The sequence below is a fragment of the Xyrauchen texanus genome, chromosome 25 (assembly GCF_025860055.1).
Source record: "Xyrauchen texanus isolate HMW12.3.18 chromosome 25, RBS_HiC_50CHRs, whole genome shotgun sequence".
In the NCBI taxonomy this organism is placed as follows: domain Eukaryota; kingdom Metazoa; phylum Chordata; class Actinopteri; order Cypriniformes; family Catostomidae; genus Xyrauchen; species Xyrauchen texanus.
The window spans coordinates 17038786-17110874 of record NC_068300.1 but is presented as its reverse complement, the minus strand read 5'-3'; the positions used below and the strand labels follow the sequence as shown (position 1 = coordinate 17110874).

Sequence of the window (72089 nt, the reverse complement as noted above, 5' to 3'; positions counted from 1 at the left end):
GTCTGTTGTGTCTCTCAGCATGAGCCTTAATCCTGCAGTTGTCCATTTAAAGCCGTTTAAAGCTATTTCCTTGCTTTGGTAATGTATTAGTAATAAGAGCAATCATGGGAGCGCTGTTCTATGTAAACAATGACTAACGGATTCACTTCACGTCATGAACTGCCTCATATTACACATAAAAATTATACATAATTCAGGATATAGGAGATATATATACACACACACACACACACACACACACACACACACACACACACACACACACACACACACACACACACACACACACACACACACCTTAAGGATTATTAGGAACACCATACTAATACTGTGTTTGACCCCCTTTCGCCTTCAGAACTGCCTTAATTCTACATGGCATTGATTCAACAAGGTGCTGAAAGCATTCTTTAGAAATGTTGGCCCATATTGATAGGATAGCATCTTGCAGTTGATGGAGATTTGTGGGATGCACATCCAGGGCACGAAGCTCCCGTTCCACCACATCCCAAAGATGCTCTATTGGGTTGAGATCTGGTGACTGTGGGGGCCATTTTAGTACAGTGAACTCATTGTCATGTTCAAGAAACCAATTTGAAATGATTCGAGCTTTGTGACATGGTGCATTATCCTGCTGGAAGTAGCCATCAGAGGATGGGAACATGGTGGCCATAAAGGGATGGACATGGTCAGAAACAATGCTCAGGTAGGCCGTGGCATTTAAACGATGCCCAATTGGCACTAAGGGGCCTAAAGTGTGTCAAGAAAACATCCCCCACACCATTAAACCACCACCACCAGCCTGCACAGTGGTAACAAGGCATGATGGATCCATGTTCTCATTCTGTTTACGCCAAATTCTGACTCTACCATCTGAATGTCTCAACAGAAATCGAGACTCATCAGACCAGGAAACATTTTTCCAGTCTTCAACTGTCCAATTTTGGGAAGCTCTTGCAAATTGTAGCCTCTTTTTCCTATTTGTAGTGGAGATGAGTGGTACCCGGTGGGGTCTTCTGCTGTTGTAGCCCATCCGCCTCAAGGTTGTGCGTGTTGTGGCTTCACAAATGCTTTGCTGCCTACCTCGGTTGTAACGAGTGGTTATTTCAGGCAAAGTTGCTCTTCTATCAGCTTGAATCAGTCGCCCATTCTCCTCTGACCTCTAGCATCAACAAGGCATTTTCGCCCACAGGACTGCCGCTTACTGGCTGTTTTTCCCTTTTCACACCATTCTTTGTAAACCCTAGAAATGGTTGTGCGTGAAAATCCCAGTAACTGAGCAGATTGTGAAATACTCAGACCGGCCCGTCTGGCACCAACAACCATGCCACGCTCAAAATTGCTTAAATCACCTTTCTTTCCCATTCTGACATTCAGTTTGGAGTTCAGGAGATTGTCTTGACCAGGACCACACCCCTAAATGCATTGAAGCAACTGCCATGTGATTGGTTGATTAGATAATTGCATTAATGAGAAATTGAACAGGTGTTCCTAATAATCCTTTAGGTGAGTATATATAATTTGTTTTTTAAGTCTGTATAGTATACAATTACTGTATATGTTTTCTCAGAAATGGTTTAAAAGGGAGATTTTTTTTAATTTGTCAAGAAACCATCACTTCAACCAAACTGGCATTTTACACAAGTATATTTATAAAATGTTTAATGCAAGTTAAATGCTGTAAAAATAGTGGATAATCAAGCCATGTTTCCCGCATACACTCATGGAGCACTTAATTAGGAACACCAGCACAACCAAATATTCATGTGATTATCTAAATAGCCATTCGAGTGGCAGCAGTGAAATGCATAAATTCATGTAGATATGGGTCAGGTACTGATGTTCACATCAACCATCAGCATGGGGGGGGAAATGTAATCTCAGTGATTTTCGACCATTGCATGATTGTTCGTGCCAGATGGGCTGGTTTGAGTATTTCTGTAACTGCTGATCTCCTGGGATTTTCATGCACACGGTCTCTAGATTTTACTCAGATAGTGCTAAAAACAAAAAACGGCAATTGTGGCAAACAGTGAGCGGCAATTCTGCAGACAAAAACACCTTGTTGATGAGAGAGGTCAATGGAGAATGGACAGAATGGTTCAAGCTGACAGAAAGGCTATGGTAACTCAGATAACCACTCTGTACAATTGTAGTAAGCAGAATACCATCTCAGAATGCATAACATGTCGAACATTGAGGCGGATGGGCTACAACAGCAGAAGACCATGTCGGGCACTTTGTTAGGACCATAGCATACCTAATAAAGTGCTTAGTGAGTGTATAAAAAAAATATATATATAAAAATTAAAAACAATTCCTACATATGAAAACATGTCACACTGAGACTGAGCATTTTTGAGTGATCACTGAATCAGAGTTTTGAATCGATTGATTGAAAAGGACAGCTTGATCTGATTCGAAGCAATTAGTTCTTGAAATGAACTTACTAACTAATACTGTTTTTGTTCCTTTAAGTTTTTTCATATTTGTGAAACTAGTCTAATGATATGATCTCTAGGCCAACTTAATGGCCAAATAAATAGCACATAAATATCATTGCTTTCACAATTTTGCTAAATTGTACATCACCAGCAAAATCATTGTAAAACAATATTGTGAATATCGCACGCACGCACGACGCACGCCTGCTGTACTAAGGGGGTCTGGGTAAAGTTCAGATGCACAAAGCTAATGACTTTTATCACTGCAGGATATTCAGCCTGGAGGAATGTTAAATGAGTTAACAGACTTTACCACCTAATCTGCATTTGTACAGAAAAAGCTTTGAAGGTAGAAAGAAAATGCCATCTGTCTATATCAAGTTCCAGACGGTGATGATAAACCTAATCTTATTTCAGAGAGTGGGAGATGACCTGAGAATAGCAGACATGCTTGGCCTAATGCAGTGGAATAAGTGTCTCTGCACTGGACCCCAGAGGACTTTGCTCCTTAGTCCACAGCCAAATCAATATCCACTGTTAACAGCCTGCAGTGACATTAAAGCCACTTTCAGAGGAGTAGAAGTGATACTTGTGAAGACAAAAAAGCAAAATGGCATTAAACTGGTAAAAAGGCATCATAATGAGTGTAACTAAGCTACAACTTGTATCACCAGAGGAGAAGTATATATAACTAGCCTGCAAAATATGCTTCTCATCTAACACTCACATCGACGTTTCATGTAAGCGTTGTGCGCACTATATCTGGAGCATGCAAGTGACACAATGCATATTTTATTTTATGTAATGCCACAGTAATGATGAGCCATCCATGGTTTTAACATTACAAATGCCACAATGGAAGAACTATGGTAATCAAAAAGGCAAGTAGAATATAGAACAAAGGGATTTAAAGTCTGGACAAATTATGAGCCAAGTTTTCTTCCTCTCTAATATATGCTGTTTGAATTATGTTTAATATTAGCAAAAAATATTAAATATCAAAAAATCTTTCAGATATTCTCTATATAGATTACTTAAATCATTAAGGCCTAATGAAAAGAATAAATATTTTATGAGGAGTAGGAACAAACATTTTCACTAAAAGCTCACCTCAAGTACTGTGTTTATTCAGTCATACATAACAGCCCTATAGAAATAAGGTTCATTAAATCAAGACAGTTTTCTAAAGCATCTTCAAGTAAAACAAAATTGGTCAAATTCAGAATATTCTAGAGGCTTAGTTGATCAAAATATAACTTATATATCCAGTGTATACATGATATGCAACATAATTGTTATATATCAGTTAATTGCAATAATGAAATAAACAAGCTTTGACTGTGTCAGCCACCATCGAAGACCATTTTTGACCCAGGAAAAAAAACACTGCATGTAGTCTTAAATTTAATGTAAAACAGAATTTGCAACCAATTTTACTTCTAAACTGAGATGCATGTCAGAGCAAAATAATATATGTGACAAGAAAAAAAAAAAAAGGAAAAAAATGTAGAGCAGAGTTAATCAAGGTGTCAAACTAAGTGAAAGGTTGATGAAAGATTACAAAGAAAAACTGTGTGATGATAATTGTGCACAAAAAGTCTAGAAACGCAATATATATTTAGAAAGTAATTTTGTGCTGAAATGTATTGAGCGCACCACATTGTGACTAGATTCCACCTGATAAATTTACGCCCAGAACGGCATCTCTTGACACTGATCTGGCCTTTCAGATCTTAAAAAGGAAAGCTTAAAGAGGGTAGAGTGTGTTCCCAACTGGATACATACTGCATTTACAATAGTCTGCCTATAGAGACAGCAGAGAACAGAGCACAAGCTCCACATACCCCTCACAGCAGCTGAAGATCACAAGCAACAACAAATCATCAAGGCTGAAACCAGCAAATGCTAAGAGTGAACAACAGCTTGTCTCATCACAATTCGCATACTATTAACAGGTGCCTTTGAGCTTTTTGGAGTATCAAAGTTTTGGCACCCATTCACTTGCATTGTACTGACCTACAGAGCTGAAATATTGTTCTAAAATCGTAATTTATATTATGCAGAAGAAAGGAAGACATACATATCTGGGATGGCATGAGGGTGAGTAAATGATGAGAGAATTTAAATATTTGGGGTGAACCATCCCTTTAAAATGATAGCTCAGCCATAATGTAATATTCTGTCATCATTTCCAAACCCATGTGACCTTCTGTATTCTGTGGACCACAAAATATGAACGAGACTGATAGTCTCGTTCCCATTCACTTTCAAAATATAGAGGGGAAAAAAAAAACACATTCACTGAAAGTAAATAGTGACTCAGGCAAACGTTGTCTAATATCTCCTTATTGTGTTGCATGGAAGAACGAAAGTCATATGGGTTTGGAACAACATGGTGGTGAAAGACAGAATTTCCATTAATAATAATAATAATAATAATTCTGTAATACATATTAAATGTGTATTATGTAATGGAATATAGGAGATTTATGTCCATTATGTCATTTGTGAAAGTAACGAGTTACTCACTACTTGATTACTCTTTTAATTGTATACTTTCTTACTCTTACTCAAGTAATTATTTATGTTAGTACTTTTACTTCTACTTTAAAAAAAAATATTACTCAAGTAATTTACTTTGGCTACTCTACCCACCTTAAGTCCAAAATAGTATGTGGGATTTCCAGTGGATTTTTTAAGTGCACATCCTTGCATGCTTCTTAAAAATATTGCATAAAGATTACTTTGGTTTTGGTTGTGTTGATTATTATTTCGGTTAATTTAATATCAATTAAACTAAATAGTTCAGTATGAAATGTGGGGTATGAAAAGCTGTGACTTCCTCATAAGATCATAAGGCGGTGAGCTTCCTCATAAACACCACACAGCTGTATGATATCATAACAGTAATATCTGCCCTCAATCACACCGTGCCATCTGTGAATGGCTTTGAGCAGGGGCATTCAAGGATACAGACAGAGCGTGTCTGTAATGTGCATTAAGCCACTGGGGGATGATTTCGGAATGGTCTTCTGATGAAAACTCAGTAACTGTGTTTGAATAATCCTTGGTCTAGTGTCCTAACTTAGTCTCAGCATGCCATCCACACGGTTTTCATGTCGCCTGGTGAAAGAGAAAGAAAACAGGAAGACTGAAGAACAATGCTACAAGTTCAAGCTGCCCAGTTGGTCTGTACGACACATTAGGTCATCTGTTATAATTAGACTGTATGGAGGCCTATGGCCCCCTTTCTAAAGTAAAATGACTTTTGCACAGACCAGCACGAAACACTTCAAACAGACGTTTTCTATTGTGATTAGTTACAGATGGTAATGAGCACTTAAAGGGAGAGTTCACCAGAAAATTTTAATCTTCTCATCATTTACTCACCTTCATGCCATCTCATATGAGTATGACTTTCTATCTTCAGCAAAACACAAACTATAGGTTTTTAGAAAAATATCTAATCTTGCAGCATTAACATAATCCATAAGACTCAAGTTGTTAAATCCATATTTTCAGAAGCGATACAATATTGAAGTAATTTGTTTTTTACTATAAATCTCATCTTTCACATTCTTCTTTTGTTTTGGTGATTCACATTCTTTGTGCATATCGCCTATTGGCAGGAAAGTTCATTTATAGTAAAAAAGGACTTAAATATTGTATCGCATTTCTCATCCATACCTGTTATATCACTTCTGAAGATATATATTTAACCAGATCAATTTCAACCAGAGTCAAATGGATTACTTTATGCAACTTTCTGTGGATTTTGGACCTTCAAAGTTCTGGCCACCATTCATTTGAATTGAATGGACTTACAAAACTGATATATTCTTCTAAAAATCTTTGTTGGTGTTCAGCAGAAGAATTAAGTCAAGCACATCTGGGATGGCATGAGGGTAAGTAAGTAAATGATTAGAGAATATAGATTTTTGGGTGAACCATCCCTTTAAAACAAAAAAGTGTGCTAGCATAAACTACCAGTTAAAATTGGACACAGTTTACCGAAATCATGTTTCTTATAGACTTGTGCTTAAAAGCTTGAAATGAGTTAAGATAAATATGATGCTGCCCAAGTATGATTTTTTTTTTACAAAACTATCTTTATTTTATTTATTAATTTATTTTTGTAATGGATGAGGACAGGATTGTGAATGAGCCAACAAGTTCTAAAAAGAGTCTAAAGAGCTGTAATCTAGACTAAGGATGGCTTCTTTAAAGAAGCCAATATATACAGTAAGATAATTTATTTGTTTAAAATGTTTTAATCATAACATAGTTTCCATACTTCCATGAGTGTTACGCATTTCATAGTTTTGATGACTTCACTTATGGAGCTTTTCTACTGCACGGTACAGCTCGACTCGACTCTGCTCGCTCATTCGGGAATTTCCACTGTGGATGGTACCTGGTACTTTTGTAGTACCACCTCGGTCGAGGTTCCAAGCGAGCCGAGCCAATACTAAATGTGATGTCAAAACCCTGCAGATCACTGATTAGTCAAAGAGAATTTAACTGTTGTTACACTTGTGTAAAATCACCATGCAACAACTGCTTTATGCAGCAAAATGAGCTAGTAAATAACAGCTAGCGATCGTGTTATTGTTTATGGTCAGTAATGTTTGTGTCGCGTTTAAGATGTCACGGTTGTAGAAGCGGCGCAACTATGACGATCAGCCTATAATCCTACCCGCGTTCAGGCGGCACTAAACTGCAGTGAAAAAGCAAGCTCAGAAAAGTAAAGCGAGCAGAGTCGAGTCGAACCAGTGGAAAAGTGCCATTATATACTACTATTTTACTTTGGTTTTATGATGTTTGATCATGTTAGGTTTATGGTCAATTTATGTTTAAAATATGTTTCATCATGTTTGATCAATAAAGAAAGAAAAGTAGTGGTCAAATAAGGACAGAATGTGAGCCTTCTTTGAGATTATAATCATACAGAGCTGGAGATATTAGGGTGGGCAAAATCACTAGAAAAGTGAGGCATTGCCCAGCTGCTAAGAAGATGTCCAGAGTGCCCTGTCTATTTCAGTAGCAGCAGATGGCGAGTGCAGCCTCACATACCGACAGCACTTCAGTTAAAGAAAGGAATGGGCAGATTTCTGCACTCGGACCTCTCCGACACACTGCACTCAGTGAAACCGCATGGGACGTGAGCCATGTACACACTTATACATGTCTGTATCTGTAAGGGATAATGTATAATCAGATGGTAATTATAGGATAGGATAACCAAGAGGGGTATATTTTGCTATAATGACCAGGAGACTATATACTTTATTGGACATGCAATATTGATTTGAGTTTTTATAAAATAATTTGAAATTATTTTATCCAAAGAAAAGAAAGACTGCCGAAAGATACGAGAGACAAAACTTGCACAATTATATAGAAAATTGGTTGCCTGAGACAACGGTCAGTTCTACAGTTTGCAATTATTTTATTATGTAAAAACATTTTTTGTGTATATATAATTCTGAATTCTTGAAACACACTCAAGTTCAGATTAAAACACCATACAGCATGTCCTGCAGGCTCATACCTTGAAGGAATATCAAATATGAGCAACTTGATACCACATGGATTTAAGCTGTTTGCCAACCGTGTATGCATGCATACACAAACATACACACACCAGATCCGAGGAGGAAACGATATCAGTCCTCACAGACCAACATGCATGTGTGTACAGTACGAGTGTGTTTGAGTGTGTGTAGAACCAGTGAGCAATTATGACTGCAGCCTCTGAAACATCTTCAGTTTCAGCCAAGACATGAGGACATGTTCCACTCCTCATAAATCACACCAGTGGAAAGGGGAAAGTCCAGGGAGATGAACTATTTTCACCAGCTAAACATAGGCTGATAAATGGAGACTACATTTTTGCATCATTTGAGATCAAAGGATTGTGATATTACTGCATATAACTACAATTATGTATTGATGCTGACAATCGAATGAGGCCTGATATGGCCGAAATACTCCATAGTCTTCAAGCTGAGAGAACAGTGTTAAACCAAATAACTCTTGAGCCCACAAATATTTGTTCATTAGCCTCTCGATCTATTCATGTCTTTGTGTACCCACCAACACCATAATAACTTTGGCTCAGAATGAATTGAGATCATTAGACTCCAACCAAAGACCCAAGACCTACAGAACAATGAAGTGAACTTTAATATGGCTGTTCACCATCCCACCCATGATAAACAGCTTTACAGCACCACAATATGCAGCCGATTTCTGTTTTGTGGGCTTCAATGAACCAAAAAGCTTCTAGACGGCAAATGTATCAGCAGAGGACCAGAGTTTGTCAGCACTATATGCACCAAGAGTTTCTGCTACTGTACCATTGAGAGAATTCTGAGAGATGGCTAATCCTAGATGATTAATTGCTTCATTTCAACTTCTAAAGAACAGAGGAAATGACCAATTACACCAATTTATTTGCCTGTTGCTAAAGTTTTTTTTGTTATTGTCAGGGTTTCCACTGTAACGGTGGCGGCCTGATAATAAATTCAAACAATCAATCAACGATTGTTGAAATAAAAGTTAATCAGTTTGGGTGCCAGACAGGTGTAACCTTGTCAATAATTTCAGACCAATAACCCAGATAGCTTAGATGCCACCAGTTACATACACAAAATACAGAAAATAAATCACAAAGGACAGTGCCAAATCAGTTTTAGAAAGGTCTGTATTTCACACAATTTCTCACAAGAAAAAAAACAAAAAAGAAAAAAATAATATATACCACCACTTTAAACTGTCAGTCAATTTTTTTCCACATAGACCACAGATTCCACAGTTGTTCATCCAGGCACAGAGACAGATTTTGTGAACAAAATCAATATCAAATGTCAATTTTGTTTGGTATCAAAAATAAAAAAAACTCCAAAACCAAACAAAATTAGCCAAAAAATAAAATAAAAATATTACTCACAGTTTAGTTTGTGGGGAACCGGAATACCCGGATGTATAAAGTGCAGAGGTGAATTTGTGTGTGTGTTTGGTTAACCAGCCGCAATTCCAGCCACGCCGTAGCCTTTAGCAATGGTGAAACTCTGTTGGATGGTAGAGGGAACAAACCAGGATCCAGACGGCCCTTATCACAGCTCGCTTGGGGATAATTTTACACGCTCGCGCTGAAAACATCGTTATGGAGAGCGTTTTTTTCTCACCAGCAACCGCTCCAGCAGAGATACAGCGTTTTACCCGCTGTCGATTTCGTCACCGCCTCCCAGGTAAGTGCAAACAACACCTTACTTTTTCTTTAGTATTTCCCTTCGTCTAACCACCAACAGCTCGTTCGTTTCATGCGTTTACTTTCAGTTTGGCGTTTTGACGGTTATTGAGGCTTTTCGGTTCTCACCTCGATGAATCGCACTCTTCACAACAAACTTCACGTCTTTTTCCCACACCCCTTTTTTGTTTGTTTTTCTCCTCCTTTTATGTGACAACCATATTTCCTTTTTCCCCCACTTAGAAACGGAAATGGGCGGAGACAACCTTGATTTAATTATTTAATTTGTTTTTGTAACGTTTCAGCTCCGCCACACCACAATTTGGACCACAAAAATTTCCATTACTTTTCAATTACATTTTATTTGTTATTATTATTGGATAAAGATAATTCTAAATCATTTTAATTCTCTAATGAATTCAAACCATTTCAACAGATTTATGAACCAGACTCAAGAGAATGGTTTACTCACTTATGGGATATTTCTATGACTTTTACAAGCATTTTCCATATGTTACAATTGCTTATATATTTTAATAGTCCTTATACATTTTAAATATTCAAGAGCAGAGCAAACATACAAAAATATTTATTCAATACAAAAATGTCCATGATTTTCAAAAGTTTATTCATTTCCAGGAAACCATTTTCCAGGCCTGAAAAAAAATCCCTAATATTTCCAGGTTATCCATTAGTGTGGGAACCCTGAGGTGTGTTTGTGTACAGTGGAGGTAAGCTACAGGGCATTAGCCTTGTCCAAGCCTCCAATTCCAGACAGGATCCAGACCACAGGTAGACCCTGCCAAATGACTGCCGGCCAGACCGACTGAATGTTTTTCTTTTTAAATTCTGCTTTTCATTCCCATGAATAATACAGAATGAAAAAAGTAGTGGCTATGACTAGCCGTGCCAAGACTACAAAGCTCTATGTGCTGCCACTCTCACATTCAGTTCCCTCTAATAAAAGATACCAGAGCTGGTAGGATGGAGAGAAACCGAGACAGAGAGAGATAATTTAATACCAGAAACTCTGCTGTACGTCTGCTATGATTTGTACATTCTTAATAAAATGTCCTTTTTGGTTCTTGTTTTGCTCAACAGATATCAAGTTGTTCTGGTGCACATAATAGAGCTTTTCAGCTTGTAGACCAAAAACCCATAAGAGAATTTGCCATGGGTTCCCTCTGGATTTTCTTTTGGGTTTTTGAATTTGAGGAAAATAAGGTATGTGGTAAACATTATTTTACAATGCGTGGACGCTTTGTTCGGCAACATAAATTACACAGTCATACCTCAAACGTGAATATTGAAGCTGTATTGAATTAAACATTTTTTTTAAAAAAAAAGCACACAGCGTCAAAATCCAAGTTTGATGTATGAAAGTGTTTAATTAATGTAGTAGAACAAAACATCCATGTATCGTCAAATAAAATACAAAACCTCAGGATATAGCCAAGTGTGATAATTAAACAGCAGAAGGATGTAATTTAATTAAATAATACACAGTCACATGGGCAGCACGTGATAAAATAAAAAAAGACTGCTCTGTCATATGATTTACACAGACACACGCTCAACACTCACTACTGGTGCTTAATTTTCATGCAGTGTGTTTAAGAGTATAAATTGCTGTTAACACTTAAACTCCTCGAGTGCAGCTCGGAGATTTTGCATAATCTGAATCTGTAAGACTTTATGCAGTGATTTTCTGTGTAATTTCATAGAAAAATGCTTTTTTTTTGTTGATTATAGTATCGATACCAGCCCTGGTACCTCTGTATCGCACCAAAGCCAAACGTTTGGTATTAGAGCAACCCTACAACAGATATTATTTTACTCTTAAATTCAAAAATCCCATGGAGAATTAGACTTCCGGGTGTGCCTAAGTTCAGAACAGACGTCACGTCTGAACAGCATGTTCTGAGAAGGGTCAACAATTCAGGACAAAACTGATTTGGAGATAACGGATTTGTGGTGGCCCCGTTCACACATGCAGCAACTTTCAGCGACAAAGATTAAATGAGAGCTGGCGACTTCCAGTGATACAAGTGACAGTGACCTCTGGCGAGTATGCATCCAACGATTTCAGAAAGTTGAGAAAAGTTTAACTTTATGCAAACGAGGAGCAACTGTCGGGGCGACTACCAATAGCAGTGAATATGGTGGCAGTTGAGCTCACATCATTCGTCTCCTGTGAGATACTGAGCTGAATGCACTCAGTGCAGGCAAGAGGAAGTAAAAGATTCTGTAAGTAATTTCACTGATTTGTCTGTAACCTCATACATGGGTATAATACAATTATGTGTGGAAAAGAAATTGTCAGCAGTATGAGTGAGTTTGATTTATACATTAGGGCTGAAACGATTAGTCGACAATAATCGACAACATCATCAATAAAAAAAAAAAAAGTCAACAAAAAATGTAGTTGTTAAATAGTCTTTTGATCTCATTTAACGCAACATGGAGATCAGATATGAAACTAATGATGGTGCGAGAGAGGAGAACCGCAGCTCGCGCCAGACAGAAGTGAGGAAGAAAAAAAACAGCTCACAGTCCAGATGCACTCCAAAAAGCTTCAGGTGATGTAGATTTCAAAGTATGAGGGAATTATACAAAAATACCAAATAACTAAAAATAGAAGCAATCTCGTTGTGAAATACAGCAGAGCCAGTGCTGCCATTCCTTTAAGCAAAACTTGCATGTCAGAGCACCTTTGAAGGAAACACTCAGCCGTTATATATATATATATATATATATATGCATCCTTTATTAATGTTTAAATAATAAGTAAGCAGGTCATGTAAATAAGTATAAACTCTGAAACTGGCATTTGTCTGTGTGGTCAGTGGCGCTTCTTTGAGTCACGTGAAGGCAGAGAGATTGAAACTGCACCCGACTGATGGACACTATGGAGCAAGGACGATCATCCCTCGTGCATGCTCATTGCAGCTAGATTATAACGTGATGGCTCGTGACATAGTGAATCATAATACATATGGGTTGCAGTGTGTATCTTATCGTGAAGAAAATTGGCGACATGCAGCTCTATTAAGAAAAGAGATTTTGTTTTTTGAAAGTTAAAGATGGATCGATGTGAACAAAAAGGTGAGAGAGGGTAGTCTTCGCACCATTATACACTGCAACAAAATACTTGTTTGATTTGTTGTTGTTTTGGCTTGTTTTCAAATATAAATATCTAAAACTCTATAAAAATAAAGTACATTTACTGTCTACAGGAACAAGCGATAACAAATTAGAAAGTCGCTTTATTTACAGAGTGTGAACAGAGCTTTAGTTGGAGCAATGGAAGACAGGAAACCAGTTTGGAAACAACCATTATTTTGGCAATTCCATTTGGCCTCACTAGTGATGCCTAAATTACATACTTCAGCTTTAAGAAAGCTACACTTGTACCTTTTGCTGTGGAATATTTTTATTTACTAGAGCAGAACAGCAAATAATTTATTTATTTATTTTCCACCTCAGTGCAGGAATCTTAGCTCATATTGACAGCTAGAGTGTGAAGTGATGTCCATAAAAGACCTCTACTAAATATACTACTATACACTGCTGTCCATTTCCACCTCTCAGTGGACTATCAGTAATGTGATGTGGATGTACAGCTGTTTTTTGTGCCCGATTTTCTTCACCATTTCACTTAAGGAACTGTCTACACATCCATGTCATTATAATGGGAGAAAAATCCCATAGTTCCAAGTACAAGCCATTGAAGCTCTCTCACGCTCTTGTGAACGTGACAGAGGCTGTACTCCGCTTCACTGCTGCATCAGCCCCTCAGCTTTCGAATCTCATCTCTCCTCGTCTCATGCAGCTCTGAGATCGACACACAGGCACTACAGGTGATTACAGACTGGCACGGTAAACAAGGTGGAAGAACCGGCTTCCCAGCACACAAGGAAATATCCTCAGTGTAAATAGATTTTCTCTGTATGACTGATCCTGATTCTGCACTTGTATAACATTTTAAAGGAACAGTTCAGCCAAAAAGAAAAATTCTGTCATTATTTACTCACCCTTATGCTCCTCAAACCATATTCCACTTATTTTTTTTCTGTCGTGGAACATCAAAAGAAACATTTTAAAAAGTCTTCAAAGGGTTTATTTGCCATATAATGAGCTCCAAAAAGGAAAAATAACAATAATAATAAAAAATAAATCGATATTAATGTAATCAAACTATTCCTTTAGGAAAATTGGGCTGCAGAAAAGAAGAATGAAACAGAAGTAGGGCTGAATGATTAAACGAAACAAATAAAAATCGAGATATGACTCACTGTGATTTTCAAACTGCGAGGGCTGCGATTTAGTAAAATAAATAAATAAATAAATAAAGTCTCAATGAGCTGCCCGCTGTGCTGTGCATGGCTGTTTTGTCTGTAGTGTGTAGTGCTTTCTTAAATACAAGTAAACGGGATCCTTGTATTACACGTGTGGTTTCAGAGTGTTTCTGTGCTCCATACACACATACTCTATTCATCTGGTGCCCTGAGTGACAGATGTGCTAAGAGTTCATTTAGGAGTGTTAATGTGCACTGAGTGCAGTATTTATAGTGCCCCAGATTTACTTTAATTGAACATTTGCATAATTTCACATACCTCTATGTTTGGCCACTACAATTTACTATACACATTTAAAATATTCCCATGAGAGCGTTTTTTGTTGACAGCATGGCAGATGAGAGCATTCAACTGCATTAAAAGGCTGTTGTCAACACAACTTCAAACAACATAAACTTCCATCCCTTCAGTTTTCAAAATAAAAGCTTCCACTGAAATAAAAGCTTGAGGGGTTTACCGGGACTGCATAGTAAGTACAAAAATTAAGTTTTTCTCCTATATGTGGCGCACCGCTTATGAGTGTCTACTGCTGATACTTCACATGGTTCGTTAATATACTTTATGCAACGTAAAACTTGCTAGGGACAGTCAGCTGTGTGCTTTTTACACTGCTGAATGGGGCTGGTAGTATGAAACGAAAGGGAGCCCATCACACACACACACACACACACACACACACACACACACACACACACGCAATGGAGAGGCAGGATACCCGCAGGGTCTGAATATCAGCACAGGATTACAGGTATTGCACACAAATGTAATCATTCCTGCATGTTCCACATTCACAATGCAGGGAATTACTGCACACTTTTATTCACTTTAACAAGTAGTTGTGAATTGGTAAACCAATCTATACAGATGAACAAATCAATAATCTTGTGTTTGTATCAAACTGTAATTTCAGAATTTGCACAAGTAAATCAGCTCTTCTGCATCCCTCTCTCCACTCCAGTGCACCTCACTGAATGCTTGTTGAGTTTTGTATAAGTCATGTCCATTTTTTATAGTATGTAAAAATATGCATAAATAATAATAATAATAATAATAATAATAGTAATATAAATACTATACATTTTAATAATATACATAACATGAAAAAACATCCTTTTCTATCTTTAATATACTTATAAACAAGGATCTCTCTCAGGATTTCATCTGTTAACATTTTCAATACATTGTCAACACTAAATGGCCATTTTAATGAACGAAATTGTGTAAACCTGGTCGTTTCTACAGCTGTTTAGAGAGCCAAACTAAGTTTCTAACCAGCCTAGTTTCAGACATGAGACTAACACCTTTCAACTTCCCTTTTATAAGAGCTTTTATTTTTGGCCTGCAATAAATCAGAAACTTAACAAAAGACAACCTGAGACAAATATCTCTAAAATCGGTCACAGTACATCTGTGGCAAAGTAACATGAGGTTAAATCACCTCCGGTTTCAACCCATTTTAAATATGCACCATTGAATACACACTTCATCCAAGTGTAAGGAATTGGATGGTATGAGAGTTATGAGGGGTCTAAGCTCTAATTTATGGATCACATGAAATTAAAAAAAAAAGTTGTGGCTTTTTTGTGTTAGTTTTGAGGCCATCTAAATGGTAATGTACTCTTAAACATTGATAAAGACATTTATAATGTACGGTCCTTCTCTTGGCTCATCTTACACTACACAGCTTTTTGTTCAATCAAGTGCTCTCTAGAATGAGAATGTCCCTCCCCCTAATATCATTTGCAATTGACCAGCAAGTAGCAAATCATGGTTCATGAATATAATGTAACTAAAGCCTATTGGCTATACTTAACAAAAAAAGGGACAAACTCTTTGATATGTTCTTTACAAACTTCCAGTTTCACAAGGAAATACTTCAACACAGGAAAGAAAACAGTGCTTATCAAGCAGTTTCATGGGTGAAAATAGGCATGTTGTTGCATCTAAAGTACTAGCAAAGGTAGGACTCAATAACATAAGCTACTCTATTGGCCACTAGCAGCTTTCACAGAATTACTGACCATCAAAAGCACGACATCTTGTTGCTAGGCAGGATGCAAAACAAGTGCAATTAGAATTTTCCAAGAATACACAACTGGACAGTAAGGGTTAGAAAGAGACAGGCAGGTGACACTCAATAAGTCTTGCATAACACATCTTTCTACATTTTTTTAAAAAACATTTTCCACATGGCAGAGTGTGAAGTCAAATGTGTGTGAACTCACATAAAACTGCTGGCAGAGCACGATAGAAAGAAAAGAGAGAGCGGTAGCATTAACATATATTTGTAGAGTGTAAACTGACATTTATTTAAAATATAATTACAAAGTACTTCAAGTGTTTCAAGCGTAACTTGTTTGTCTACAGCCCTAGTGTGTGCAATACAGTGGCTGTGTCTCAAAACCTAATGAACTGCCTACCTAGATGGCTTTTATATAATATAGAATATAATTGATCTATTGTCACACATTTCTGCATATATATAGTGAAATTCTTTTTTTTTTTCCCCTTCCACATATCCCAGCTAAGCTGGGGTCAGGGTGCAGGGTCAGCCATGATACGGCGCCCCTGGAGCAGATAGGGTCAAGGGCCTTGCCCAACAGTGGTGCGTTGGGGCTTAAACCCAGACCTTCTGGTCAGTAACCCAGAGCCTTAACCGCTTACATTCTAAGATATCTAACCAAACATTTTGGCCAAAATCATAAGACACCAGCACAATACCATTGTGGAGAAGACAATCAAATCAAAGTCGATGAAACCAAGGGAAATAAATAGTTTTATTTAAAAACATATTATAAAAAAATATTTTGTGTATTTGCATTGTACCGATCCAATATCTACTTTGTGATAGGGTCTCAGCCCACTATACATCCTCATTATTTTTGGAACCCAGTCAAGTTGAATATTATATCTTTGTACTATTATAATATAATATAATATAATATTGATTATTATTATACAATAGTAATATATTTCTGTAATAAATAAATGCTTGGTTTAACTGATTTTTGGCAACATCTGCATGAAGAATTGTGTGTAGTGAAATTCACATTTACAACAGCTGTATAATGTGGTCCACATTTTAACATCTCATCCTCGGTTCACAAATACCCTGTGCCATGGGGTGTATTATTTATTTATATTTGTATATTAACTTTTAGTGGTCAAAAATATTTGGAATAAAGCAAACTGAAATTAAAGAGTCTGGAGCGCTTCAAACAAAATGCACTCAGCGCACGCAAACCAATGGAGCACATCTATTACTCGAAGCATGTGATGGCGCTGAGGAGCAGAACCGCTGTGAAAACTAGTGGTCAACCGATTTATCGGTTTTACCGATATATCGCCCGATATCTGGTATTTTTTCCCATTTGGCCAACTTCTTTCTCAAGCTGTGACGGTGCAGAATGTAAATGACCAATCACAGTTCATTTTGTTATGTGCCATTGTGTTACCACAGTTATAGAGTCCCATTTAAACATTCGCTTTTGAGCGCTCATACTATTAAGTGCGTTTGATTAAAGTCCGATCAAATTGGTGTCCCTCTGACTCAAGAATGCTGCGTGTCGGTCAGTCTGTGATGGTCAACTCCAAGCAGGTGCAAACAATTACTAAAATGGGAAGACTAAACAGAAACTGTTATCTACCATCTAAAACAAACATCTTTTTTAAAGATCTTTTTTTACAAATTTAAAGTTCAGTGTGAACGTTTGAGTAAATATAATGCTGAATAAAAGTAATAAATCATTTTTTTAGACAATAAATGTATGTAATTTACTATAATAGTAAATTGTGTGATATATTGGCATTATATCAGAATATTGGCCACCCTGTTCTCTGGATAACAGTATAGACCATTAAAAAAAACCCATATCGGTCGACTTCTACTGAAAACACTGTAATAATGCACAACTACAACACAAACAGGACAGAGCAGAGCAGCGCAAATGAATCAGCCTTTTGCGGTATTTAAAAAAAAAACAAAATTGCACAAGGTCATATCTGGATTTTATTTCGAATAATTGTCCATACTTCAGAGTACTTAGAGAAAATAATTCCTAATTAAAAATTCATTATTTCATCCCATGCAACATTTTTGTGCCCATTTGAGCAACTTTAGCTAAGCTACTTACTAACTTTTTAGCTAAGCTACATACTAACATTTGAAGCCACTACGAGTTTATATTAATTATCTTGTGTGGAGTGACACTTGCATGGCTGTAAACAAAGTTTCTCCCTATGAAGAGTGTCTCAAATTGTTTTCTTATGAATTTCTTTCTTTTGATTAGAATGTGGTTTATATTACACTGTCTATTTTCAACAGCTGCCCATGTAGAAAATAGACAATGACTCAGTTCACTAGCGTTTATGACACAGCCAGCATTTAAGAGTTAGAAATAGTCAGTGATAAAAGGATCTCTGGAGTAAGATAAAAACGGTAAGATATCCGCAAACTACTTGACAGTTGGTGAAAGATTGAGGTGCGCTAGTGATGGTTTGTAACATCTCGCCTTATTCGAAGATCTTTTCCGTTGCAAGCATCACCATAAAAAGTAAGCTAAATGGGACACTCGAACAGCTGACAAGGGAATAAATGAGGCATTACAGTGTAACGGTGGCGGCCCGATAATAAATTCAAACAATCCACCAAAGATTGTTGAAATAAAAGTTAATAAGTTCGGGTGCCAGACAAGTGTAACCCTGTCAATATTTTCAGAACAATAACCCAGATAGCTTGGATGCCACCAGTTACATACACGAAATTAAAAAAATAAAATCACAAAGGACAGTGCAAAAAATCAGTTTAGAAATGTCTGTATTGCTCACCATTTCTCACAAGAAAGAACAAACAGGAAAAAAAAAAAACATATTTACAACCACTTTAAACTGTCAGTCAAATTTTCTGTACAAAGACCACAGATTTAACAGTTCGTTCATCCAGGCACAGAATCAGATTTTGTGAACAAAAAGGAATATCAAAAAATTTCAATTTTGTCTGGTAGCAAAAATTAAAAAAAACTCCAAAGCCAAACAAACCGAGCCAAAACAAAATAAAATAATAAAAAAAAAAAATATTACTCACTGCTTAGTTTGTGGGGAACCGGAATAACCCGGATGTGTAAAGTGCAGAGGTGAATTTGTGTGAGTGTTTGGAAAAACCAGCCGCAAATCCAGCCACGCCGTAGCCTTTAGCAATGGTGAAGCTCTGTTGGATGGTAAATAGGAACAACCCAGGATCCAGACGGCCCTTAACACAGCTCGCTTGGGGTTCTTTTACACGCTCCGCGCTGAATACATCGTTATGGAGAGCGGTTTTTCTCACCAGCATCCGCTACAGCAGAGACACAGCGTTTAACCCACTGACGATTTCGTCACCGCCTCCCAGGTAAGTGAAAACAACACCTTACTTTTCATTTAGTATTCCCCTGTCCAACCCCCAACCGCTCGTTCGGTTCATGCGGTTACTTTCAGTTTGGCGTTTCGACTGTTATTGAGGCTTTCCCGTTCTCACCTCGATAAATCGCACTCTTAACACAAACTTCACGTCTTTTCCAACACTTTTTTTTTCCTTTTATGCGACAACCTCATTTCCTTTTTCCCCACTTAACAACGGAAATGGGCGGAGACAAGCTTGATTTAATTATTTAATTTGTTTTTGTAACGTTTCAACTCCGCCACAACAGAAAACTCAAAACTGAGACTGAACTCTGCTAAGTGCTTCTAGAGAAAAAAACCTGAAGCCATATTCCTGGAAGCAGCTACTCAATTAATTGAACATCAAGCCCCAGATCATCGAATGGTTGCTCAACACAGACAGTCATTTGCTGCACTAGCCTTAAATGCTTTAAATCCAAATAGGTAAATTCATAAATAAGATATAATTCCAATTAGAAATCACCATAATAAACATAATTTTTTTTAAACATCAAATAACATTAATACAACTCTACACATGTTTTGAAATCCCAACAGAGCAGAGTAACAGGTGTAGCTAAAATCTGCATGGTGAGAAGTGACATTTTGAGTAGAGGACCATGCACCTGCAAGGTTCACTGGGATTAGCACAGGAGCCCGGCGACCTCAGGCAAGCTCACAGGATTACATTCTTAATCAGGTCAATCGTTTCTATCTACACTTAAAGCCCAATGGCAAGATGACCTTCCAAGTGTTAGAATTATATCAATCCATACATTTCTTTCACCTCTCTCTCCCAATTAATCAATAAAGCTCTTCTATCTCTCAGTTTCAGAGTGCAAAGCTTTCACAGACACACGTCACCTCCTCCGTCTGCATTGGCTGTCCCCAAAGGCCCGCTGTCAGGATCTCTCCATCTAAAAAAAACAGCAGAGCTACAGCGGTCTAAAATAAGAGGTTGGAGTAGTATTAGCTAGAAGAAACCCCACACACACACACACGCGCGCACGCACACGCACGTTGTGTTTCCATGTTTTATGGGGACTTTCCATAGACATAATGGTTTTTATACTGTACAAACTTTATATTCTATCCCCTAAACCTAACCCAACCCCTAAACCTCACAGAAAACTTTCTGCATTTTTACCTTTTCAAAAAACATAATTTAGTATGATTTCTAAGCTGTTTTCCTCATGGGGACCGACAAAATGTCCTCACAAGGTCAAAAATTTCAGGTTTTACTATCCTTAAGGGGACATTTGGTCCCCACAAAGTGATAAATACACGCTCGCACACACGCACGCACGCTATTTTCATTATTAATACCACTACTACATTAAATACAAAATTTACTATATACCGTAGAAGTAAAATATTTCTGTCGTATTGTTGCAATTTCACGCATCTAGTTAAATGGAGCTTTTATTTTGGCAGAAAACTGGATGCAATTGGCTATATGGGCTAATGTGCTTATTAAACTGCAAAAGGCTATGATTTAACTATATAAATATATGTGCTATGCCCTTCACAGTTAATAAAATGCTTTGCTCTTTGTAACTAACACACACACACACACACACACGTTAATGAAGCGGTTAGTGTGTATAAGCAGTGGCTTATCACATTCACTTACTGTTGAAGCGTGCAGCTCATGCAGACCGTTTAGCTATTTGTTCAATTAAATCCTTTTGTGGTTTAATTATCACATTAGGACATGTCACGATTTTAATTTGATTAATTGTGCGTTTATACATAAATTTCATACCAAATACTCCAGGTCAATTTCTGCCTGTCTGTGTTTTCCGCAACATAGAAATCATGGGCCCTACGCAAACATACCAGACCAGTAACACACCAACGTTTATTACAAGGGCAAACTGTAAGTATAAGAATTAGTAATACTTAGTAGCAAGAGCCACTAATAACTAAAAGCGGTGTTAAAATTTCACAAAACTTTTGTAAATTGCTCTCAGTATCTGCTCCGTCATTGCAACAACCAGAGAGTTTTAAGATCTCAACACTTAATAAGCAATGCTCACATTAATTCACAACACTATTGCTACAGATGGAGTTTCCATTCCCTAAACAGTTTTTCTTTATTAAGGAAAAGGTTAGAACAACAAAAGATTGTGAATGGTAAGAGGCAAAGACTCTTCAAGATCTCTCAAGAGAGATTACAATGATAAGGTTTTAAGCTCCATGCAGCCCCAATGCCTCATATTTCTCTTTTCAAATACAATACATGCAACATAAATAAAAGATCAGATCAAAGAAGACAGTATTTAACTTCAAAACCCCATATTTACAGTCAGGTCCATAAATATTGGGACATCGACACAATTCTAATCTTTTTGGCTCTATACACCACCACAATGGATTTGAAATGAAACGAACAAGATGTGCTTTAACTGCAGACTTTCAGCTTTAATTTGAGGGTATTACATCCAAATCAGGTGAACGGTGTAGGAATTATAACAGTTTGTATATGTGCCTCCCACGTTTTAAGGGACCAAAAATAATGGGACAATTGGCTGCTCAGCTGTTCCATGGCCAGGTGTGTGTTAGTCCCTCATTTACAAGGAGCAGATTCATTTCAAGTGAGTTCATTTCAAGTCTGCTATTTGCATTTGGAATCTGTTGCGGTCAACTCTCAATATGAGATCCACTGATAGTGACCGCTATTTGAAGCAAGCCATCATTAGGCTGAAAAATCAAAACAAACTCCATCAGATAGCAAAAACATTAGGTGTGGCCAAATCAACTGTTTGGAACATTCTTAAAAAGAAGGAACGCACCGGTGAGCTCAGCAACACCAAAAGACCCGGAAGACCACGGAAAAAAACTGTGGTGGATGACCGAAGAATTCTTTTCCTGGTGAAGAAAACACCCTTCACAACAGTTGGCCAGATCAAGAACACTCTCCAGGAGGTAGGTGTATGTGTATCAAAGTCAACAATCAAGAGAAGACTTCACCAGAGTGAATACAGAGGGTTCACCACAAGATGTAAACCATTGGTGAGCCTCAAACACAGGAAGGCCAGATTAGAGTTTGCCAAACAACATCTAAAAAAGCCTTCAAAGTTCTGGAACAACATCCTATGGACAGATGAGACAAAGATCAACTTGTACCAGAGTGATGGGAAGAGAAGAGTATGGAGAAGGAAAGGAACTGCTCATGATCCAAAGCATACCACCTCATCAGTGAAGCATGGTGGTGGTAGTGTCATGGCGTGGGCATGTATGGCTGCCAATGGAACTGGTTCTCTTGTATTTATTGATGATGTGACTGCTGACAAAAGCAGCAGGATGAATTCTGAAGTGTTTCGGGTAATATTATCTGCTCATATTCAGCCAAATGCTTCAGAACTCATTGGACGGCGCTTCACAGTACAGATGGACAATGACCCGAAGCATACTGCGAAAGCAACCAAAGAGTTTAAGGGAAAGATGTGGAATGTTATGCAATGGCAAAGTCAATCACCTGACCTGAATCCGATTGAGCATGCATTTCACTTGCTGAAGACAAAACTGAAGGGAAAATGCCCCAAGAACAAGCAGGAACTGAAGACAGTTGAAGTAGAGGCCTGGCAGAGCATCACCAGGGATGAAACCCAGCGTCTGGTGATGTCGTTGCGTTCCAGACTTCAGGCTGTAATTGACTGCAAAGGATTTGCAACCAAGTATTAAAAAGTGAAAGTTTGATTTATGATTGTTAATCTGTCCTATTACTTTTGGTCCCTTAAAAAGTGGGAGGCACATATACAAACTGTTGTAATTCCTACACCGTTCACCTGATTTGGATGTAAATACCCTCAAATTAAAGCTGAAAGTCTGCAGTTAAAGCACATCTTGTTCGTTTCATTTCAAATGGAACGAAAATTTCATTATGACGACAAACTTTACTGCTGTGGGATTGGGACTATATACCAGTCGCACAGAGACCTTTTAAATGATATCAAACATGAATATTTAGATTTTCTGTGAAAATACAAGAGTATTTTTGATGCAAGCATTACGTGAGCTTGAGGAGATTTTTAGCATACAAAAGACAGGACAGGGTAAGAAAGGGGTGGGGAGAAGGGAGCAGATGTAGAAGGACATCAGTGAAGCAATTTGCATTCAGTGAGGTGTGATGCTTGAGACAGATATGCCAACTTTGTTAGAGAATTATTATGTTGATTCTCTCTGAAGTTCTTTGTTTTCTCATCGATTAATTAAAATAAGTATTTAGTATTCAAATATGATACATTTTGTATCTGTGTCCTGATATTGTATTGTATTTGTTAAATAAATTGCAATTATTAATATATTATATATGTAATTATATTACCGTAATGACTATTATGACTTCGGTGTGTGCTCAATGCTGATATAAAATAATTAATAAATATATATTAAATAGATTATGGCTCTCATGCCAAAATCTGCAGCAGCAAAAGCGTGCTTATTTCCTGCTCACTGAAACATATTCCACAAACATTACCAAAATCTACCACAAGAAAAAGTGCAATAACAACTGCAAAAAAACTGTCGTTATATTTTTAAAGCAGGAGAAGACTCACATGATCCAAGTTGACCGTTACGCTCTCTACAATGGTAAAAGCGCAGAGGTTGATATCTTTGTATAGAATATCTCTGCTATATCTTTACACATAAAAGGTTAGTAAGCTATTTTTTTAACACTAAATTCATGATCACACACATACTGTATACATTTTGTGGCTACACTTTTGAAACAGTGAGCATTTTAATGTTTACGGATTGGCCTCATTCACTTCCATTGTCAGTGCCTCACTGGAACTCAGATTTTAGCTTTTTTTTTTAAGAAAAGTAGGGGCAAAAGATGGCCTGGGTAGCTCAGTGGTAAAGACACTGGCTACCACCCCTGGAGATCGCTAGTTTGAATCCCAGGACGTGCTGAGTGACTCCAGCCAGGTCTCCTAAGCAACCAAATTGGCCTGGTTGCTAGGAAGGGTAGAGTCACATGGGGTAACCTCCTCGTGATCGCTATAATGTGGTTTGTTCTCGGTAGGGCGCGTGGTTTGTTGAGAGTGGATGCCGCGGTGAAGCCGTGGCAATGTGCTCAACAAGCCTCGTGATAAGTGCGCGGGTTGACGGTCTCAGACGCGGAGGCAGCTGGGATTCATCCTCCGCCACCTGGACTGTCCACGAGCGACTTAAAAAGCACAATGGGAATTTGGCATTTCAAATTTGAAGAAAAAGGAAAAAAAATAAAAAAGTAGGGGCAAGTCAAAAAGTATTTTAGAGGTAATCAATATTATACCACAAGAGCTGTCAATAGGGCTGGTATCAAGTTTGATACATTTTAGGCACCGACCGATCGAGTGTCAAAAAATGTCTTGACGTTCGGTACCAAATTTCGATACCTAAGGGGTTAATCTCGTCAACGTCAGTGATAACCATGTAGCATGCTAGATGTGCCCAAATCTAAAAGTGCCGTTGATTAGCTGCATTTAGGCATCAAGGAAAAACACTAGTTTATTCTGGTTATGCCCAGAGACGCGGCTCACATGTGAGGCTGTAGTGTATATGCGTCTCAACCCCCATACAGTAGATGTAAAAGATGTGGAAATGATCAAAAGTGTGGCTACATTTCACCAGGCTTGATGCCAACAGCGTGCGATGCAATATTTGCGACAAGATAATAGCTGCAAAGACCGGCAACACAACAAATCTGATGAAGCACTTGAAAGTGCACAGAATAAACTTAAGAGCAGAACGTTGCTCTGTCTTCGAATGCAAGACGACAGAGCCGGAGCAGTCATCCTCTCAGCGTCCTCCTGCCACAGAACTTGAACATGCCCACCACACGAGTCCTCCTCCAAAACTACTGATGAATGCAGCGGCGCTATGACTGGGACTCCGACGGGTAAGGTTAATGTTTAGCAAACAAAATCGGCTAATTTATAGTGGTACATGCTTGTGTATTTGTTAAATTAACATTTCTGTGCGAGGTACGTTCGATATTGATTGGATGAATGGCTATAGATAGCTAGATAAATCGATGCTAAAAATGCTTACAGTAACTGACCAAGTTTAACCCACATTAAACTAGTTATCTAAACCGTACTTATCCTTGGCTGAATTAACAGTTTAGCTTTCTTGTTTTGTTTTTTTTTTCCTCTTCACATTAATGTTATAGCCTCTGCCCCTGCCAGCCCTGGCATGAGGACACCAGAAGGCTCAGGTGATGAGTTGAGTCTGTAAAAAAATTCAAAAATGTTTTTAACAATACCCAGCCCTATCTGTTGATTGAGCTTAACTTGTATTGAACATGGAATATTCCTTTATATATGAATTGTGGTGTCCTTGATGGCTCGACACTGTAATAAGACAACATACCCGCAGTAGTGTCCTGATCAAGGGGGTGGGCCAAATGCCAATCTCATGCTCCGGTTACCATACACAATCTGCGCATGTGTGCTAGAGTGCTGTGTGACTGCAGTCTCTGTGATCTCCTTCCTTTCAAACTCATTGTATTTCACCACTGCTTTGGCTCTCTCTCATGTGACCTTGTGCTCCCTACGGACAGCTTTGTTTATCACAGGGTTTCAGCCTTTTATCGCTAAATAAGTGTAGAAATGAGGAAAATGTGTTTTTGCTGTAGGAGGGACATGCATGATGTTGACAAAAGCTTCTTTGACAAGCCTACAAAAGACTTTGAAAGGCTTGTAAACACAGTAGGACACATCTTTCTGCATGGGATTTGAAGCTTCATAAAGTTAAAACTGATGCTGTTATAAAGCCAGTTGGATAGAAACCAACCGCATTCTCAAACTTTAACATTTACATGTCTAAAATAAACTTTGTAAGAATTAAAAACATTCACAATGTAATTTACTACCAACGTGCTGTAGTTCAAACTTAGAAAGGTTCCATCTGTGAACACATTTTCTTTCTCAATACATTTTAATAATTAGTACACTAGTATTTCTGTAGCTAATGTTTCCTTGATAAAATCAGATTGATGAATCACATCTCAGTGTGCACAATGACTCATTGGCTAATATCCGTCATGTTAAGAACCCATATACCACCCAAAAAAAGCTTGTATAAACCCAAGAAACACAGAATTATACTCATGATGCATGTGGACTGAATTTTATTGCATATTCATTAGTCTGTGTAGATTAATATGGTCACGTTTATCTCCTACAAATATGAGTGACTGCTACATGCTGAATTCTGTTGTTTACATCATAGTGGTCTGCAATTTGAATGAAACAAACGATTTGTTATAGGAGGTTCCATGAATTCTAAGGCACATGTGGTCATATGTTTTTCTTCATTTGGCTATGATAAAAGCCACAACAGGGCTGATCAAGTCAACTCATTTCCGTTCACTGGCTTGTTGCACTGTATGATAAGCCAAACAGCCCACTAGCTCACTTCCTCTACTACTAAACCAATGCAGTAGTAATGAATACGAGGCTTGAGCCGCAGGTTCAATCTAGGAAAATGCAAAACTACATACTGTCAAAATTGACTAGTCAACTAATTGGTATTAAGGAAGCCCTAATAATTAGGCTTGTTTTGGGGTCACCTGACCCAGATTGAATGCATTTCTTTGAGAGCTTTAACATAAGACATGTTTTTTTTAAATCAAAAACAGCTTGACAGAGCACAATTGAATGAAACTGAATTTAGGGGTCTTGAGATATGTGTTTTGTTTTTTTTTTAAAGCTAGACGATTTTTAACTTGACACATCTTAAAAATGTAATGCTTGAGACACTCAAAATGCATGATTTTTGAGGCAATGGGCAGAGAGGTCAGTCAACTTGTGTATGAAATAGGGGATGAATTTAAAGACACAACCTTTCCATAAGGTTTATACCACACAAACTGTCTAACAATGAAAGCAAATCACGCTGTCAGCAATTTAATAAACTTTCACCCCTAAAAAGGTGACTACGTTGACAATTGTGACCCATCCCTAGTTCAAGCCCTGCAGAGATTCACCATCTTCACAATAGGCCAGCTCTGCACATCAACACACTACAGTCCCTGAGGCAGGAATACTTTGAGTCCTCTCACTTTTCCAAATAAAAGGGATTTCACACAGAGGCTTTTCTTTTCTTCCCATTTCAAACAGAAGACCACTTCCACTTCTATTCTTGCCTTGCAGTTACTCATGTTGCATATTTGCAATAAAATCCTTTGGTTGCGATAATGAGTTCAGAGTTTTCTGAACACCCTAAAGCTAAAAGTCAACATATACCACAAATATATGGAGTCTGGAGGCATGTGACAGACAATGAACAATTATGAAAAATTGTCAAAGCCAGTATGAGAGCCATGTACACAAGTATATACTTACTGGTGGAGTTCCCTTGCATTTGAATAATGCATTTTGATTCTTTGCCGATCTCCCTTGAGTTGAAGGGGCGCACTCGGACAGCAACTTTCACTGAGGCGCCAGACATGGTTGAAGCAGTAGTGTTTTAATATCACAGAATGTTCTCCTACAAAGAATAACAAAATGTCCTTAGTGGGGTTTTTTTCCAGTGACAACTATTAGACTAAAAGTAAAATGAATTTACACATTATGCAGAGACATCTCATCATATTCTAAGTAAACAAATTATGACCTCCAAAGAGTTTACAATGACCCATATCATCATTTTGCATTAACCCTAGAGGGGTATTCTGTGTTATGCAACATTTGAGAACATTAAAGATAAATTGTGCGAAAACAAAAGGAAGAAAAAAATTAAAAACTAAAATTAAGGACACACACACACACACACACACACACACACACACACACACACACACACACACACACACACTATTATTATTAAATATTCCAGGTTCAATACAAGTTAAACTCAATCGACAGCTTTTGTGGCATAACAAAAATTCATTTTGACTTGTTTCTCCTTTTCTTTAAAGAAAAAAAAAAAAGAAGCAAAAATCGATTAAGCCACTTACAAATGGCAGTGAATGGGGCCAATTTATGGAACGTTTAAACAAACAAATGTGAAGCTTATAATTTTACAAAAGCACTTACATTAAAACCATGTCTTATTTGAGCTGTGAAGTTAAATCTTCATTTTTAGGGTGTTCATGGTGTTACGTCGTCATGGCAATGAAGTAATAAAATTGGCTATAACTTTACAAAAGGTTAGCATGCGATTTTATCACACTACAATCATTTTAACACAAATCTTGTTTACATTTTGTGTCAATACTTTTGAAACGGTGAGTATTTTAATGTTTACGGATTGGCCCCATTCACCTTTATTGTAAGTGCCTCACTATAACCCAGATTTGGTCACTTTTATTTGTATTTTGAGGGATGAAAATGAAGGATGAGTCGGAATTAATTTTTGTGGTAATCAACATTGTGCCACAAACGCTGTCGATTGAGCTTAACTTAGGCTATATTGAACACTGAATATTAATTGAGAGATACAACATTTTACTTTTACAATGCATTTGTTACACCACAGGACCATTTTAAATGAACTAGTGAAGGAAGAAGGCAATTAAAAATTGTGAGAAATACTGACCAATTACAGGACCTATACATTTTTATCTAAAATCATAATGTCAAATGAAAGAGTTAATGGTCATGTTATATGTCAACTATACATTTAGCCCACTAAATGCCAGTTGATCAAAAGCAATGTCGCACAACTGGTAAACATACAGTACAGTTGTGGATTATCTGGAATATCTGGGTGCTGTTAGATGGTTACTTCACAGATTCATAAACATGGCTGCCGCTCGGCTGCAGCAGGGCTGGGCCTACTGTACATCACAGGCTCAGTCCACTAGTAAACACTTTTCTCTGACTAACTGGCATACAAAAATACATTGACTGACCCATAACAACATTCAATACACACAATTATATGCATTAAGTATATTATGAGCGTGCAGTTAGTTATTTGACTAACTGTCTCCGGTTGTGGATTAAAGGAAATTTTACTTAGCATCAAACATTTTTGATCTTGAAATCAAGTGAATGCGGTAGAAATGCGAGCAGACCCACATGACATCAAACACATGACACCGAAAGAGTGTGTTTTCATCCTTGCCCTTGTAGCCATTCAGGACATTAAAAGCATACGCCCATGAAACTCAATCTGGCAGACTATCGTCGGAGAAAATTCATGTCCACTGCAATGGGAGGACACATAGTTTATTTAGTTATTCTTGCTTATTCTATTAAAGTTACTAAATGTGTTACAAAAACAGAAAAAGGACAAGAAAAACGTTGTTTAAGAAAACGCCGACATCGCATTAATCACGGGGTGTGATACTGATGATGCACTGACAACAACGTACCCAGCGTTGCCACAGCTAGATTTTTTGGACATGACGAACCTCCTCAGAGATTAAACAAATCAGTTTATTTATTCTTCAGTACTTCAGTCAGCTGTTACACAGTGACCTCACTATGTCGCCTATGAATGCCTATGAACTCACTGGCTTGCTTTGCATAACCTTCATATCTATCTTCCACTTTCGGTATTATCATTTATGCATCCACGTAGTAATAATACATATAATTAATAAAGTTGCTAATATCACAATTGTGTTTGGAGGACGTTGAAGGAATTAACTGCAAATGCATGCAAAACATTCCAGTAAACATCCATTTCTATTCCCATAGGCGATTCGCGGAATGTAGTATGCTAAACCCAAACGTATAATTATTACGACCATCTTAGACAGAATAAGCTTTAGAGAAATAAAGACAGCACTTACCGCTATATTTCCGCACGAAGAGACGACTAGAACACCATCGAAATCCCGCACGGTACGAAATCTCCAATGACGTCTACCACGACCAGCAGCAGCAGCGAAAATCAGAAAACACTCACGGCTAAGCTCTTAATAGTTCCTTTTATATACTCCCATTATAGCTGCGTTTCAGTCTCAGCCACACGTCTCTCGCTGCTTAAGATGTTCGCGAGTCCGAGATAGTTGGACCCTCTCGAGCAGGCTTTAAGATATGGATGAATGCCTTGATTTAATTAAATTATTACGTCAACTGCCCTGTCAACAGCTTGAATGACAGTCGGCCTAACCAATGACATGACAGCAATGTTTGAGCAATGTGACACTCAGCCAATGAAAATCCAGGAAAAGCTCATGTGGGCTGTATAGCTGTGACGCAATACTGCGGGGTCGCTTGCGCGCCACTGTGGCGTGGCACCGTCCAACACTAAAGTAAAGGGCGCCACCTAGCAGGAACATGTTCAAAACAGGAAAGTTCACCCCAAAATGAAAATTTGCTAATCATTTACTCACCCCAGATGTTCATGACTTTCTTTGTCCTGCTGAACACAAAGGAAGAGGTTTTTTGGAATATTTTTGGAAGAATATCTCAGCTCTGTTGTTCCATAAAATGCAAGTGAATCGTGGCCATAACTTTGAAGATCCAAAAAACAAATAAAGGCAGCATAAAAGTAATTCACTCACAGGCCTGTCTCCAACTCTAAGATGTAAGGTGGGCCATAGACCATCCAGGTGGGCCGAACAGTTGTAGCCTATGGGTGGGTGTAGGTGTAGTTCTCATGGAGGGCCAAGTTCGTGCTTGACTGTGGAGTCCGGGCTTTAAAATATCTTAAATTCGGTTTTAAAATTAAGGTCATAATAAGTCTTAAACATCTTAAATGATACAACAAAACTCGTAATTTTTATTTAAAGAGGTCTTAAATTTGTGGGCGGAAATGACTTAATGTAGTTATCCAACTTTAAAAGAATACGATTTAATTAAATAAATGCATGCGTTTCATCCATCAGAACAGGCGCGAGGCCACATAAGGGCCAGAGTGGCACTGGCCCACCCAGATTGACGGCTGTTCCTCCCAATCAAAAGGACTTAACTAACAGTTTACAAATAAAAAAGAAACTGCATTTTGTTGCAGGCAAAATAGGTCACATGTAAGATAATCATCATATTCCTGTGTTTTTATATAAATAATAATAATAATAATAATATATTAATATGGTGAACTGAAATGGGTTGCTGAGCGCTTCAAGTCGCTCATTGTCTCTGCACTGCGCAGCTCTCTACAGTCATGCCTGTGAACAGATCCACTTACTGCGCTGAACACCAATATATGCTTTGTGTTAGTTCATTTATTATTATTGTTAGTTTACGTGGAAGTGTGGTAGATGTTTCTGTAGATGATATGGCAGGGTATGAAATTATAGCGGGTAAATTTGCTGGTCATCTACCCGCAACTGTGTCTGTGTGGCAGGGGACCTTTAAGACTTCTCGGAGTGACAAATGACAAGAAACGCTGTTAGACACAAATACGCGCGTTTAAGAAGCATGCGATCATATTTTGGAAAACAGACGAAAGAGAAGCCGTCGATGCGTGTCTCTGTTTCGCTGTGTGTTTGGAGGTTTATTGGCGCATATGACGAGTTCTCACTATTCTATCTCCATAATATGGGAACAATTAGCAGGAATAGTGACATCTGTGAGAACGCTGAATATGATCTCTGGATGCAAGGACATTGGGACGATAGGCGAATTGCAATATGTGTCCTAATTCAATAGCTACAACCTCAGAAATGGTTCTTGAACAAGAAAGTTTCTATTTTGTGCTTGTCAACTCTTTAGCCTGCATTTGAATGTAACACTGACCAACTCTATTGGACAGCTGTTAAATAGAACATCTGAGTCACTCGCGTTTTTCACCAGATCTCTTATTTTATACATAGACGGTTAATCAAAAGCAATGCAACATTGCATATCTCTTATTTGAACTTATGTTTATTTCTATGGCCATTTCATTTTTCATTGCTTCAACTTTACCTTTTAAGGTAAATTACTAATAATTAACTTAATAATTGTTCAAAAACAAATAGGCCTATTGTTGTGGTACCTGTAATTATGCAACTCTAAGTATTAAGCTAAATGTAAAAGCAAACATTGACTCACAGGAAAGGAGGAAAGGTGCACTCTCTATTATATTTACGCTGAAATAGGCTCAGAATAGCGGTCCACTCGTTTGGACTCATTTGAAAGACAAGAACATTTAATATAGGCTACTAATTTTAAAAACTATTGGCAGACTAACTGGCTTACTTTCAACGCATTATCGAATTAGCACAGTCCAATATCGGTCGACCTCTAATTTGTATTTAATTATATAATGGTGCATAAAGCAGTTTTAATGTGATATGTGTTGAAAACATGTCTTGACTTTTTTAAACTTGCATATACAGTATTCTACCCTGTTTGGCTGACGAGCGATAAGGCCATGTTGAATGTGTGCCCCTGCCTGAGTCTGTGATACATGATTTATTATGAGATTGTGTGGGTTTGTTTTGGTATGGGGATACAGTATTCATTTTATTTGTTCGGGTCTTGAAAAACATCTTAAGTCTTAAATTTGATTTTAAAAACTCTGCAGCAACCCCAAGTTAAATCATTTGCTTATTTCGAATAGCCATACTTCTCTACAGTATGTCAAAAACAGTATGCCAGTGGACAAGTATGAATCTACTGTATTCAAATACCCGGATGGCATATTATTTCCGGCGAGATTTGGATCCCATAATCCCTCGGGAGCCGAAGCGACGTCACATTCAAAACACTAGATTTAAACAAATGCCGGTAAATCGTGAGACGTAGGGCTCTTATCTTATACCCAGATAATTGTTCCTTGTGCTTAAATGGTGATTGTTTAACAAAACCAAAGCAGATAGTTTTCACGGTTGTTGATATTAGGCCTACGTCATATATTCGGGTCACGAGAGGATGCCAATGTCCCCGGATGAAGTATGTCCGAAATCTATTCATACTACTCGCATGCATACCTAAAATAATGTACTGTTTTGCCTGCAGATAAGTGCGTCCTTCATCAAAAACAGTAAAAACACATCAATATTTAAGTCCTTTTTTACTCCCTGCCCAGTAGATGGCAATATGCGCAAATAATGTGAATCGCCAAAACAAAAGAATGTGAAAGTGGAGGTTTATAGTAAAAAAGGACAAAATATTGATCCGTGTCTCACCCACACCTATCATTTATTAGATATCATTGTAGGATATATAATAGGATTTAACCTCTGGAGTTTTATGGATTATTTTATGCTGCATTTTTCAGCCTTCAAAGTTCTGGACACCATTCACTTGCATTGTTTGGACCTACAGAGCTGAGATATTCTTCTTAAAATCTTTATTTGTGTTCAGCAGAAGAAAGAAAGTCAAACACATCTGGGATGGTGAGGGTGAGTAAATTATGAGAGTTTTCATTTTTGGGTGAAACATCCTTTAAACTCTTCCTATCTTAAGAATGATTGTAATTTAAAGATTAATTCTGAATCCTAAATTGTTTGCATATAATTAACTAGCTGGTGCCAGTGAGCTCACAAAACAATTACATAGTGTTCTTATAACAATATAGTGTTCGGACAATCTCATGAAACTTTTTTCCAAGACATTCTCAAAAATACAAATCAGGGTTGAGGGTTACTTTTGAAATGTATTCCACTACAGATTACAGAATACATGCTGTAAAATGTAATTTGTAATATTTCATTAGATTACTCAAGGTCAGTAACGTATTCTAAATACTTTGGATTACTTCTTCAGCACTGGTAGATTTTTTTCACATGTTTTGACTATAAAAACTAAATAACTCTGCCAGTACAGTAAGACAAAATACATGTTAAAAATACATTCTCTGAAAAACCTAAATATCTTATGCAGTGTTGTTTCTAAAACAAGATGAATCAAATTGATATTATTTTAAGGATTTTCAGATATTTTTACAGGAATATAATACGAAAATTATTATCAAGAATGTGATATTTGCCCTAATATCAAAGATCTTACTAGAAAAAAGAAATTATGATCCAACATGAATTTTCTTGATAAATAAATACGATCGTGCCTGGTAACATGTGCATGTAAAATGGCTAGAAATAGCATTTTAGCTTAGCATAAACTGACAATTTACACAAGGTTTATTTCTGTTTCTTCTGCTCCAAACTTAATTCAAACTTCTCTGTCTGCTCGTATGAATGTAAAACATCATAAGAAAGTGTTTCACCGCTGTTCAAATGCACTTTGGATCACATCATTTATATGTATAAATGTTTTCAATCTGAAAGGACTAAATATTAAATGAAATAAATGAAAATAAAATGCAAAGTAATCTCTTCAGTAATCAAAATACTTTTTGAATGTAACCGTATTCTAAATACCAGTGATTTAAATTGTAACGGTTTAATACAGTTACTAATATTTTGTATTTTAAATACATATTCCTGTTACTTGTATTTCGTTACTCTCCAACACTGCAAATCATTACATGTAGGTGATTCATTGACTGAAATGAATAAGAATATAAGATAACAGGGAACAGGGCTTCAGTTTAAAACACCTAAAGCCACAGATGTATCAAAACACTTTACAAATTATGTTTAGTACCTCTGAAATGCGTATGAATGAACATTGTTTTAAGTTCATGTGGCCAGGCAGTACTTGTATCATTTATAGAACAACTTGTATTTAATTACAGTTAACACTCATTTGATTTGACTGTAAATACTACAAGATATAATAATGATGATGATTATGAATTTAAAGGGATAGTTCACAAAAACAAAAATCTGTAAATTACTTGCCCTCTATTCCAAACTATTTATGACTTCCTTGCATGGAACAAAGAAAAGGGATGTTTGGCAAAATGTTAGGGACTGATAGCCTCAGTCACCATACACTTATATAGCTTTGTTTTTCCATAAAATAAAAATGCATGGTGACTTGAGACTGAAAAATTAAGCCTTGTATTCTCTAAGGAAAAAATAAATTCACATGGTTTCAGAACAACATAGGGTGAGTAAATTACAGATATGTCATTTTTGGGTGCCCCATCCCTTTAGCAATAACCAGCAAGTTAGAAAAGAAGTGCAACAGCTATGATTGTGTGTGAATTGCCATTTATTACAGTTCAAAGACCAGGGTCCGAAGAATGTTTGTAGCAAAGGAAGCAAATTCCTGTACAGTTAAACCCTTTTAAACGTCACTGAAAATACTCTGAATTTACGCAGAAGTTCAACATTCGGGGTAAATATTAATAACAAGAGCTGATAGACCTTTTTAAACCCAAAAATGTGGTTGAACAGAAAAAAACATGGTGTACTGGCATTATGTTTATGACAATAATGCTACACCACAGCTTTAAATTCTCTCATTTGTTTCTGGTTTTCAGCTCTTAATAATAATAATAATAATAATAAAAAGAATAATAATTTCAACAAGGTGTATGAGCAGACTTAAAGGCTGTGCACAAATTATTTTTTCCAAGTAAAAAGAAAAAACATTTCCACCAGCATATAGCCATACATTTAAACCAACACCTATTTTGTATGTTCTACAAAAAATCTCAAGTTTGTTTATGTGGTGATTTTCCTATTCAAAGTATTATGTGTGAAAGGTAGGTTTGGGCCTAAACTGTAAACTGTGTCTGCAGCTAATTCTTTGTGGTAGTGTTGACTGTCCAATTGGAAATACTGGTATTGATTAACAATATCTTTCCAAACAGCACACAAACATGAAATGGATCCCTTTCATCAATGTTCTCCCTTCCTATCAGAAACATTCAAATTCTCCACAAGGCCAATGAAAACAAAAGATGCAATTTTTGAACACATCCAATTGTTATTATAATTGTGGGGTGTGAGACTTTTGCACATCAGTATGTATGTAGACATATACAAATTCAAAATCAAATTGTTTCAAAAGTCTAAACTTTATTATGTTTCAATTTAGAACCATGAGCCTTTCAGACAGTGGCTCAATAAAGAGGATAAGGGGGGCAAATAATTTTAGGTACTGTGATCTTTTTCCCGGTTCAAATTCAGTTCACTTCCAGCATGGTGAAAACGTTTAAACTGAGGGCAAGCTTGGCTCACTGAGAAAAACGGCCACTCTGCTTCTCTCTCTTCCAAGACTGGATACGTTCCTTTAGCTCTGGGACTGTGAGGAAGAAAAAAACATTAATATCAACGTTATACAGACTACCTACTAAAATGGGTGGCAGCAATGCCACTAAATGACAAGCTCATATTTGAAGAACAGCTCTACGCAGTGAGTGTGTGATACCTGGTTCCAACATGTTTTCAGTCAGGGGCTGTCTGTTAAAGGGGTCAGTGGGAGAGTTCAGGAGGTGCCGCAGGATAATGGCTCGGTCCATGATGTTTCCAGAGGGCAGTATCACAGGGTCAGTCATTAGAGTGTCCATCAGTGGGTCTGTCAGGTAAGACTGCACTATTAATTAATGCTACCAACTACTGATAACCTTAATGATCAGCGGTAAACTAACTTGACATATGCTTGCTCATTAAACCACATGAGTTTGTTGACTTTGTAAACCAGTGGAAAAGTATGTTAAGGTAGCCATAACAGGATCTATTTGTGGCTAGTTTAAAAATAGACGGTGGACCAGCCCGAGATAGTTTAACTTTAGGGCTGGTGACACCTCAAAACAATCCATAAGAACATTTGCGACTGAACACATTTGATGGTTTGCATTTCGCACTTGCTTTTATCCAAGGTGACTTACATTCAAGGTATACATTTTATCAGTATATGTATTCTCTGGAAATAGAACCTATGACCTTCATATTTCTAGTGCTATGCTGTCCAATTAAGTAGAACTACTGGAACACTAATGTGAGATTATATCTAGTTTAATGTGGACTGTATTCCCCTTCTAAATTATATTCCAGTTCATAGTTGTGGACCTGATCTTCACAATGCTGAAAAGGTTTGTGCACACCTCTGGTATTTAGTGACCCGGGACATCATTCCACCCTTTGTACCTCATGCATTGTTTTAGTTATGCCCACGCCACTTTAGTATTCCTCAACATTTCTCCCATCATGTTCTCATTATACTGTCCTTGGTTGTGGTGTCAAAGTCCAGTATATCCCCCAAAAAAACATAACTTTGTAGATTTTTTGTGTACATAAATAATATCTTTATGATTATTTTATATAAGTTAACTATCACTGGAAGGATAAATATTTCTTTGTTTATTACAAGACAAATGAGTATTATATTAATAAAAATGACTACTATATCATATTGACTGTCAGTGTGATAAAGGTGAATTATCAATATCTCACATGCCTGTACACAAACTCAGAGCACTTTATTAGGTACACATGTGCACCTACTTATTCATGCGGTTATCTAATCAGCCAATCGTGTCGCAGCAGTGCAATGCATAAAATCATTCAGATAAGGGTCAGGAGCTTCAGTTAATGTTTACCTAAACTGCAAAAAATGTGATCTCATTAAATTGGACTGTGGCATGATTGTTGCGCCAGATGGGCTGGTTTGAGTATTTCTGTAACTGCTGATCTCCTGGGATTTTTACTCAGAATGGTGACAAAACATCCAATAAGTGGCAGTTCTGCGAATGGAAATGCCTTGTTGATGAGAGAAGTTAGCAGCTGAAAATTAGTTCGAGCTGACAGAAAGGCTATGGTAACTCAGATAACCACTCTGTACAATTGTACTGAGCAGAACATCTCAGAATGCACAAAATGTCGAACCTTGAGGTCGGATGTCATGCACTTTATTAAGACCATAGTGTTCTTAATAAAGTGCTAAGTGAGTGTACATTTTATACATGATATTTCTTACTCAAGGTGGCGCTGATGTTTCTGTGGTTGACTTGATTTATATTTGACATCGCTATTTGACAAAGTAGCAACTTGGAAGTAATCTACAGCAAGTGTAACATGAACAGTATGATTAGGCTATTGTCATTTGGGTGTACTCCTGAAAGTGTAGCATATGTGTTATATGTAGCACAATATGTGCTTGACAGCCAGTTGCATCTCATAAAATTTCAGTGTGGAAGTAATGAATCCTGCTCTATATTTGTTGCATCATCTCTTTGATATATGAAAAATAAAACATCAAAATATATCAAAACATATTCTATTCTATTATTTTCCAACTGTGTCATAAATGTTTTAATAATGTGTGACATTATTTGGGCATGTAGATCCATAATTGATAAGACATACGTGCCAGATCACTTAAGACCAGAGTCACCATGTAACACATTTGTCTTTTTTTAATTTGGGTCCTGGGTAGTGTCATTTCCTAATTGCTTATGCCTCAAAAGTATAGAAAATGGCTATTATTCCCACAAACTTTGCTTTTGTGACCAGGACAGTAATATTTTGAAATTTACCAATTTTCCAGAACATTCCAGAGCTGAGTAATCTTGGAGTAACTTCTAGAACTATATATCTAGAAATATATAAATATTAGAATAAATAGAGGGGTCTTAAGCCCACCAGTTCAGTTTAGTTCCAGCTGCCTAAGTGGATACATATAAAGATCTTGCTGGATGCCTTGAAGTATGATGAATATGGCTGGGAGGTCATATGAGACTTAAAAATGGTGGCATTCCTGATGGGTCTCCAAGGCAGTTTTACCCAGCTTCCCTGCCATCTTTGCCTTTGGGACAGCAGGGACACCAAGGCCAGTTCACTGTGGGGAGGAACAACGTCAAAAGGGAGCAACTGTTGTACCCCCGGAAGGTGCTGATGCCACCACTGCACATCAAATTGGGCTTTATGAAACAATTTGTCAGAGCTCTAGATAAGGAGTCGGCAGCCAAGTACCTTCAAGATTTCTTTCCTAAGCTGTCTGAGGCAAAGGTCAAAGTCTTAGTCGGACCACAGATAAAGAAGATCCTGGAGTGCAATGAATTCCTCAAGAAGCTCACTAGTAAAGAGAAAGTGGCTTGGAACAGCTTTGTCACAGTGGTTCGGGGCTTCCTGGGCAATCACAAGGACAAAAACTATGTGGAGCTGGTTGAGACTCTGGTGAAGAACTACGGCACAATGGGTTGTAGGATGTCCCTCAGAATTCATATCCTTGATGCTCAATTGGATAAATTCAAGGAGAACATGGGAGCGTACTCGGAGGAGCAAGGCAAGCGCTTCCACCAGGATATACTGGACTTTGACGCCACAACCAAGGACAGTATAACGAGAACATGATGGGAGACAACATTTGGGGGCTGATTCGTGAAACTGATTTACAGTATAATCGTTAATCTCAAAAAACTACTCACTTCTAAATCTTTTGTAGTATAAATACATGTTAATTTGGATTCTTATATTGTTTTTTCTGACTTTATGTGAACTAAAAGACACAAATTCGCCCGTTATCTCACTGAAAATAGGTACATTTCAAAATATCACTGTCCTGGTCACAAAAGCAAAGTTTGTGGGGAATAATAGCCATTTTCTATACTTTTGAGGCATAAGCAATTTAGGAAATAACAATTACTACCCAGGAACAAAAATTGTGTTACATATGTTTGGCAAAACACCCATGCATTTAAGGGTTAAATAGACACTCAATGCTTCGAACCCACCTTTGAATTCATCTGGTGCATCGCTGTAATCCATCTCAGACTGAGAATTGCGGGCAACTATCTCCTCCACCTTCTCAGACAGAAGTTTGAATTTCTCAATAGCAATGGTGGACTTTATGCCCGCCTTTCTCATTTTAGAAATTACCTCCTCAAAGAGCTCCCTGCTGTATGACCGCTGAATGTGAGAAACAAAATGAGACAAGCATGTGAAATCAAGAAAGATGGGAGGGGAAACGCATTATGTGTGTTTTTTTGCAATTATATTCAGCACCACACAGTAGGAATAGTAGTGGAAGACTTTTAACTACTATTGTGAGATGTTGCTGAGCAGGTGCAGACCTGGTCATCTGCAATGGCTTTAGCAAATCGGGCACAGTCCAGCTGCAGGTAGATATCAGTGAGCTGATCCAAGAGCTTCTTTGGCTCAAAGCCATATTTTTCTGGGTTTTCCACCTTCAGGTCTCGACATTTAGGCCCACACAGCTGCTGAAGGTTATAGTTCAACATGGCAGCCAGACGAGGCCCCAGTTCCTGTTCAATAAAACAGTATACACGTTAGCCACTATACAAAAAATTATGAACCTACATATACACTCACCTGCCACTTTATTAGGTACACCTGTACATCTACTTATTCATGCAATTATCTAATCAGCCAGTCATGTGGCAGCAGTGTAATATGTAAAATTATGCAGATATGGGACAGGAGCTTCATTTAATGCTCACATCAACCATCAGAATGGGAATTTTGACCGTGGCATGATTTTGGTGCCAGGCGGGATGGTTTGAGTATTTCTGTAACTTCTGATCTCCTGGGATTTTCACGCAAAACAGTCTCTAGAGTGGATGGTGCGAAAAACAAAACAACCAGTGAGCATCAGTTCTGTGGACAAAAACACCTTGTTGATGAGAGAGGTCAAATGAGAATGGCCAGAATGGTTCAAGCTGACAGAAAGGCTATGGTAAATCAGTTAAATCAGATAATCACTCTGTACAATTGCAGTGAGCCGAATAACATCTCAGAATGCACAACATGTCGAACCTTGAGGCGGATGGGCTACAACAGCAGAAGACCACCTTGGGTTCCACTTCTGTCAGCCAAGATCAGAAATATAAGCCTGCAGTGGGCTTATCATTTGTGTACCTCAGCAGAAATCCAGATATATCAGGCCTGGCGATGTTTTTCCAATCATCTACGGTCCAGTTTTGGTGAGCCTGTGCCCACTGGAGCCTCAGTTTCCTGTTCTAAGCTTACAGTAGTGGTACCTGGAGGGGTCTGCTGTTGGTGCTGCTGTAGCCCATCCTCCTCTATGTTCAATGCTTGTATGTTCAGCAATGCTTTTCTGTATAGAACTGTTGTAATGCGTGGTTATTTGGGTAGCTGTTACATTCATGTCAGCTTGGATCAGTCTGACCATTCTCCACTGACATCTGTCATTAACAAGCTGTTTTCTCTCACAGAACTGCCACTTGCTTGATGTTTTTCCGCACCATTTTCTTTACACTCTAGAGACTGTAGTGCGTGAAAATCCCAGGAGATCAGCAGTTACAGAAACACTCAAACCAGCAATCTGGCACCAACAATCTTGCCACAGTATAAATCACTGAGATCACAATTTTGCCCCATTCTGATGGTTGATGTAAACATTAATTGAAGCTCCTGACCTGTATCTGCGTGATTTTACACATTACACTGCTGCCACATGATTGGCTGATTAGATAATCTCATGAATAAGTAAATGTACAGGTGTACCTAATGGCCGGTGAGTGTACAGAGTTTGCTTATTAGTGTCAGTGGAACTGTCTGTTCTCACACCTCCTCCAAGATTTGTCAGACTTATTGTACCTTACCTCTTTATAAGTTGTTAAGTAAAATAAGAAATGTCCTTTTCAATGCCACTCTATAGATTTGTTTGTTTTTAAAAAGATTATATAGACTAGCATATACTGTGGTCCTGACATTGCTTAGATGACTTAATGGGTTAGTTCACCCAAAAATGAAAATTATCCCATAATTTACTCAAGCCATCCTAGCTGGATATGACTTTTTCAGCCAAACACAATCGGAGTTAAATAAAAAAAATATCCTGGCTCATCCAAGCTTAATAATCGGAATGAATGGTAAATTTTGAAGCCCAAAAAAAGAGCATCCATACATCAAAAAAGTAATCCATACGGCTCCAGGTGGTTAATAAAGGTCTTCTGAAACTATAAACAATGGCTTCCGGTAACGGCTGTCCATGTGTTCACGAGAGAGTCCAGTTCCGGCGTATGACGTAGGTGTAGTGTAAGCTCCGGTGAGAAGTGACGAACACGGAAGCGCAGAGGATAAAGGAAGCCATTGAATGCATGGACGGCAGTTGGAATGGAAGCCAGTGATTATAGTTTATATTAAGTTATAAATATGGATACTTTTCTTACAAAAACACATCACTTTGCTTCAGAAGGCCTTTATTAAACCCCGGAGCCTTATGGATTACTTTTTTGATGGATGGATTCGCTTTTTTGTGCTTCAAAATCTAAGGTACCATTCATTATGATTATAAAGATATGAAGAGCCAGGATATTTTTTTATATAACTCCGATTGTGTTTGGCTGAAAGTCATATACACCTAGGATGGGTTGAGGGTGAATAAATGATGGGATAGTTTTAATTTTTGGGTGAACTAACCCTTTAAGCCACAGCTCTCAGGATGTCACAATAAAGCAAGGGTGTGTTTGTTTGTGTAGGGTGGTTAGGAGTGAGATAAATTTCTATGCTTACAGGCCTGAGGAAGGGCTTTTGGACCTGTTTGGTGAGAATATGGAACATGTCCACTGTCTCCGCAGCTAAAGCCAGGTAGGAGCGTGACACTCTCTCATCCTGAGTCAGCTGGGACTGACGGCTCTGTTGCTGGTCCTGAGGATCAGAATGTTTCATATCAAATCAGAACTGATCTAAAGCACAGTTCAAGTGAAAAAAAGACAAGTGGTAAAAAAAAATAGCCTTTAAAATGGATAGTAAATTTACTCATGCATCTCAGATGTGTATGACTTTCTTCTGCAGAACACATAAAAGATTTTAAGAACATCTCAGCTCTGTAAGTCTTTACAATGCAAGTGAATGGTGACCAGACATTTAAAGATCCAAAAATCACACAAAGGCCACATAAAAGTAATCCATAAGACTCCAGTGGTTTAATCCAATCTGTTTCTCACACACACTTTTCATATCTCTTCCGAAGATATGGATTTAACCACTGGAGCCTTATGGATTACCTTTATGTAGCCTTTGTGTGATCTTTGAAGCTTCAAAGTTCTGGTCACAATTCACTTGCATTGTAAGGACCAAGAGCAGAGATATTCTTCCAAAAATTCTGTTCTGCAGAAGAAAGTCATACATCTGGGATGGCATGAGGGTGAGTGAATGATGAGATCATTTTAATTTTTGGATGAATTATCCCATTAAGACACAGCCTCAAATAAAATCTATAATGATAAAACCTTCTAGGACACCCACTTTAATACTGACTCCTATTCCATTAAGAAATAACTTGCTTTCTTTTTGCTTTGAAGCTAATGTTTTGGTGACAAGATAGAGTTTGGCAGGGCGGAGGGCAGGGCCGGGTCGTGATTCTACACACCCGGTCCCATATCAAGCTAATCAAGCCTCCGAGAGGGATAAAGGCAGATTGCGGAGGATTGTGCGGGAGAGAGAGAGATAGTTTACGGACATGTCCGTCATGTGTGTGTTTAATCACGACCCGGCCCCGCCCTCTGCCCTGCCACAAGTTGGTTCTTCCATTACAGATTATGCATTTAGGGTTGGTGAATTATTGGTCAAGCTGTGATATCCGCTGACCCTGGGCAGCTGATCCCACTGCTCTTTATTCTTCATCTCCTCCTGGATCTCATGGATGCGTTTCAAAGACTCCAAACTCTCGTCCAGCAGAAAAGTTGTATCGTTAATCAGCATGTTTATGTAGCGCACAAACTGTTTTCCAGAGCTGCAGAACAACAGAAAGAAGAAAGTTTGAATTAATTCGATTTACCGAAGACATTTACCAAGTAACAGCTGTACAAACGTCAATTTAACAATTTCAAAATGCAACTAGAAGACTAAAGACTAAACTAGTACTGAACTCACTTGAACTCCTCCAGGAAGGTGCCTTGGTGGCTAACATTTTGCCACAGGCTTTTGAATATGGTGCTGATGTGGTAGCGAATGGTGAACTTGTCATAGAATTCACTTGTAGCTCCAGTGTGCTCCACATCTAGGAAAGAAGTTAAAGCAATTAGCATTAAAATAAAATAAAATGCACAATTAAGTTTTTTATTCCAGTTTCTTTAAGCCATTATAATGTCACCTGTGTAGAACTTCATGAGGGTGGGCACAAGCTGATTGATAGCCAGTGGGTGGTTCTCCATCATCTCAAAGAAACGGTGAGTGCGTGGCTGTACAGCGGGGTTTGTGACAAACAGCACCTCGACCAGCTTAGCGATCAGGTATGGGTTCTTTATGTAGTTCTGACTGCAAATGAAGACCACCAGGAAGGTCACAATGTCCCCAGTGCATGGCTCAAAGAGAACCTGTGGAGAGTACCTAAGCAAAGAAAGAAAAAAGAAAAAAAGTGAAAAATTAGTAAAATATCAGACAATGATGAATGACAATTTTTTTTTTTTTTTATAAAATACTGTATATTTACAAATAAATAACTTGCAATATTCAGTACGTCACAAATATACATTAGTGTATACAGTAAAATATTATACACCTGCTCAGTAATCCTTAATTCTGCTCTGCAAAAGTAAAATGTAGTAACTAATAACAGAGTTATGACTTTTATTGTGTTTCTTAGTCAATGATCTGTTCTGTGACAGACAAGGTTTGGCTTAACTCTGCTAGGATTCTTTGTGCGTAGGCAAGAATTGCTTCATTCTGAACTCGTAAACTTACTGCACAATAAAAAGTAGGAACTCGGCCACATCTTCAATGTAAAACTCAGGCAGTGCTGCAAAGCTTTTGGGGATCTCTGGGTTCAGGGGCAGGGTTACACTGTAAGGTGACACAGATAATCAGAATAGGACATTATCTTGACTAAAACTAGAGTATCTGAGGAGAAGTGAAGAGGACTGACTGTGGGAAAGCCGGCTCCACCATACGCAAGATGAGCTGGATAACCATACTGAAGAACTGCAGACATCTCCGCAGTAGGTTCTCGTCCAGCAGTCCTGCATCTGCGCAGGCTTTAGAGCGCACCAGTTTCTGTCAACACAAAAGCATACAATATATTCAAGCATTTACCACCAACGATTATTAATTTTCTAATATTAAGGGCAAAAGCATTTCCTATTTACTGTATAGCATTTTTTTAGAACACATAGTTGACAGCATTTGTCAACAAAACAGTTTGTTTAAAGTGGGGTTGTGATAGTTTGATAAAGACAGGCAGATGATAGCACTCACCTTCAGCTGGGTTTTACATCTCTTCAGCATTTCCCGATGACGACTAGCTAATGGGGAGTCTTTCCACTGGTTCTCACTGTTCTTCAGCTCTTCAACAGTTCTGTAAAAAACACACACATTCACATTGACAATTGACCTTTTCTAACACCTTAAAAAAAAAAAAAAAAAAAAGCAAGCTCCACAGAGAGAATATTTTTGGCCAATCTAGATGCAGATCATCCAAGCCAGTAAACAATGTGAGCAGTCTAGTCTATTGCTTTCCATTTTAATGTGTAAGACTTCAATCCTTGCCACTGATTTAGCGTTATCTGCTATCTAACATATAAGCTTATATTTCAGGCATTAAGCCAAACAAAGGCCGCAACCTAGAAACACCTTGTATAACACAATAAGCATCCACTCAACCAATGGTGTGCACTGGGAGCGGTACTATCTGTTTGATTAATCAGAAGCAGACCGGGGCATATCCGGAAAGCGGTTTAGAAAACATTATTTTTGCAATTCCATTTGGTGGCGCTAGTGTTGCAGAAATTACACAGTTTAACTTTAAATAAGCTATTTGTAGGTTGATTGCTCCAGACAGTATAAGCAATCTACACTTACATTACCATTTTCAATGTTATCAATAATGGGAACAAGTTGTTTGAAACTGGATAGCTGTTACCCACCTGTTCAGATCTCGGATCGCTCTCAGTCTGCGTATGTAGCGTCGACAGCATGGGAGGATGGACAGGTGATGTGCGTGAAGCGTCAGGAAGAAGCACTCTGTTGGAAACTTGGGCTCAGAAAACTTGGATGGGCCTTCATCTGTAGAGAAAGGAGAAGAATGTTAGATTGAGCTTTTTTTGGTAAAGGAAAACTTGGATGGGCCTTCATCTGTAGAGAAAGGAGAAGAATGTTAGATTGAGCTTTTTTTGGTAAAGGTAAAGTATACTTGGATGATTGTCTGTTTTAAACAAACTGAGGAAAAGTGAATTACAGTGCACTTATGCAAGCAAGTTAATGGAGAAACCAGGGCTAAAATGTCTCTCAGAGGAGCATATGCTGATTCATAGAATCTGCAACCTTCCTCTTAGCAGCCCAGATCTTGAACAATAAATGGTGTAATTTTTTTGATGTTGAAATCTTTGTTCTATCCTAGCTTGATATGCAGAAATAACTATCAGTAAGCCATTCCAAGGTTGATTTTTTCCAAAATGTTTTAACACTGTCACTACAAAACATTCCTGTTTGTTTGAGCATCTTGACCAGCCAAACGCAGCATCATTGGCTCAACCAATGTCATGAGTTTGGGGCGGAACTATCTGTTTGTCCAACCAATGATAGATGGGGGAGTGCTTGAGTAACTTGTTTTAAAAAAAGATATATGTATGTGTATATAGAGATATATATATATATATATATATATATATGTATATGTGTGTGTGTGTATGTATATATATATATATATATGTATATGTATGTGTGTGTATGTGTATATATATATATATATATATATATATATATATATACACACACACACATTTTGACATTGAAAATAAACTTCACATTTAAACACTATGCTACATCTATTTATTATGCTATACATTTATTCCAGAACAAAGCCCACACTCACGTAGCTCTGTGAACCAGCTCTTCAGCTCCTCCATTGTTGCTTTGAGCCGGGTTTCTTCTGGAGTGACGCTCAGTCGACACTTTGGGTGGAAGACGTAGAGCGGATCCACTGTTTCCAGCTTGATCTTCATACTCAGCTGCTGCAGCACCCACAGGAAGTTCATCATGAAGCCGTCTGTGGACACCAGCTTATCATCAGTCTGTAGCCAGAAGAGAGAGAAGGAAAAACAAAAACAATTATCATTAGGTTTAACAAACAGAAAGATCTATGATAGTAACTTCCTAAGTATTTATGCCTCGTAGACCAAGTTATGCAGACACAAAATTATACAAAACAGATGGAAATTGTACTATCGTAACAACAAAAAAAAAACAATAGACCTTACAAGAACCATTTGCAACGACTTAATATCAGCTTTCTCAACAGCATTTAGCAGTTTAGCACTCTTTAAAAAAAACACCCACACATGCCCAGACTTACAAAAAGGTGTGAGCAACATACCTGCATCTGAGCCTTCTTCACATTACGATTCACCAGAGCTGCCATGTAGCTCAGAGCCGCTTCCCTTGTCTCTCCATTTAGCAAGATGTTGTGCAAGATTTTAAATAGATCTCCCTAACAAACCAACACCAATACACAAAGCATTACAAATGATATATTTGAACAGTTTAGAGAAGGGGTCGGGAACCTATGGCTCACGAGTCACAAGTGGCTCTTTGTTGAAAATCAAGTGGCTCGCCAGGTTTAAAACTTTCTAGAGATAATTTTCCTGCAGAAAGTGTGGTGCGATTGCAGTCAATGACATTGTTTTGATTTCTTTTCTCACAAATTGTCTATTCCTACTCCTGGTGAACAATGTTTGAAATTAACACCCGCCAAATGCAGATTTTTCATGCGCAGTGGTGGGTAATTTTTTTGATGCAACCGATACTGTGGAAGGTGACCTGTAAGACTTCTTGGAGTGATATATGACAATAAATTAGACACAAAGACGCACATTTGATGTAACATGTGATTATATTTTCAAGAACAGACAAAAGAAAAGCCGCGATGCGTGTCTGATTTGATATCTGCTCAGTGAGCTCTGCTGTTCACAAGTGCAATGAAAGAAACGCACATTCATAAAGCTCTGGGCCTTGTTTCCCAATAACTATTGATCTTAATGGTTATAAGCATTTTCTAAGAGGGTGGTAGCGGTGTGTGGGCAACCGGAATTGTATGACACAATGTCAACGTATCTGGGACTTCCACAACAGATACAGAGCAGCAATCGTTGTGATATCAGCCATGGTTGATAGCGGAAAGGTAAGTTGTCGTAAATGCCCCTCCTCCTGTCCTTTTCCAGAAGCGAAGGGGAATACTCGCGGGTTTGTGTTACTCGCACGAGTTTAAACACAAATTTAATCCAGCGGTCAAACTCACGCGAGCAATGCAAGGCGACATTTTTTCCCGACGTTGTATGTGAACGCACCATTAGGCTTATTTATTAAGATTATTATTATTATTATCATCAATCATCATCTTTGCAGTCCCCCAGCCACTGGGTGTTGTGTCAGGAAGGGCATCTGGCATAAAACCTGTGCCAAGTCAAATATGCGGATCACGGATGGTCCACTGTGGTGACCCCTAACAGGAGCAGCTGAATTATTATTATCTTTATAATTATAATTGTCTTTACTTCTTAATTTGTAGGCTATAAGACATTTTTTGACCTGTTATCGTTGACGGATGCTTGCGTGATTGCAAATGGAGCCATTGGAGACAGTAAATGTTTGGATTTGGGGAGGTGGTTAAATAAGATTTTTTGTGTTTCAATAAATGCATTTAATTCTTAAAGGAAAATCAATTAAGCAAAAATATTCACCGCCCCTCGACAGGGGGGTTGATGATATAATCGTATATCATGATATTTTTTAAGGCGATTATCATTAAAATATTGTTTTAACATATTGCCCAGCCTAATAGGGAAGTGATCTTTTTCATGAACAATTGCAAAATTAAGTAATTTTATGGAGACCCACACAAACACAAGTAATAAATTCCATATTGCAACATACTACCTAATAATTGTTGCATATTTGTTTGTTTGTTTTTTAATAGTCTATGAGCATAATAAAAAAAATATTTTATTGAATAAATTTGTTTTTTGAAAATAGAAAATTATTAGTTTTAGCTATGACTCTTTAGAAAAAATGCATCAACCAAAAATGTCAAAATTGTCTACTTGGTGAAAAAAGGTAAAGATTAAATGAGTGGGGCCAGAATTAAATGAGCATGCGATTTCTTATTTGGTTGCTAATGCTTTTTTTAAGCACGTTGCTATGCAGTTGCTAGGGCACTGTTAGGTAAACTGTTAAATAATTTATAATTATGACTTGAATGATGACAAAAATAGAAGTATCGGTATCGACGATATTTGACTTGAAATTATTGGTATCGGATCGAAAACAAAATAATTGGTATCGCCCATCCCTACGTTTTAATGTGGACAGGTGAAATGGAGATACTGATTACGTATTTGTGGTCATGTGACGTGGTCATGTGATACATTCAACCCAAAACAATCATTGTAGCACCGTTGTTGTTCCTGTTCACTTTGAAAGATTTGTACAACCTACACATTGCATTCCTTCAAAAGCAGCAGGAAGCTGTCTGGCAATGGCACACAAGGGAAATTGTTCCAGATCGTACATGGAACGCATATTTTTTGCATGTACTGTAAGGGGATTTAAGGGTTTTCATACATTTTATTGTAGATGATCAACTTTTGGAAAATGCTTGAAAACGGATGTGTGGACTGTGGACTGAGAGAATTTTGAAAATGAAAACGCCATTTTCAAATGTATACTTAGGTTGAGTGTGCCATTCATCTAGAAAGTTTAAGTGGGTAGTACCAGGACTGTATGTGAGAAATGGGCAAAAAATTACCCAATCCGGAGTAGGAGCTAATTAAGTCAATAGGCCCTTTCCAACTGAAGTTACTTAAGCCTGTTTTAGGTACCGTAATTTCCGGACTATTGAGCGCACCTGAATATAAGCCGCACCCACTGATTTTTAAATAAAATATTATTTTGAACATAAATAAGCCGCACCTGTCTATAAGCGCAGGTGCCTACCGTACATTGAAACAAATGAACTTTACTCAGGCTTTAACGAAACACGGTGTGGCAGCGGGCGTGGTCAAGCGCCCATCCGGAGAGAAAAGCGGTAAGGCGCTTACACCTGAGCTAAATTATGTCTAACACCGGTGTCTAATTTCAGTAAGCATGGGGAGAGCGGCATAAAAGGCAGCAGCCACAGAGCTGAGAAAGTGACACACGTCAGTCTAGTGTTGGCGCATAGAAGAATTGAGAAACTTTATAAAATTGATTGTAAACATTGCTGTGGCCATTAAAAGCCTTACCTGGAACATCAAGTGCTCTGCTGAAAACTGTCACACTGGTGCCCGTGTGACAGTTTTCCCAAGAGACACGTGAAGCAGGGCACTTGAAATTAGACACCGGTGTTAGACATAATTTAGCGCAGGTGTAAGCGCCTTACAGATTTTCTCTCCGGACGGGCGCTTGACCACGCCCGCTGCCACACACGGCTTGTAATAAAACATTTGCAGTAAATAGTAGCCTACCAAGAAAGTCATTGGTCACTATCTTCCTCGTCCTGTGCACTGAAACCACTGAAGTCATCTCCTTCGGTGTCGGAGTATAGCCTCAGATTTAGTTGTCTTTTTGCACTGAGTCAATTCCTCACGCTGCTGTTTCCAGCGTCTTATCATCGACTCATTAAGACCAAGCTCCCGTGCAGCAGCCAGAACACTCGCCTTCAACTTGAAAGCAGCATCATATGCGTTTCTCCATGTCTTTGCCATGGTGAGGGTGAGAAAATTACTACCGTAATCAGAATGATGGGAAGTTTAATCTGAACAGTAAACAAAATAAGTTGTTTTGACCTTAACCCGTTCGGCAATTTCATTGGTCTAATGAAAGCTTCACGCCGCCAAAAAACTGAGCACGTCACAGAATGTTTGTTTTTTTTTTTTTATAAAATTTGAAAGCGGGAAAAATCCATATATTAGCCACGTCATTGTATAAGCCGCGAGGTTCAAGGCGTGGGAAAAAAGTTGCAGCTTATAGTCCGGAAATTACGGTACTTTTCCCCGGGACAAGTGCTTTTTTTTCGTATTTGCACCTAAGGAACTAGTTCCTCTGAACTGGTTTTTTTTTTTTTTGCTCCTACTCTGGAGTAGGTACTTTGAGGGTCTAAATGGACTGTGAGAGACTGTGGGAGGTGCTGCAGCCTGTGATTGGTCAAAAACCTATGACACACTCGAGAGTGGGAGATTGAACTCTATTATATACTAAACCGTCATGAAATCTAGTTTACATGAGGAAAGTATTGTGTGTCTGTTACTGTATGGTAACTTGCATCAAGACGTATTTTTTAAGTCAAACAATGAGTGAGTATTTCAGTACAGTAATATATGTTGAATCATAAAATCCTTTATTGTAAAATATCCTATTGATAAATAGGTTTATAGTGCATTCAAGTAGTCTGACCACCTCCCCTCTCCTCTCACTGCAGCTAAAGCTGCATGGAACTTCACATGCACGGCTCTCGTGCCCAGTTTAAACTATATCCTAAAGACACTGACTGCATCCGAAAATGGGAAAATGCTGCCTTCAGGGGGCAGTATAAGGAGGTAAAACAAAATAAGGTGATTTTTAAACTGTTTAGAGACCAGTTTCATTTAGAGTTCCATTCATCCAAAAACGCTGTCGTTTGTAACTGATTAAGCAGCTGCCTAAGCTTTTGAATGCAGCCAAACCTTTTGTAAAACAGCCCTAACAAAAGTGTTACTCCGATCCCGGCGTCCTCTGTCGGTGTTGTTTATTTCGGTGTTGTTGCTATTGAATCACACATGCAAATAATGTCACAAGAAAAATTATCGATAGATGACGTCACTACGAGGGTACTTTTGTGAGTCAGATTGCAAAAGAGGAAAAGTCTCCAAGGTTACTCCTTTCCTCGTAAGAGTTCTCATCTAGTAAGTTACTAAAGGAAAAGTACCAAGACTGTAGGTGGGAAAGGGACTATAGCTCCTCATGTGCAAAAATGACGAAAAATAGTGGTTGAGTAAAAGTACCTAAACCGGGCTTAAGTTTCTGTAGTGGGAAAGGGCCTTATTAAAGGAATATTCCCCCAACTGATTGGAGCAGCTCATTAAAAATATATGATACAATGGAGGCCTCACCCTTGCAGACTCCAGATAGTGCTGCAATGACTGACTGACCACACGAGTGTTCTCCACAGTAATGGCAGGGCCAGAGAAGTGCTTGTCTCCCACTTTTGTCTATAGAACAGCAGAACAAACATAAAAATAAACCACTTTCTCCCAGATAATCATTAATTAATGCCATATCACGTTTAAGTCTGTCATATTTGTTTTATACACCGAACAAAATGACATACGTCATCCTCTGCAAACACAGACAGACTGAAGAAGGCTCCAAGGAAGGAGAGTCTTTGAATTTCTCTTCCTGTCCCGGGACTCAGAGGGTCAGGACACCACAATGGCAGAGAGGTCATCTTAAAATACACACAGACAGGCACAGATGAATAGAAGTGTAATTTAAGAATATTAACTGTGAACTGGATAACCTGAATGACTTGAATTTACAAGCTGCTTAAAAAACCTACCAAACTGCATACAGGGTGAGTCTTCCCAAACTTGATTTCACAAAGCTCAGATAAAGCCTGGAAAACAATCGGTCATAGACATGAACATGATTCTTTCACAGATGCAGTATATCGGACTAAGTCAAAGGTGCCTAACATCATTTAGACATAAATCAAGGGACTGTGTTTTGTCCTAACATGCCTGCTAAGACAGTCTTGTAATGCTTTTAATAGAAGAGCCGTCTCTTACCATTAAAGGAAACTTGAAGTTATCACTTTCAAAGGAACATTCTTTTACAGCTAGAGCGAGCCCTTGAAGAATGGGTATGAAGATCTGAAAGAACAACAATAATGATCATAGTGTGACGGTGGTTTTGGGATATACCCACCACTATGCATCTAACAAACCAGACAATTCCTTAACAGGTCTAAAATTAGCTAATTTCTAATACAAGCAGATAGATCTAAATTCACATTTCTCAGAACTAACTTAACTTTTCTTAGACATTTTCTAGATAAATTTGAACCAACTGGTCCCAAGGTGATTTTTAGTGGATATATGAAGTCAGTTCCACACAAGTTTGCACAGGTGTCTTTCTTCTGCTGAACACAAAGATTTTTTTTTTAAGAATATTTCAGTTCAGTACGTCCATACAATGCAAGTGAATGGTGATCAGACATTTCAAGCTCCAAAAATCACATTAAGGCAGCATAAAAGTAATCTATATGAATCCAGTGGTTAAATCTGTCTTCAGAAGCTATATAATAGGTGTGGGTGAGAAACCGATCACTTTCTGAAAGTGAAAGTGGAGATTTCGAGTAAAAAAATTATTGAAATATTGATCTGTTTCTCACCCGAAGTGATTGCGTTGCTTCAGAAGACATGTCAAATAACTGCGTTTATGTGATTTTTGGACCTTGAAAGGTCTGGTCACCATTCATTTGCAATGTATGGACCCACAGAGCTGAATATTTTTCTTAAAATCTTTGTGTTCAGCAGAACAAAAAAAATCATACACATCTGGGATGGCATGGGGGAGAGTCAATGAGAGATCCCTTTAACTATGGTCATGTTCCACTTTGACAACCAGGGAGTGTCTTAAAATGTTTGTCTTCATTTTGAAAGATAAAAACATATTAAGTATTTAAAACCAAACAAACTTATTACTCTGAAATGAATAAAGATTAAATAAAGATTTCATAGAGCTGTCTTTACAAACTACAAAACATGAGACATTCCAAAATACATTTAATATCACTGTGAATGCAACATGCATCAACACTAGAGCCCTCTTGATCTTCAAATATACAGTGTCACAGCATGCAAACTGTTTCCAAATTCTGCTGCAACTCCCACCTGTTTAAACACCTCCTCCTCCTGGTGTGTCATGCGCACCAACTCCTGGATGAAGCCATATGGAAGGTTCCGGCACAGCATGTAAGGAACCAGCAGGGAAGGCTGCAGAGGTGCTCTTTTTTTTAGGCAAAAGAGAGAGATGGGGGTGTCTCATTCAAAATATAGTAAACTTGTGTATTTACAATCATAAGACATGCATCATGCAACAAACCCTGTAGCTAGGTAACGACTCAGGAAAAGGTATCACAACTTAAATTTTTGTTTTACCAAAATAAATTTTACTACCAAAACTAAACACGCCAAGAACAGTGCAAGCTGAAAGAGAAAGAAAGAATGCAAGCTGCTTGCAGAAGGCAACATATGTGGAGATAAACTGCCATGATAAATGCATTATACTTTATGAGTCGCTACATCATCAATAGCGGTTCACTTTAGCAATTTATGTCAGACTGCTTCTAAACCAATTGCAAACCACCCTCACGTGACCCATTTATTCAAATAGACTTGGGTGTGGATCTTTTCGAGCTTTCACACCAAGCAAACAAATTACACTCTGATGTAAAATTAATTCAGGTCCACACCAAGAGCTCTAGTATGAAAACGCTCTAAAGACTTGCATTGAAGTTAGCTGTTACTGACCTGGGATGTGTGAGGGCCCCTTGGAGCACTAGTGCAGCATGGGAAATACACTGGGAACGTATGTTGCTTAGCAGCTGACTAACAACTGGTTGACTGCACATCTGAAACAGTATGGAGAGATTGAGAAGAAAGCCATGCTGAAGAGGGAATTCCCCTAGGCTTGATAAGAGATTTTTCTTTCATTTCCACAGGCTTGACACTCACACCCTCCTCTGACCTAGTGACAATTGTGTCTGCATAAACTCTTTTATAATGCATTATTTTCTTGTAATTCTAGTTATGCAGGAATACAATTATAATTGCTTTACATGAAATAGATGAGACTTTGGGATTTAAATTGGAGATAAGAAATAAGTGCAAAATGAAGGTCTATCAGCAGCTACCTTTGGGGCCTTCCTCTCCTCCATGCCCACACTGTCAAAGCGCTCGATGAGGTAGTTGAGCATCTCAGTCTCTTTACAGGACTCTATGGTAAAGCGGTCACTACCGGAGTAACTGGCCATCCCCCCTCCAGATGCTCCCAGGCTATGAAAAGAGAGAGAATTTTGTGTCAAATAAACACCCCTCTCAATACGGGACTTGGATCATGCTTCTGAGGGGAAAAAAAGTGTAACTTAACAGAACCATGTGGCTTTACCTACCCAGTGAAAAGTCATTTCACAATTTTTCTTTAGCCACTAAGTTCTCATCATTCATACTATAGAACATTCAAGCCATCAGAATTGTGGCTGTGCCGATACCTTAAAAATATCCCAAATCTTTTAGCTGGCAAAAACACCCCTATTCAGAATACATACAGATATTCAGATTTCAGTTCCCCCTGAAGGTGTTGGGTCATGAGAAGCTTGCATTAGTGGATTCTAGGGTGAGTAAACACTCCACAGCAGGCCTGTGGCTCTCTTATTAGTTCTGTTATAAAGTCAGCTAGCAAACCTTTATTACCAGCATTATCTAAACACTTGACACAATGTATTCAAACAACACCTTTATCCAGTCACACACATGTCCTGCATGGGAATTTAAAGGTCAGCTGGATCATATTTCTGCTGCAAGCTGAATGAGTCTCTGAAAATCCTGATATAATTGACAAGATTTAATCTGACAGCAAAGCTATTTCAGCAGAAATTGGATAGAAACACTGATTTTGTCTCTCTCTTCATTCATTGACTTATTCTGGAAAAGTTCTTTAAATGCGTCAAAGCTTGGAATATTTCAAATACTTTAATATTCCTTTACACATCTAATAAGAATATTCTAAAAACATTTACACAATGCATTTTTGTGTCTGTTTTCTACTCGTTTTTCTTAGCAAACTTGCTTTAGACTGACATCTTTGACCATATTTACATGGTCAAACATGTAACTTACACTAAAGAAAACGGTTGATTCTAGGATTTTTGCAGAAAGCAGCATTCTGAAATGTCATGTAAACAAGAAAGGCAATTTCCTTGCACCGCTTAAGGAATTAAGAGAAAGCGGTTCAACACATCTAGGTTTCTCCTGGCAAACACTGCTTAATGTGGTCATGTAAACACATTCTAACAGGTTTTTTGAGGAGTGAGCATGTGCGTGAACAGGCCAGATACAAACGTCATATGATGGAGATATACAGGCACAAAAAGTCAACAAAGCGGAAAAAAATTCAACATTTTTGGGAATAGTGGGAAAAGCATATACACTAAAAACAATACCCATTTATACACACCAAGATAAAATATCAACTGTCCCTCGTGTTAGCGTATATGCGCTCATACACTGGGGGAATCCTGGAGTTTTATGTAAAAGGGAAACCCTACTATTGCAGCACATTCCACTGTGTCATGATAGAAAGTTAAGGAAATAAAAACACCAACAACTCTGGAATATCTGGAAATAAAGCTAAGTAACAGGAAATAAAATAGCAATGTCCTCAGATGCCATGTTTGTTATTTACACAAGTGACACAGAGAAATTACGTTGCTGTGGAAAAAGCTGCTTACTGAGTGAGCCGCATGTATACGGGAGTACGCCACTTATACAGCGCATGCAAACTGGAATGCTGCTTTCTGGTGTCCATGTAAAAGTAATCAGTGACCACTGAACCGCATCTCTCTCTGTTTTTTTAGTATCTCACCAAGGAGCACCGTATAAAAAAAACTTTTAAAAACGCATCTTAAGAACCGTGCTTTGTTTTATTTGTTGCACTGCATCTAGCCTTTTAAGAACAGGGAATATTCTGAATAGGGTGTTAAATAAGACCCACATTTTTTTTATCAATGCAGGCATATGCGAGGCACACTGTTTGGATTTATAGAAATAAGAATATTGGCTTAATCTGGTTATGACAATGAGACCAATGCGTTTGCACAATGTTAAAACAATTGGAATATGCCCAAATTCTGATTAATATTGGAATATTCCTGTGCAAGTAAAAGCAGTTTTTGATGTTAATACATGAACATGGTTTACATGACATTCAAACTCCACCCATCAAACACTTTATTTTTATTCATTGCCCTTTGCTGTAGACACGGAGGGCTGCTGTTAGTTGCCAGGCAGCACGCTGAAGCATGCAACACACGTTGACACTGGTACCTGGACCCAAATTGAACCCCAGAAAATTCCTCCTCTTCCTCTAGTTCTTCATCACTGCTGTCCTGAGACATGTTGGACAGGCTGAAGAAGAGGAGGGAGAATGGACTGGTGTGGTTGCAGTGTAATGAAAAGAAGGAAGTGTGTGAATGAAAGCAGATTAAAAAGATGGAGTGATAACATGAAGACTAGAAGGGATGAAGGAAACATACAGTAGAGGAAACAATTGGAACATTCAATGAATTAATTACAATTAGTTTTGTCTACATTTAACTGATATTTACTTCCCTTTGAATGAAGTGTGTAAATCGTACAAACCTTATCAAGAACATGTCATATTTCACCGCCAAAAATCAAATATTAGTAAATGAAGCCTGTTCTAAGGACAAATATGATTTCTTGTATTGTCACACTATTTTTATGACAATTAAGCACATTTGTAAAGTTTTTACACATCATGGTAGTATTTGTTGAACTGACTTTATTCCGATTTCAATAAAAAATAACTTTTTTGGTTACAACTAACAAAAGTTAATTATAGAGTACAAAAAAAAAAAAGAAATGTTCTTGTCTTAATAATGATTTTTATTTTGAGCCATCAGGTTGAGTTTGGCACGAAATCGTAAGCACGTGTCATTTATCCTTGCGTGTTTACGCCATATCCGTAAGCTCAGAAAGAAGGTCCAGCTTTGTTGTGGGAAGCAAGTGCAACAGCTGTTTAGTCAATCCAGTCACTATTTCAGGAATCAGGACAGCAGCGGAGTGAAAATGGCGAAGATCATTACCTGCTATGATGCTTTGATATGTTTTCTGGTAGGGTTTTTGAAACTTACATTGTTTGTCATGCTTTAATGAATTGAACATTACTCATGTATCGATCTCAATATGTTTATAAGTCTAGTTTATTTTTGGGTTTTTCTCTCTGGTGAAGTTACTGTTACACGTTTAGACTAATATTCATGAATTCAGAGTATTTTATAAAATTGCTGCAATTTCGAGATTCCCAAATTGTGTCTCTCTTAGTGTGTGCCGTTGTTTTCTAAGACTATTTTTTTTACAGAAATGCACAAGTTGTTGTCACTTTAATTGTACTTTTAACATAAAAAAATATTATTTTCTGCCTGGCGAAGACCTAATGGTATAAATATTGCAGCAAGCATAAGCCAATAAGGTCTTTTTGAGCATTTATTTATTATTTATCCTTTTAGCAGCCCATTTAAACAGATCTAAAAGCCATTATAGGTAAAGGTGGTAAATGTATACTCATCACAAGTTGTTTATAATGTACCAATTTCAGCACAGTAATGTTTATAAATTTGCTTGGCATGCAACCATCTCTCAGTTGTAACTTTACTTACAAATAAACAATTAAAAATGTATAATTGTTGTATCATTGTCATTTTCATTCAAGTATTTCATGATTATTGAATCCTCGTTTTGCATTTTTATTGTTTGCAGTGCATAGACCTACTATTGTGGTATGACAGTTCACTTGCATTGTCCACTGAGGTTGTAGGTTATAATATAAACAAAGTGTCTTCAATTTAATTCATATCAGCCATTTCATGAGTTTCATCTTTTAAATTGATATGTGTAATACAATACAATTAATGTGTATTGGATCAAATACTAATAATCATATAAATATATAATTAAGGGTGTTGTTTATCTTCTCAAATTAAGTAATATTATGTTATTTGCTTAAAAAAGTATAAGCAATATATCAACATGAAAATACCTCGTCATGACTAGGTAATCTCAGAGACTTCAAACCATGAGATTCATCCACCTGAAGAACAGTGCCGAATCACAACTGAAGTAAAGTGTTCCTCTGAAAGTAACTAGCATTTTTTTGTATCAATCGCAAGAGGGCCAAAAGTTACATAGTGTAGCTTTAAACACCTGGACATATTATATTAAAGACAATTTGGTGGGTAATACCCTTTAATTGTCATGAAAATAATGTCACAATGCAGAAAATCTTAAAAGACCTAAAAAAGGCTTCGTGATTTTAATTTTGGGATGAAATGTGACCTGTACATGTTTAGGTGAGCACTTGTGTATTAATCCAAATAAAAGTTTCAAGTTTAAAATTGCAATGAAATTAGATATTCATTTACTTACATGCAATGCCTTTAGATGGTGTAACTTGAGGCATGCAAGTTCAGAGTAATTTCTAGATTTACTTTTTTTTTTTAATGATAGCTTATGTTAGTCTATAAAACTTCACATCTAACAGTATGAAAATGTACCTAGAGGGCATCTGGGCAGCTAGAGCAGTCCGTCTCGCAACAGTGTTGGGGGAGCCGGGTAAGAAGGGCATGGAAGAGTGGGTGGTATGCTGTCTGGGGGAGGGGCTAGAGGGCATACCTGAGGTTGTAGGGGGTGTAAGCATACCAGATGTTGATCTGGGGCTGGAGCTAATGGGGATAGAGGAGCTGAGGGAGTAGGGCCTGTAACTCTGGGAAATAGGCAGAGGGGCGGAAGAAGAGGGAGACAGGAGGCTGGTGGGAGGGCGAGAAACTGGAGGACTGGGGGGAACTTGAAGGGAGGCTGCAGATGGGGCTGGAGTGGGTGGTGGGACAGATGGAGCACTCATTCTGGCAAAGCTGAGAGCTAGTGGGTTTGGGCTACAACCATACAGACTGAAAATAAAAGGGATTAAACAATATAAAACACAGAAATAGACATTAATAATGATAGTGGAAACATGAAAACAAATAAAACTGCAGGAAATTTAAACAGAAATGAATTCAAGGATGTGAGACCAAGGGGAGGGTATGTAGGTGGTCCCAGAGTGTACCCTATAAAGAATTACTTTGATCTAATGGGACTTTTCCACTGCACAGTACAACACGACTCAACTCTGCTCGCTTCTTGGGGGTTTTCCACTGTGGATAGTACCTGGTACCTGATACTTTTTTTAGTACCACTTCAGTCGAGGTTCCAAGCGAGCAGGGCGATACTAAATGTGACGTCAAAATCTGCAGATCACTGATTGGTCAGGGAGAATCGTCACTACCAGCGTCACTGGATTTCCAACACGCGACATCAACCCGCTAGTTTTAAAGTTAGCAACAGCGATAACAGTATCATGTTCACGCGACTTTCGAATTGTGAAAAAATATATGGTTGTGCGCAAAACCACGCCGTGGTCAATAAACGAGGTGCAGATGGTCCACTCGTTAGCAATGAGTGAAACTAAAAAGTCTCTCAGGAAGCGTCTCAGCTGTTGGCCGCACACGGCAACCACCGGACCTAACAACAGTGTAGGGAAAAGGTAAAAAATCTCTGTGACGACAGAACCATCAAGGAAAAGTGGAAGTGGTTACACAAAATGGATGCTATCTTAACTGGCGAGCAATGGGAGGGAGAGTGCCCTGGACTCAGCCTCAATGGAGGATGGTACATTTTGTTATGTTAGCTCTATACTCTGCTTGAAAGCTTCACTTTATTTAGTTGACCGGCTACTGAAAGCTTGCTTTTAAAACAACCAGGCCAATTAAACTGTTACACTTGTGTAACATCACCATGTAACAACTGCTTTATGCAGCACAATGAGATTGTAGCCGCGTTATTGTTTTGGTCAGTTTGTGTCGTATTTAAGATGATGTCACGGCAGTAGAGGCGGTGAAAATATGGCGATCAGCCTATAATCCACCCATGCTGAGGAGGCACTAAACTGCAGTGGAAATACAAACTCTGAAAAATAAAGCGAGTTGAGTTGAGGCGAGTCGAACCATAACGTGCAGTGGAAAAGTGCCTTAAGCATTAGAAATATACAGATAATCTGTTTGACCGATAATTTTAATCAGGTTTACAAATAAAGTTTGACATGTATCCAAAAAGAAGAACTCACATAATGGAAAACAAATTGCATAAAGTCTTCGATTCCAAAAGACTTTTAAGTTAGATCAAGTAAAAAGACGTGGTGTATGTTGCCAATAAAACAGGCATTTTCTTGTAAAACAAGTACTGTTGTTTCTTGTTTATTATGTGTAATATTAGTTTCACTAACCTTCAGATAGTTGAGACAAATGATTCAGTTATTAATGTGTCAAAAGAGCAAAATAATACAATGTTTTAAAACCATTATCCATATTGGTTATCCGACACTTAATAATCAGTATGTGTCATAAAAAAACAATGTTGGTCATTTTCTAGTAAATATGCCAGCTATTGTACTTGCCTGGACAGAGAACTGGCACCGAATGAACCTGCGCAGGGCATCATGGGACTGTCGCTCTGGTTGGGGGGTGGGACAAGAGTCAGGTGATGGTCAGGGGATCTGGCAGCAGTAATAGGCTGAGATGTGGCAGTCAAACTGGTGAATGGGTTACAGTCACGCGAATGGGTGGATATCATTAAAGCCTCCATTAAAATCTGGCCAATCAGGTCTTTGAAGTCAGAGTAAACTAGAAGACAGCAAAATGCAAATCAATTATAGGAATGACAGCAGAGAGGATTTCTCTAACATTTCATATTTCAACCCTCCGTTTCACTTTATGTCCATACCATCCTTAGGGCTCTTTTGGAACTCAGCAGCAAGTGAAGGGAGGAATATGACATCGCGGTCATGCTCCTTCCAAGAAACGCGCAAGATCTTACAGATGAGCTGCAAAGCCTGCTCTTCAGAGACGTCAGCATTAGATGAGGAGTCCTGCTAATCAACAATGAATAAATGCAACATGTCTTTAGATCTGTGCACTTTAATGCCAAGATCACAGCATTAATATTCACAAATATTTGTATACTTATTATGATGAAAATATAAGGTGGTGTTAGTATTTTAACAACTCCCTTTATGGCATATTATTTCATTTTAAAGAGTCTGTGGCACTGTGTGTAGATCAATATATTTTTGTCGAGATAGTTCCTTTGGTGAATCACTACATTTTTCTTGTTCAGTAGAGTGTCAGAACTGGTTACCTTTTCAGACAGGTTCCTTTTCTCCCTGCAGTCACTGTCTTCCACCTCCATATTCTCAATTCCTGAGTCTACATCTACTTGGGACATGCTGAAAAACACAAAGATGAGATCTAGTTCAAGTAGAAGTTCAAATCTTCAATTGTTATGCAATTTTAGCATTGTATGTTATAAAATGTCTCCCAAGCTATATACATATGGCCTATTTTGGAGCTGGACAGCTGTAGTCCATTCACTTTAACTGTATGGAAAAAGAGCAGACTGAACATTCGAGTGACATCAGAGTGAGTAGATTTAGCATTTTTACTTTTGAAATAACAATAATTTATACAAAATAAATTGTTAAACATTGTTAGACAATTCAAAATCTAAAATTTGGTTGAATATGTATCTTTATGCTGACTTTTGGGCTTGTGACTGCAGTGCGAAAGAGCACCAGAGCGTATAAAATCCAACAGTAGAGAGATGTGCCAGAGAGAGCGGTTTTAATAGAGAGAATATTTACAATGAGATATTTGGCATTCTGTGAGTGAGACAAAATCTCTAGTACCATCTTATGTGACAAAAGCACTCACGTCATGCTCTTTATCTTTTGATTAGTTCAGTGAGGACAAAGGTTCACTGTGTCTCACCTCTTCTCACAGGATGCCGTGTCAATGTCCATGCTCTGGGAGCGGGACAGGGACTGGGACTGTGTCTCTAGGCTGTTAGATGGAGAGCTGGAGAGAGAGCTGACCCCTTCACTGCTCTGGCTGCGGTAAGCAACTCCTATAGTAACGGAAAAACGCATAAGGAAACAAATAAGCACTGCATGTTCAGAATGAACTTTCAGATTACTTGGTATCATGGAAAAACAGGGTAAGCTGCAATCAAGCTTAAGAAAAACATAAACATTTTATGCAAGGTAAAAAACCCACATAGTAGAAGTTTGGCCAAAGCACGTGACTTTTCCATCAAAGAAACACTTCATCTTATGCAACTAAAATGACTGAGTTTCCATCAAAATCACAACTCTCGCACAGCACTCTTCAAAACTAGCAGTGCTTCTCTAAATCTTCTGATTTATAATATTCAATATACAAAATAGTACATGTATACAAATAGCAACACCTTGTTTAAAAAGTGGAAATCTGGGCCTTTTTGTTTACCCAAAAACAAAGCACACAGTCAGAGAACATGTACAAGAATTAGATTTGCACTTCCTGAAGGAAAACCAGTGCAGAGCAGCCAATCAATGTCAGTTTGAAAACAATGGAACAATATATTTTGTTCAACTCATTTGAGCTCTGTCTGGGTTTAAAGCAAGAATGCATGCTGTCTGAACGGCCCCTGAACATATCTATAGTTTTTTTCAGTGTAAACAAAGCTATAAATAGTAGAGCTAGACCGATATATCATTTATTGATTAATCAGTGCCGATAATTGCTTTTCGGAACTGTAGGTTATCTGCAAAAAAAAACTATGTAGATAGTTTTTTATTATTATTATTATTCCATTGTGTTCCTCTGTGCTCGAAGATTCTACAGTCAGAACCGCTTTGTTCTACAGTATAAATGCAGCCTCTAGAGCTGTATCTAAATCTTTCATCATTGAAAATATTCAGCATTTTTTTTACCCTTCAATACAAATTTTGTTCTTTTGATTAGATAATTATGTGTTCTATTTATAAGAGATGGCATGCAAAGAAAAATGTGACTATATTAAAACATGCCACATTAGCGCATACAAAATGTTCCTCATTAAACCTTATCTGGTATAATATATTTATATACAAAACTCATCATCTGGTGAATATCAGGCTATATAAGGCTTATTTTGGTAAATACTTAAATATAGTGTATTGTAATGAAGCCAAGTCTCAGTCATTTAAAAATTAGTCCCTTGTGTGTTTTGGGCTTGTAAAGCAGTTAAAAGTCCAACATTATGCACCAAATCTTCATTGTTCCTGGTTATTATTGGGATTTTGGTTGAATAATAACCTGCATTTGGGATTTCATTCACTCATGCAGATTAATCATGTATCTGTCTTTTCCACCACCTTAGTTATCAGTATCTGCAAAATCCAATATCAGTCAATCTTAATAAATAGTTCAATTGATGCGAGACAGACAGATCAATCACAATTCAGTGTGCAAAAATATGTTTAAAAGAAAACCAATTGCATTACAGACCGCAAATATTGTAATTCTTCACATGCAGTACATGATAAATTAAATCACAAAAGTTAAATAATTAGCCTCAGAATGTTTAAAGAAAGCACTGTAACAGTAGAGGAAGGAATGTATTGGACCAGGTTTCTGTCTGATTATTGGGTTGCATCCCAATACTGCAAGTTCCAAAAAGAAGCTACAAGAAATAACTTAGAACGGCTGTTTTTATTGGTGATAAATGGACACAACAAGATACATTTGTTTCCAATGACAACACAGACCAATTTTCTGTAATTCTGCTCAACAAGTCTGGTCCATGTTAATTAAGCACAAGAATGCTTCTTCTGAATACTAGGACAATGATGAGTGCAGAAAACAAGCAAAAGAGGTTGTATTCAAGTGAGCAATATAGCACAAAATGTGAATTTAAGGGAAAATAAGAAACAAACTAGCACCATCCAAACTATGATTGGATAAAAAAAAAATATGTATTTTCTATTGCATTGCGACCTACATTAAAAATCAAATCAAATCACTTTATTGTCACTCAACCATAAACACAAGTGCAACAGTGGGTGAAAGTCTTGGGTGCAGTTCCAAGCAAAATCACATTCATGGCAGTAATGAGACATATACCAATTTACAATAAACTTCAGATTTATACAACACAATACAAATAATAATATACAAGTGTACAGTATACAATAAACAATATAGAATATTGGGTACACAATAAAATAATATATATATATATATATATATATATATATATATATATATATATACAGTAAGGTTGTATATTGTTGTATTGACATCGGTTTATAGTCAGTTGCCTGTGTGTTGTTAAGAGAAATATAATTTATGACAGTCCAGTGTGAGATAATAAGATTAATAAAGTGCAGTGCTGATGTCTGAAGATCGTGAGAGATCAAATGTTCAAAAGTAAGGAAGAAGCGGTCATCAAGTCGGCTGGTGCGGGTCCTGATGCTGCGATACCGCCTGCATGATGGTAGCAGTGAGAGCAGCCCATGACTCGTGTGGCTGGAGTCTCTGAAGATACTATAAGCTTTTTTCACACACTGCCTGATATAGATGTCCTGGAGGGAGGGAAGCTCACCTCTGATGGTGTGTCTCGCTCTTCGCTCCACCCTTTGCAGGGCTTTGCGGTTGAGGGCGGTGCTGTTGCCATACCATGTAGTGAAACAGTCAGTGTGGATGCTCTCTTCAGTGCTGGTGTAGAACCATGTGAGGATGTGATGGTTCATTCCAAACTTCCTCAGCCAACTCAGGAAGAGGAGGAACTGGTGAGCCTTCTTTACAAAGGCCTCTGTGTGACTGGACCATGTGAGTGACCATCGGAGACACCATGGAACTTCAAGCTGCTGACCCTCTCCACTGGTACTCCATTGATGGTGATGGGGCTGTGTTCTCGGTCTTCTCTCCTGAAGTCCACCACAAGCTTCTTGGTCTTACTGACGTTGAGGCAGAGGTTGTGCTCCTGACACCAGCTTGTCAGAGTGTGCACCTCCTCTCTAAAGGCTGTTAAATCATTGTCAGTGATCAGACCCACCACCGTTGTATCATCAGATAAATTGATTGCGGCATTGGAGCTGTGTGTTGCCACACAGTCATGTGTGTACAGGCAATACAGGAGTGGACTGAGAACACAGCACTGCGGGTCTCCAGTGTTGATGAGGAGATGTTGCTTCCCATTCTGACCACCTGGCGTCTGCCTGACAGAAAGTCCAGGATCCAGCTGCACAGCGAGCTGTTTAAGCTCAGAGTTTCACATTAAGCTTGGAGGACACTATGGTGTTGAATGCTGAGTTATAGAGAGTGCCACAAACAGCACTCTCATATATGTGTTCCTTTTTTCCAAGTGGGAAAGAGCAGTGTGTATTGTAACTGTAATGGCATCATCAGTGGAGTGGTTGCTTCTGTAAGCAAACTGTTGTGGGTCCAGTGAAGCAGGCAGCACAGAGCAGATGTGGTCACTGGTAAGCTTTTCAAAGCACTTGCTGATGATATAATATATTAAAATATCTTTAAATCCCAAGATCGATCTTTACCTATATGGATAGGTGTTGATCTGGGGGGGGGGTGCTTCAGCAAGGCTAGAATTGGGCAAATTCGTCTTTGTGAAGGACGCATGAATCAAGCCACATACAAGGATATCCTGGAAGAACTTGCTTCGTCAGCTCTGACAATGTTCCCCAACTCTGAGGATTGGTTTGTCCAGCAGGACAATGCTCCATGCCACACAGACAGGTCAATCAAAGTGTGGATGGAGGACCACCAGATCAAGACCCTGTCATGGCCAGCCCAATCTCCAGACCTGAACCCCATTGAAAACCTCTGGAATGTGATCAAGAGGAAGATGGATGGCCACAAGCCATCAAACAAAGCAGAGTTGCTTGTTGAATGTTTGCTCCAGGAGTGGCATAAAGTCGCCAATATCAATGTGCAAGACTGGTAGAGAGCATGCCTAGAAGCATGGGTTTTTTCACCAAATATTGATTTCTGAACACTTCCTAAGTTAAATCATTTTTATTGTGTTGTTTAAAAATGAATAATAACTTTTCTTTGCATTACTCAAGGTCTGAAAACACATCTTTTTTGTTATTTTGACCAGTTATCATTTTCTGCAAATAAATGCTCTAAATGACAATATATTTATTTGGAATTTGATAGAAGTGTTCTATATATATAGAATAAATAGTACTTTATAGCATAAAACAAAAATGTAAATTTTATTCAACACATATCCATGTATGAATAAATAGAAAAAACTGAAAAACTAATAATTTTCCACTAGTCTCTTAAATTTTTCTAGAGCTGTATGTCTATGATTTGCCACTAGCTGGTAAATGTTCAAATTTTACTCACCAATGAATGAGTAGTATATTTGCAAAGAAGTTCAGCATCCTTTCACTGCGTGAGAGGAGTTAAAGTTTGGTTTGACTCATTCTGTGTAATATGTGTCTAAATACGAGATCCACACAATCCATTTGTCACTGGATAATGTCTCTTTTAATACCCTTTCTGTTCTAATCACGAATAGAATGGATGACGTAAAGAAGTAATTTGAGTTCTCTCTGGTAATTATTTGGTAAGAACCACGGGTTTTCTTAAAGAGACAGTACTGATTTAAGCATGTGTTCTACAATTCAATGTAAATACTTGTACATAAAATAAATGATAAATAAAACATAATACCATGCATGCAATATAATATTTACTGATGGATTCGTACATTGTAAAAAGCTAAAAATGTGACAAATGATGATATGTAAAATTAATATTTTCTTAATGTACCTAGATAGAAGATCCCCTGTATAATTAACAACATAAGCTGGGAGAGAATTCCTTTCATTTGCAAGCAAAACGGGCATTATAATGTAAATATCATAAATCAATATTTAATTGAAAGCTTGTAAACTGGGATCAAACCCAGAAATCAGTATCATCCAGCCCAATCCAAATCCTATAAAACTCAATTTGCTCTGAAATACTATTTCTAGGAGTTCTTTAGCTTATTTAAGAGTCACTAGGCATAGAGCAAAGGCCCTTAGACAGTAAAAATAAAACCGCAAAGGAACTAAACCACAGATAACATGACACACTGACCTAACAAAATAAAAAAAAAAAATCAAACAAAGACAGAGTGCCATCTATAAAGACAAATCTGAGAGTGAAGTAAAGCTAACAGTCTTGCTGGCCTATGTGCCCGGGGTTAAACCCTGGCCAAGATTGAGCAAGGCTACCTCCAGTATGACTGTGCACTTTTCTGCACAGCAAGGCACAGCAGGCAAAAACCGCTTACCTTGATACCAACTCTGATAAAAAAAAAAAAAACTCTAAAGCAAGGCTCTTGATTAAAGCAGCTAAAATCACAAGAATACAAACAGTATTCTACTGTGAGTTCAGCTTCATTCACACAGGATTACAGTTACTTAGATCCTTGATAATATTACACTGGTCACAAAATTTCACACTGAGACAGGATTACAGTCACAGTAAATTGCAATAAAGAATCTAGAATGGTCTACTGATACAGTTAACATTTGGCATCCAAGAAGCTTCAGTATCCATAAAATTGCCAACATTTAGCACAAACATAGATAACAAACATACTGTATTTCTAAAATAGGCTGGCAGAGAATGACCCTTTCTTGAATGTTATTGAGCTGTATTCCATTACTATGCATAAAATGACATCCAAATTGATCCTGTCTTATGCAATACAATAACCATAAGGCTTTATGATATAACAATTCCCCAAAACTGAAAGGCTGTGTATTAAAGTAAACAATCAGCTTTTTAGCCGTAAAAACGAAAGTAAAAAAAGACAAAGACAAAGGAAATCCCCATCTTCAAAAAGCGACTCTATAACCTGATTTTATCAGCACTACTCGTTAACAAGTTTCTGTCTTTATAAAAAACAGACTAATCCTCTCAAGGTGATACTTTTTGAGTATTACCAGTAGATGAGTAAGGAGTATTAGAAAAGATGGACTTGTGTCCATGGCACTTTCTGAATGACAGAGTCGTATAATGTACCTGAGGCTCCCATTGGAGAGGTGGCAGGAGTAACAATTTGGGCATTAAGTCCCAGAGTGTGGGATGGACCTGGCGGGACAGGATGTGATAAGGCCCCAGAGGGCCCTGGTAAGGGACCTGGAGGGGTCTCTCTCTGTGGGGAGGTCAAAGGGGTGCTGAGGGGGGTGCTGGGCTGTGACGTCTGCCCTCCAGCTAACCGGGCCAGTCGTCGTCTTCGGATCTGAACAAGAGAGATTAATTACAGATTAATCCAATGATTAATTACAGATGAATAATGAGCAATAGTTTACAGTCTGGCCTCATTTCCCTTTAGCTGGTAAAAACAAGGACAAAAAGTACCAAGGAAAATCCTACATTCTACAGTACGTACTATTCTCTAAAACACCTTCAATTAAGGGATATATATATATACATATATATATATGCTTTAAATGCAAACAGCAGTATGTTTTTAAAGTCATAAAGCAGCATTATTATTGTCTGCTATGAAGGAAAATCACTACACAGTCCAGTGACTCATTTTAGCTGAGAAGGTAGATGGAGGGCTTCAGCTTTCATGGCGAATCCTGTCAGTGAAATGCCAAGGACATAAATGCATGACTGACTGACTATTTAGCAATTCAGTCTGCTATGCTATTAAAATTGCAATAAGGCAAGTCCCAGTTTGAATAACCAAAGGATGGTGCATCTCAGTTCACAGACATACTGGTTTTACAACTCACGTTGGTCCTATATCATGAAACACAAGCAGAAAGAAAATCTCTGTAAATCTTATGCAAAGTGTCCCACTTAATTCAATGGTGCAATTTAAGTATTAATTAATTTACGAAAGATACATGAAAAACAAATAAGACCCACTCTGTGTATAGACTACTTTTAGATTTATGTGAGCTAACAAAAATTATATCCAATGTACACTAACCTAAATGAAATTATGAATCCTTAAAATGGAAATGTTCAAGGCCACTTATTTTGAAGACGTATGGCATCCCAGCTCTTTTAGAAGACGGTAAAGTGGATGAAATCCATTAATTGACACTCACAATGGTTTTATGCTTATTTTAACACTGGAAGAATGATTACGGGGGCTGATAAAACTGAAGTTACAGTGAGGTACATACAATGGAAGTGAATGGGACTAATCCATAAATGTTAAAATACTCACAAGACTAGTCTATTAGTAGTCCATTTCAAAAGTAGTCACAAGACGTAAACAATATGCATGTAAATATTATTTTAGTGTGATAACTAATTAACCTTTTCTGTGTAAAGTTAAGAGCCAATTTCACAACTTTGTTGTCATGACAATGTAGTCAATAAACCCCAAAACTACTGTAAAAAGGATGATTTAAACAAATTTACAATTAAATAATACATGCTTTTAACAGAAGAATTAATATAAGTAATTTTATAAAATTTTGAGCTTTACATTTCTGCCTTAAACCCACAAAAAAATTGTTTGTGGTAATCAACATTATGCCACAAATGTTGTCCATTGAGCTTAACTTGTATTTAACAAGAAATATTATTTTAAGCCAGTTCAGTCTTCACCTACAAAAAAATAAAAATACAAGTCACCCCACAACCAGTGTCGAATAATAAACGCCCCCAACCTAAAATCCAAATCAATAACTGTTAAAAATAGATTACTACATTAAAACAATAACAAATAAGTTAAAAGGTTAAAACCAAAGCTTGTAAGCAAAAAAGTACTGGACCCTCCATGACAAATACCGTATACTATCCTGACGCCTGACAAAAGCTTGCTGCGTATGATTTGCCTGTAAACCAGAGACTTTAACAAAACACATCCATTAACATGTTTAATCTCAATAACGGCAAATTTTACCCAGTTTGTATGTTTAATTGATTCAATTCCACATCCAATTTTTTGTATTTCTTCACACGACAGCCTTTCAGCCATTTTGGATTCCTAGTGAAGTAAAGCTTTACAAAAGAGATTTTAACTTGCACTTAAACTGTTTACTCTTTAACCAGCCGACTGAAAACGACAGAGTTAGATCATATTTTAACTGTGAAATTAAAATGAATTAAAAGAAGAAATAAACAGATGGTCGAGGCTTGTGTCAGATCCAGGTTGGTAAATGTATCACTTGCTAACGAGCTGACTGGAAATAGCCTTCTTTTTGTCATTAGTTTCGCGTCAATGTCAACGCTAAATAGACTCAATGATGGTCAAAACTCAATCTTACATTTCTATGTGAAATTAATTTAATCGGGATTTATTGTGCTGTTGAATAGCCTGTTCTGATAGCTAATCCAATCATTACTGCGATTGAAAAGGTGACAATGACAAGACATAGAACACAAAACACAACAGTCATGCCATCATTTGATATGTTTCGACTGGTTAACACTCATACTTGTCTAAAAATAGTCTTACCTCTTCAGGACTGAGCTGCTCCATCGCCTTTCTTTAAATTTTCAGCTTAAATATATTACTAGCCAGTCAGCTAGCCACCTTATAAACACCAAAAGTGCATAGTCTGAACCATAAAATCAATTTCAATGAGCCGTGATTGTCTAAGTCAAATCTTTACATTAAAACATCAAACACGCGCGGATGATTTCTGCCGATCGCTACGTGTTATTTTCGATTTATGTGAAGAATGAAACAAACACAAAAGTATTATTCGTCAAAACACTGACGCGGCCATTTTGGATCTGGTGTCACGTGACGTGAGCTCGACACATTCCATGCTGCGGCAGTTCAGGAAACTGATTTCACTGCTAAGACGACCTCGAGAGACTTGTTTACTTCAGGACAAAGTCTAATTAGGTTAAATGAATGGCAAACATTATACGTTATAAAGCTATTATATATCTTAAATGGTCTTTAATCATCATACGACAGTAACTCTATTCACATTTTTGACAAGATGAAAGAAAGGCCAGCATACATGTATGCACACCAATAAATAAATACATTTTAACAGGCTGCAAGGGAAATTGGTCATATAACCCTTTTTTTTTTTTTTAATACATATAGAGTTTATTATTACTTTAATTAATTTGTTGATTAAACTTACCCATTAAAAAGACATTACATAAAAATTTACAATGCCAAATAAGCACACAAAGTATACATTTTTTCCCAAGTTTTATGGCACAATAAATGACTTTTAGTGGATTGGATTTTTTTTTTTAAGAATTTATTATTATTTTATTATTTATTATTGCACAATAAAGGAATTTCTATTGATTAAATTGATGACCAAGTATTTTTTATTATTTTATTTTTAAATAAGTGTTTAT

At 37.7% G+C, this 72089-nt stretch overlaps 1 protein-coding gene across 5 annotated transcripts; it reads right to left on the bottom strand.

Annotated features, from left to right (window-relative positions):
* Nucleotides 1-35371: 35371 nt before the first annotated feature.
* Nucleotides 35372-71525, bottom strand: LOC127618388 (ubiquitin conjugation factor E4 B-like). 5 transcript variants are annotated; one of them, XM_052090795.1, is made up of 29 exons: nucleotides 71218-71525; nucleotides 68814-69033; nucleotides 62736-62871; nucleotides 62107-62194; nucleotides 61693-61840; nucleotides 61367-61592; nucleotides 59430-59822; nucleotides 57181-57285; nucleotides 54990-55131; nucleotides 54607-54707; nucleotides 53968-54082; nucleotides 52861-52944; nucleotides 52632-52688; nucleotides 52404-52520; nucleotides 52186-52284; nucleotides 47439-47552; nucleotides 46938-47136; nucleotides 45991-46129; nucleotides 45323-45422; nucleotides 44994-45121; nucleotides 44813-44911; nucleotides 44223-44458; nucleotides 44003-44129; nucleotides 43718-43862; nucleotides 42641-42775; nucleotides 40216-40407; nucleotides 39877-40051; nucleotides 36573-36719; nucleotides 35372-36446 (listed from the first exon to the last, which is right to left on the bottom strand). In XM_052090795.1, exons 1-29 carry the CDS (start codon nucleotides 71239-71241, stop codon nucleotides 36379-36381), a joined length of 4059 nt encoding a protein of 1352 aa, XP_051946755.1. In that variant the 5' UTR covers nucleotides 71242-71525; the 3' UTR covers nucleotides 35372-36378. The 5 variants fall into 5 exon arrangements, with proteins under 5 accessions (XP_051946755.1, XP_051946757.1, XP_051946756.1 ...); XM_052090797.1 differs by having other exon boundaries at nucleotides 57181-57261; XM_052090796.1 differs by having other exon boundaries at nucleotides 61693-61837.
* Between the last annotated feature and the right edge of the window lie 564 nt (nucleotides 71526-72089).

Excerpts from the sequence above, each read along its gene's own strand:
- LOC127618388 (XM_052090795.1), bottom strand. The coding sequence starts at position 71,241 with ATGGAGCAGCTCAGTCCTGAAGAG. Across the intron at positions 55,132-57,180 it reads GGGGTTCAATTTGGGTCCAG|CCTGGGAGCATCTGGAGGGG; the intron begins GTACCAGTGTCA and ends CTCTTTTCATAG. Across the intron at positions 52,945-53,967 it reads AGGAGGAGGTGTTTAAACAG|ATCTTCATACCCATTCTTCA; the intron begins GTGGGAGTTGCA and ends TTGTTCTTTCAG.